The sequence below is a fragment of the Talpa occidentalis genome, unplaced genomic scaffold, assembly GCF_014898055.3.
Source record: "Talpa occidentalis isolate TD23 unplaced genomic scaffold, MPIMG_talOcc4v2.1 talOcc4.6, whole genome shotgun sequence".
Lineage (NCBI taxonomy): Eukaryota > Metazoa > Chordata > Mammalia > Eulipotyphla > Talpidae > Talpa > Talpa occidentalis.
In genome coordinates, this window is record NW_023604972.1 from 13,294,075 (window position 1) to 13,359,502 (window position 65,428).

The 65,428-nt window shown below is 47.7% G+C and overlaps 2 protein-coding genes and 1 non-coding gene across 5 annotated transcripts in view; 2 read left to right on the forward strand and 1 right to left on the reverse strand.

Moving 5' to 3' along the window:
* Nucleotides 1–18,503: 18,503 nt before the first annotated feature.
* Nucleotides 18,504–57,241, forward strand: LOC119261059 (sodium-dependent phosphate transport protein 2B-like). Of its 2 annotated transcripts, none has more exons than XM_037530284.2 (15): nt 18,504–19,159; nt 19,235–19,534; nt 35,102–35,179; nt 47,142–47,256; nt 47,355–47,489; nt 48,461–48,589; nt 49,533–49,676; nt 51,017–51,128; nt 51,766–51,961; nt 52,686–52,781; nt 53,211–53,331; nt 53,521–53,688; nt 54,454–54,570; nt 54,660–54,784; nt 55,426–57,241. In XM_037530284.2, the coding sequence occupies exons 3-15, from the start codon at nt 35,150–35,152 to the stop codon at nt 56,053–56,055; spliced, it is 2,118 nt and encodes a 705-aa protein (XP_037386181.1). In that variant the 5' UTR covers nt 18,504–19,159; nt 19,235–19,534; nt 35,102–35,149; the 3' UTR covers nt 56,056–57,241. The 2 variants fall into 2 exon arrangements, with proteins under 2 accessions (XP_037386181.1, XP_054544177.1); XM_054688202.1 differs by having other exon boundaries at nt 18,504–18,879.
* A 1,876-nt stretch (nt 57,242–59,117) lies between these two features.
* On the forward strand, nt 59,118–59,222 carry LOC119261501 (U6 spliceosomal RNA). The gene has a single exon (XR_005129039.1). It is a non-coding gene; the product is annotated as a U6 spliceosomal RNA (small nuclear RNA).
* A 3,460-nt stretch (nt 59,223–62,682) lies between these two features.
* The window catches only part of LOC119261100 (sodium-dependent phosphate transport protein 2B-like), a 15,605-nt gene continuing 12,859 nt past the window's right edge, over nt 62,683–65,428 (reverse strand). The window contains exons 11-13 of one of the 2 annotated variants that reach the window (XM_037530323.2): nt 64,717–64,833; nt 64,499–64,623; nt 62,683–63,859 (exon numbers count right to left, since the gene is read on the reverse strand). In XM_037530323.2, the coding sequence (XP_037386220.1) occupies nt 63,305–63,859; nt 64,499–64,623; nt 64,717–64,833 (797 nt within the window). In that variant the 3' untranslated portion in view covers nt 62,683–63,304. The remainder of the gene's footprint in view (nt 63,860–64,498; nt 64,624–64,716; nt 64,834–65,428) is intronic. The other variant, XM_037530322.2, reaches the window with a different exon arrangement.

A 65,428-nucleotide genomic window follows, 5' to 3' on the forward strand; every position in this document is an offset into this window, starting at 1 on the left:
CAAACCCATGGGTTTATAAACTGCCCTGGAGATGAATCTGTTCGGACTCTTAGTGGTGAACTTAACGTAGTACATACAGATGTTGATTTAAATGAGGCACACCTGAAACTTACGTAATATTATATGCAATGCTATGTCAATTTAAAAAAGCTAATAAAATAAAAATAGCCCTAAACTCCAGGTCTACTGGACTCAGCACTCCCACTTGACTGTCCAATACACTTCTCAGACTTCACATGCCCAAAACCAACTCTTGATATCCCCTCTGCAAACCTATCCTTCCTGTAGGATTTTTGTTTTTTGTTTTTTGGGTTTTTTTAGTTATTTTAGTTAATGACAACTCTCTGTTTCCAGGTGCTCAGTCCAAATACCTGGAGTCATCCTCGACTCTTCTCTTTCTGTACCCACATCTAATTCTCCAACAAATCCTGTGAGTCTTACCTTCAAAACACAGTCACATATCTTTTAACCAGGGGGATGTTTTCTGAGAAACACATCTTTAGGTGATTTCATTTTGCGAATGTCAGGGAGTATCATTCCACAGACCTTGGTGATATAGCCTATTACACCCCTAGATGATATGATAGGCTCTTGCGACCTCCATTATATCTGGGTCCAGCGTTGACCTAAATGTCATTAAGCGAGGTATCACTGCCCACCCCTTATCCACCCACGTCTCAGCCTGACACACCGAGATGACAAACATCTCTTGCATTATTTTATGAATGGTCTTTCTCTTTCTGCTCTTGCATATTCAACCTCTTCTCAAAGCAAAGGGATCCTTTCGAAATTTAAACCAACCCTATGTTTTCTTGGCTCCCCAGCTCACTCCAGGTAAACCCAGATCTACTTTTCTGCTCCTCCCTCTCTGTCTCCTTCTTCACCAAACTCACTCTGCTCCAGCCATGTTGGTCTCCTGGTTCCATGATCCCTGCTAGCAGGCTCCTGCCCCGGGTCCTCTGCACCACCCCCCCTTCCACCAGGGACCCTCGCCCCCCAGTTGTGTGCATGATGCACCTTGTCCTTATCATGAGCCTTCCTGACTGTCCTAAATATAGCAGCAGCCTGCCTCCTGCTCCTCCCTCATCATCTGACCCTCTGCCTTTATGTACTTTTCTGTTTATGGTTCCTCTTGCCCCTCTTGATGGGGAGTGTTAAGAAGCAAGCCTTTGCTTTGTGCCTCCTGTATCTCCATTACCCAGAAGAGGGCCTGGCACATAATAGGCGCTCAATAAACACTTAAATGTCTTTACTCCTTACAACTCCGTGAACCCTATTTTACAACTCATGATATTGAGCCTTGGAGAGGTGAAGGCACTTGCACAAGGTCGGACGAGGGTGGTAGCCAGGCTGGGTTGGAATTTGTACCCCGCTTTATCTGATTGCAAACTCAGGGCTCATTTGACAGGACGTGTTGTTGTCTCTGAAGATTGTTTTGTGGAAAGACAATTGCTCCCATGGCATAAAGCATCCCCAGGATCCCTCGATAACTCCTTGTGAGCCCATGTCTTTCCTGTCGTATTTATATTGTCGGTTCTGACCGCCCCAGGGACTTGGCGTATGTATGTGTGAGTTCTTTAAACTTGCCCTGATAGAAAATTTCTATCGGTTTACACCATCTTTAAGTGTCTCCGGCTCCCCAGGAAACTGCACCATCAGTATGGGGGGGGGTTGGGATTCATTTTGTAAATGACCAAGTGCCTAGATTTTAAAGTTTCTTTGGCTCTTTGTTCCTCTCCAGTGTAGAGATCTCTAGTATAAGTGTAAGTGGAGCAGAGGGGTTCCAAGTTAAAGTTGAGGTAGGTTAGAACACCTTTTTTTTTTTAAATAGCAAACAATTGATAGGGCCTCCCTGGTGGTGCAGGCGGTTGAACGCAGCGCTGTGAAGCTGTCTGCAGCCTCTGCAGTACGGGTTCGATCCTGGACAGCTGGGAAGATACCCACATGGCGCAGCAGACCTCTCCTGTCTCGCCCGCTGCTCCCCTCAGCAGTGTATTTCATCAGTCTGCCTGTTCTGTTCCCCACTCTGTCTCTGGTGAATCCTCTCACCCTCCTGCACATATGACCTGTACCCTGGTTCTTGTATAATTTTTTTTTAAAAAGAAAACAATTGATAATTGATTTCTAGACTTTTTTTCCCTATTTTTTTTTAGTTTTAATTTCTAAACTGAAATTGATTTCCTTCCTCTTTCCTCCACCCCTCTTCTCTCCCTCCCTCCCTCCTTCCTTCCCTTCTACCTTCTAAATGATTTCCAGAACTACAGGAGGCTTTATCATCACCGCTTTGCTCTCACATGATATGTGAACGTCCCTTTCTTCAGTGTGGCCTGAGAAGGTCTCAGGGGCCCTGGAGGTGGGAACCAAGCACTGGGCTGCAGGCGATCAGGAGAGGCTTGACTCCCATCTCCATTCCTGATTCCTGCATCCTCCGTGGAAAGTTCAATCCTGCTTCTTTGACATCCTTGCCACTTTCCCCTGACATCTCTTCCCTTCCTTCCATGTTAGTGGAGTCTCCTGTCATCCTCTGTGGCTCAGGTTCACTGCCAGCATCTTCAGCCCCACACCTGTTCCCCACTCTGCAGGCCCCTTGCACACCTACAACACCCCCCTCCTAGGAAGGCACACAGCCCCTACCTTGGGGTGGACAGCTCACCAGCCACCTGGACAAACAGCTGTCACACTCAGACTTTGCTCTGGGGGCTTGACTTTAATCCCCAGCCTCTCCAGCTCCACCTTCTTGGAGCTGCATGGTTTTGTTTTGTTTTTAAAGATTTATTTATTTATGCATACAAGAACCAGGGTACAGGCCAGAGATGTAGGGGGTGAGAGGATTCACCAGAGACAGAGTGGAGAACAGAACAGGCTGATCGATAGAAATTCACTGCTGAGGGGAGCAGCAGGTGAGACAGGAGAGGTCTGCTGTGCCATGTGGGTATATCCCTGGCCGGGATCAAACTCGTGCTGCAGCGGCTGTGGCTAGCTTCATAGGTTTGGATTTTAATCTGATTGCAAAGTGTTTGACTTCTTGGGACAGTCGCAGGATCGGGTGAGAAAGCAGAATATCAGCTGAGCAAGGACACCCCCCACTCCCACAGAGCCTGACTCAAAGCCTGCCAGCTCTCTTCTCTGCTCTTTCTTCATTTCAGAGACAGAGGGGATGGTTCAGCAGCACTGATCCAGTCTAGAGTTTTCCAGACTCTTTCTTCTCACCCTCTCTCACTGTCCCTAGTGACATTCTCCTTTTGACCGTTTGACTGAAGTATCAGGGGCAGCATGGCAGAGCACAAAGAGCCTTGCCACTGGCCTCTGTGTGACCCGGGGCAAGATGCACCGGTGTCCTTAGGAGACAGGGCATCACAGCACCCTCCCCGGCGGCTGTGGGGGCTCCACAGACACTGCTCACTCATCACTCAGCACAGGGCATGTGGCTGTCATTGCTGCTGGCACAGTTGATGGAATTGTTGGCAAAACAGTTGAACTGTTCCCCTGATGGAGAGGAAGGCAGCCTATAAGGCACAGAGGCCTCCGTGGGAATGGCTTGGACATTGGACAGAGTCCAAGCTGTTGGTAGATATTGATGTATCATGTGTCACTGTAAGGCTTTTACTGTGACATCATCATTCACAGTCACTTGTCTTCTTTTTCTTCTTTATACCCAGAGACTAAGACCTGAAATTGCCTTTGGTCAATGACTCACACTCAAAGTCCTCTCCCCCTCTGAACCATCAGTTTTGAACTGCCCAGAAAGACCAGACTCTCGGTCTCTGGGGTATGTCATGGGACGCCTAGTAAGTGCCATGTAATTGGGCAGAAGCTGCTACAGAGATGATCTCGTTTGATCTTCACCACAAAGCCACAAGGTGTTGCTGTCACTCTCACCATTTTATAAATGGGGACATGGAGGCTCAGAGAGGTTAAACAACTTGCCCGAGGCCACACAGCACAGGATAGGCCTTCAATGACTTCCAGATGGATCCAGTATCCTGATCTATAAAATGGGTCCATGTACATTTTCAGTTTAGAGTTTCCTTGAGAAGATTCCATAAAGGAACACACGTGGAAATATCAGGCACTGCACCAAACAAGTTTGACAAGGAGCAACTGTGATTCCGATGATAATGACAGACACATCCAGGCCCTGTGCCGGCCAGGAGCCAGGCACAGCCCCTGGAGCTTCACATGCCCGAACTCATTCAATCCTCACAGTGACCCTGTGAGGCAGAGACTGTCCAGTAAACAGCACAGAGAAGTGAAGCAACTAACCCAAGACCCCACAGCCAAGCCCCAGGACCCCTGCTCCTGAAGTCTGTATTCTTTACAGGTATGTGGTTTGGGCCTTGGGGAGAGCCCTTCACTAACCTTCCCCACCCCGCTGTGTCTGAAGTATCTGTAAGTCACTGGCCCTTCCCTTCAAATGAGACCTTGTAAAGAAATCAATTGTGGAAGCAGGTGCATGTGGTGCAGTTTGGGTTGGAAGGGGGTGGTTTGGGGCCACAGCAGGGTCCCCTCTGCTTCCCTTGTCCCCAGATCCCAGAGGGGCCCCACAGGCTGAGAAACAGAAGGAGCAACATCGCTCGAGTGACAGCAAATTGGAATTTGGCTTAACACATTCTTGGAATTTGGCATGGAAGCATGTGATTTCTTCCTGACCTGAAGGCTGGGACTTTGTCCGCCCTGGTAAGGAACACACACACACACACACGCACACACACATGCTCACCTCCACAAAAATATTCATTCACACACGATCCTACCCACGCATTGGTACATGCTCTCACACGCTCCCCCACTAGCTTCATCCTCTGTGGCCCCTGCTAGCCCCCTCTTCCCCATCACACCCACCCCAGCCTCCTGGGGCCCCACCCTCCAGAGGAGCCAGGGCTGGAGCTGATGAGCTGATGAGCTGACGCCGGCATCCTGCCTGTCACGAGGTTTTTCATCTCCGGGCCTGTGTAAACAAGCAGCCTCATTAAAGCCCATTTTACAGATGCGGAGAGCAGCTTCACAGTAATGACATCTCATGGAGAGTGGCCTTTCCTTTGTGGGTCACAGAGGCCTCTTTCCACACAGTAATTAGAAGCCCTCGAGCAGGCTTCACCCCGTCCTGGAAAGAGGAGAGTGAGGACTAGTAGAAACGCGCGTGGTGGAAGGGGGTGCAGGGGCTGGTGGGAGGCTGGGGGCAGTGCAAGGGGTGGGTGATGTCAGGTCCAGGAACCCCCGGCGCGAGGCTGCCTGTGCACATCAGTGACTGGACAGTCATGCACTGGGTCGGGGGGAGGGTATGGGGTAGAGACTCCTCATGGTGAGACTCACCAGGTCTGCAGGCCCGGGTGCCCAGTTCCTGGCCAGTGTTATATATCACAGGCCTGTTTTCTGGGGGCTGGGGCCATTGTTAATCATTTCCCAATCACAACCCCACTTGCAAGAGGCTGGACATTTCTCAGCCTGTGAAGTGTGGTGCGCGGTTGCAGAGCTGTGCTAGCGACAGAGCAAGTGGCTATAGGAAAATGACAAGAAAGGCGCTCAGTTTGGTGTTGAGCTGGAGTTTTTAGGCTTCTAGAGAACAAGAGCATCTGACCAGCCCCAAAGAGGATTTAAAAAAAGGCTTCCAGCCAGGGTCCACCCAGGTTCTGACTCCACAGGCCAAAGTGGGGTCGGATGTGGCCACCCTCTGTTCCTAGAGGACAGGGGCTGCTGAGTGCCACCTCGCTACTCAGGTGTGGCTCCTGCCTCACCTCCCTCAGCGCTGGCAACTGTTGGAAACTTGCCAGAAATATGAGTTCTTGGATACTCCCACTCACTGAATCCACATTTGTATCCTAATGCTTTTTAAATGTTCATATGCCTACATTTTACCTGGGGATCTTGTTAAAAGGCAGGTTCTGATTCTGATACAGCTCTTCCCAAATCCTACATGTGAGGTCTGCTCCTGGGCCCAGGAGGTTGTCAGGATGATAATACTTGACTTTTTTTCACTGACTTAGAACTCAGCAGTCACTTACTGAGGAGTGGATTGCATCTGCCTGCCTCTTACCCTCCAGGTGCCCTGCTGGGCAGGTTGCTGGTCACCTTTAGTCCTACTTTAGTGAGAGGCCCTTTGGCTAGCATACCGGCAAGTTGGACTTGCAACTCCAATTCTTCTAGCATCAGATAACAGGCTGCAATGACAAGGGTCAGAGCTTCCCAGAACTGCTTGCTGTCTGAATGGATGATTACCACACTCTGTGAAGGGAGATGATTAGCATGTGGTTTGTGCATGGGAAGGAAAGTGGACCAGTGGGTCTCTATCTTGGTTAGAGAATGGAATCTTCCAGGGGAGCTTTAAAAAAATACCAGAACTTGCATTTCAGCCCAGGGATTCTGATTCACCCATCTGGCCATAGCCTGTGAGATGTTTTTAAGGCTACCCAGTGATTCCATTGCATACTTTGCAGTGGGGGAACCTCGTTCTGTCTCCTGCACCACAGGAAACTGTCGTGGACTCTGAGTGGGGACAGCCTTCCCACTGCTCAGATCCCTCTATTATTCCTGGGCAGTTAGCAGTGGGGGTGCCTGTTTAGAAATCTGCTCTTTCAGAAGCCCGACTCATAACCACATTTAGGGTTGCCAGATACAGCAAATAAAAATACACAATGCCCAGTTAAATTTGATTCCAGATAAACTCATATTTTTTGGCATAAGTAGGTCTCATGCAATATGTGGGATATCCTTATACTACAAATTTATCTGAAATTCAAATTTAACTGATGTCAACTGAAATAATCACTGAACTGAAAGGAATACAAGGTTTAGCAAAAGACACATTTATTAGAAGATTCAGCTTGTTGCTGAGGAACTAGGTCTGGGGAAACAGCCATCATATTTTTTCTGAGTGACTATGCACGCCCTTCAGGGCTTTAGTTTTGGTTTATATACAGTTTGGGTGGATAGGGGTGTGCATAGGAAGACAAAGGAGCTATTTAGTTAATTTCTAACATTCTTGGTTAATGATAAAGGGAAAATGCTGTGTATAACTTCAAAGTGATTCCCTTTGTCAGTTGCTCTCAGTTGCTGTCTGTACGTGAGAAGATCTAAGAGTCAAGGTTGTTAAATCTCCTGTCCTAAAGAATGTCCCCACAGACATCAGGCTGCGTGGGCTTGTCACTCCGCCCTTCACAGGGAGGGCCATCTGCCTTGCGACCCCTTTCCTTCTGGAAAATGCAAGCTGACAGGCAGCGGTGGCCTTGGTCTCTGGACCCCTCTGGGTGTTCTTGCTGCAGGGCATCTTCACAGCACACACACACACACACACACACACACACACACTCCAAACAAAAATAAAACTTGTTTTTGCTGATGCCAGGCCTGTGTAGTGCTCTGCAAAATCTCAAAAATGAAATATCTCCTTAACAAGCTGTTAGAATTTTTCTCCAGTCTGCACTGGGGGTCCTGTATTTTATCTTTTGACCCTGATCTCCCTCTTTGCACCCATGGCTTCCATGATGAGGATAGCTGAAGTCATAGTGTCCCAGCCTGATTGTGTCAGATGAGGCGCCTGAGAAAGACTGGTTTTCAGTTTCCTTTATTAAAACCTACCAGATGGACAGACACAAACCCCTCCTTGTCTTCTTGGCTGTGGCGTTGGCTTTCCATGAATACATCTCAAGTGAATGAGCAAACCGGTTTCTCCTCCCTGGCACTAGGCAGCGTACACCCATGACGCAGCCCAGCTAGAAGATGCAAGCCCAGAATTTGAACAGGGAAAGATTCTTTTCCCTGGAACCAAGTAACATGAGCCAAACAGCTTTATACGAAATTTGGTTGAAATGTCACCGATAGGACATTCCAGGAAAGTTGACTGTAGATGACCTTGACTTACATATGCAGCAAGCACTCATACTGAAGTCTACAACCAATGATGTCTAATAAAAATAATTACCGGGCGAAGTTAGAGTGATAGTAATTGAAAATGCAAGAGTATAAATTACTAAAAGTTGCCTATTGATTCATTAATTTATTCAAAAAAAGTTCTTGTTTACCAACCATCTTGTTCACCACCCAGGCACACATTGGTTGTGCAGAGATATAGCCTGGCACTCAAGTTACTCATTCTGTTGAGGAACACAGATGAGTGAAAGTAATGGAATGCAATGAGATGATGCTTTGATGGAGGTAAGCTCATGTGGCTATGAGGACCCTTGAAGGAGACTTATCCAGATGTGGGGGGCAGCAAAAGATCTCTAGAGGAAGCCCAGAAGCCCAGAGTGAATTAGTGGGATGAAAAGAGAAATCTGGGCCTAGAAAACAGCAGATGACAAAGCTGGAGAGAAAGGGGCATCCTCAGAGAATGCAAGTAGTGAGGTACAGTTGAAGGACATAAAATTGGGGAGTTGAAGAGTGGCTCATGAGGGCAATTGGAAACCTGGGGTTTGGAGCAAAAGGAAGTATTTAAATAAGGAGGATATGATCAAATTTCCTTGTTATAGGGTGAAGGATGTTAGAAGGGGCAAGCCTCGGGTCAGGAAAACAAGCTGAAGATTGGGATAAGCATCCACGTGAGAGAGGATGCTGAAGAAGCTTAGGATGGTGGCAACTGCATGGGGAGATGTGGGTATGCTATAGAGGTTTGGTGGAAGTAAGGCCTAGAGGACTTGGAGATTTCATAGGCTATAAGGGGTAAAGGATGGTTAGTATCGTATACGGCTCCTGGAATAGGAGATAGATCTGGTGACCCAGATGCCCAGGATAAATGCTGCGTCTCCAGACCCAACTTGGCCACTGAGCTCTAAGTTTGAATAGCCAACTGACTTCTTGACCACGCTAATGGATGACTAACAGACTTTTCTAACCAGATGTGACTACAAGGGAGAAAAAAATGTCTCCTCTATCTTTTATGTTCAGTAACTGGGTTGACCAAAACAGGCTTATAGGAAAAAAAGCATACAACTTTTATTTGTTGTCACGATTTAAATTTTTATGTGTACATGAGGGTCTCACAGAAATGGAAGGCAGTACCACTAGGTAATATTAGGTACTGCTAGGTAATACTAGGTACCATTTTGAGAGCTTAGGTACCATTAGGTAATATTAGGTACCATTTTGACAAAGAGTGAACAATTTATGGAGAAGTGACGAGATATGAGAAGAGGGTGTGGACTTCTAGAAATGGTAAATTGTGGGAAGGCAAACATATGGGGGAAACTAATGGAAAACCAGAATTCTATCAATAAGGTTTGCTTATATGGATTTAAGTGAGTACACCTCTAGCAATGAGTTGTCTCTTCTTCCTAGTGCAGGGAAGGACTGTGGGGTACCTTCACTTGGGCACATTTGTGCCTTACTTTTAGGCAGAAAGGAGCAGGGAGAACTTTTCCTGTATCTGTTTTTCATTTACTTTCAGCTCAAAATAATCCTTACACCAAAGTGGCAAATTTGGAGGTAGCATATTCTGATCCCCTTCACGGCCAGTATGATAGTTTCGGTCTCATCCTGCCTCCTCCCTTCCCTCTAGATCTGCTTCCCCTGTTCATCTCTTTTTTTCTCTTATTCTCTTTAATCTCAATTCTGTCATTTGGATTTGACCTCAGGCTCAGTAAAATGTGAAGACCTGCATCCTGAGGTTGCAGAAGGCAGCACTTATGAGGGTGGGCTTTCAAGTCTGAACAACGAGTGGACTTCCTGTTGCTAGTTCTTATTCAAGGGCAAATCGAGGCCCTTTTTTGAGGGCCTCAACCCCATGTACAGCATGAGAACAACAATAATATCTAACTCACACAGCTGCTGTCAGGTGACAGTCTATTTAGCACCATGCCTGACACATAGTAAGCTCAATACATGCTAGCTCCTAAAAAATAATAATTATAACATAGTAATTAATAATGGCCATTATTATTATCTATACACCAGCAAATGCGGTGAGCAGGGGGTGTGAGCATGACAATGACTGATATTTAATGAGCACCTGCAATATGCCAGGAATGCTTCCACATTTTAAACAATTCCTTCAGTACGATTCTTTGAGTTGGGCATGATAATTATCTTGCGTTTAATTGTCGTCAAAACTGCAGCACAGAAAGGTGAGTACCTTGCCCAAGGCCACACCACCAACAAGCAGCAGACCTGGCCTTTGAACCCTGAAAGTTTGACTTTGAGGACCACACTTTTCTTTATGATGTGGTACACGAACCAGTGACAATTCTTTCAACTTATTCTCATTGTCTCCTTCTCTGCTCACTCTTCTGGAACATTTTGAGTGTTCCTCACTCAAAAGAGGATGTGATTTTTTTAAATTTATTTTCTCTACTGAGAATGCTAAATCGATGTTACTTACTATATATGTAACAGCAACTTGTCAAGAGAAGTTATGCCTCCAAAGGGTTCCATGGGAAATGCTAGAATAACTAGGTTAACTTGCTTTGTTTACTGCAGCGCTTCTCAGGGACTCTCAAGTGCTAATTAATATACAATGCAAATCTCCGGGTGAGAAATGGGAAAAGTGTTTCTCAAACACATTTAACCATTTCTTTCTACAGAGCATCTTACAAGATTCATGTTCCATGGGCGTACTTGGGGAAATACTAACCTAGGTGCTGTGGGGATAATACTTAAGTCGTTCAAGAAAGCTATTACATTGCCAAATCATCCTGTCTAAACCAAGCACTTCTAACTTTTTCAAATTTCTATATCAAAGTTTTCAGATGTTTTTAGGAATTCAGAGTGATGTTAGGATTAAACAAGATTCAAAAAAGGCAATAACTGAAGATAGCTTCGCAGCAGGACAAGAACTGGGAAGGGAGAGGGCTCTGGTCCATGTAGGTATCTCTCATGTCATCTCAGCAGATCCTCACAGCTACCCAGTGAGACTAGTGTTGGTCAAGACTTACTATTCTGCAGTGACAGAAAACCAGCTCAAGTTGACTTAAGCAAAACAAATAAACAAACAGATTAATAAGGAACTGAAAATTCCATGAGTTGGCTTTTTATGATTCAGCAACTTAAGTTGACAAAGTAACTTATTTTAAGCCTGGGTGATAAACTCTCCTGAACGGTTTGAGCTAAACTACACATTTCCTCCAGAATACTTGGCAAAGGTGTGGCAGTTTCTCCATGATTGATCAGTGAGCTCATCAGAATGTGATTCAGACCCAGCATGTCTGCTGGGACTTTGAAGCTGATCACCCAATTCAGTTCCATTTTCATTTCCCGTTGGCAAGTCTGATAGTGGGGCCCTGCCCTGTCGCTGAGACAGGCATGTCCAGGGGCACTGGAGTGGAACCCTGAGATGTTTCTGCTCCAGGGATGAGATTTGCTCTGCCAGCACACTGTTTTGAGATATACATGTGATGCCCAAAGGCATCAGTCCCTATTACAAATAGAACTTGCACGTTTCTCTAACCTGTCTGTTCTGAAGATATTTAAGATGACACGCCTGATAGACTTTAGGAAGACCAATTTTGTCCCTCATCCATAGCAGAGTAAACTGTGGGATGGAATTATGCATGAAATAAGTTCAGATCCAGAATACCATCCAATTGTTTAAAAAAATAAAATGTGGTAACAGGGTACCAACTTCCAGGACACTCGCTATCTAGTGCGGGATATATTTTATAAGAAAACAATTAAAAAACAGTGTGATTCCAGCTACCAGGGGTATGTGTGCGTGAAGGGTGTATTAGGGAGAAGGACCCCACTTTGGCTTTGGGTAAACTTGAATCCTTGGTGGGCCCGCCCAAATAAGAACTTTGTGGAATTGAGGAGCCAGGGTTCCAATTATGTCTTAGAAAGTCCTGTTGGCACAGGGTAGAGGCTGGATTTCTGGAAGGCCATGCTGGTAGGAAGCCCAATGACTGGGCTGCTTGCTGTCTTGGGAGACCTCCCCGGGTTCTGAATGACAACAGTGGTACCTGGCATGGGGGGGCGGCGGGTAGGAGGAGGGGGGTTTGAATTAGTTCAGAGGTAGAATCAGGTGGGGTTGGTGGTTGATTTGAGGTAGGTGCTTGCTAAAGTTGAAAGAAGATTCTAAACAGACTAGGCTGCTGACTTTGGGCAAATACATCAACACAAGAACAAGGTCAGTTTGAAGGGAAAGATGGTGCCTATTATAATATTTATTAGTAATTTTGCAAATCAACAAGGGTACTGGGAGAACTAGGTATCACTCCTCTCCTTCCTCGCTGCTCCCTGCCATGTCTCTTTCCCTAAAATTATCTCAAATAAAAATTCAAAAGAATCACCAACTTCTTCAGTAGAAATATGTAGCGCTGAAAAACTGGGAAGTGGAGTGAAGCGAATAGATTGTTTATTCCACCTCTGAAGCAGACAAAACAACACACCTTTAGAAAAGGACATTTCAGGTTTATCATTGTTTTCAGTTCTGTAATCAAGGGCAAGCATCCTAATACAATTATGCTTTTTATTTATTATTATTATTTTTTAAATATAGAGTAACGGGCTCTTATCACCTAGTTGGTAACTTATTTGCACCTTTAGCAGACTGTAACAGGTACACTCAGGTACTGAAGTTAAAAGGTGTATATGGTGTGGGGGTGGGGGGTGGGGAGGAGAATCCTTCTCAAGTGCAGACAGATCTTTAAAAAAATATATCCTTAATGGGTTAATTGCTTAATAGTCACCTTGTGTGCACAACACGAATCCTTGAAACGATTAACAGGAGGAAAAGATTGGTTGCAACCCATAATATTTCCCTTATTTAGAAAGCATTTGGGGCCGACTCTCTAATGCAGTCTTAAAATAGTTGCTAATCAGCTTCTGATTTCAGGAATATAGGCCCTGGCCACATCACCTGAGCGGTAATTAGCATTTAGTTACCCACGTCCATTTCTCATTTCACACTCTATAGATCCCTTAGTTCCATCTCGGCAGCAATGGAGGGGAACTCTTCAGGTATTCATATGTGCCCAGTCACGCAGGATACTCTCGGGGGAAATACTCCTTTGATAGAACCTAGTGAGAGGAATCCTGGCTGAGAAGTACACACCAGTTTCAAGTTGCCCTCGACGGTCTGCAAACCAGGCCTCGTCTTGCTTTCCTTCTGAGAGAGGACTCCCACCCTGGGTGTGCCACCTGCACAGCTACCTCGACATGGTATCAGGGCACAGGCTTGGGAACATCAGTGACTGGCCACCTCAGAGCTACTGTGTGGTAGCCTTTCTCTGAGCTTCACGGGAGGCAGTTACTGTGATAGCTACAGGGGGGATAAGAGGTTTTTCTACTGACCTGATAAGGGATGTGATCAGATGCTGCTCAGTGACTGGGCTCTTTGAGGGTTTCCCCACTGCCAAGCTGGGCCAGTGGGGAGATTGTGTTATACTCTGAGGCCCGATAAGTCGGCTCCTGCCTTCTCTCTGCCTGGCACAGTTGGCTTTGCTCAGAGGCCATGTGTCTAGTGTCCCTTAGGTGGAAGGCTCTGAGCTGGCCTGCGAGACTTCCCATGTAAGCAGTGTGTTGTTATTCCTCACAGCCTTCGGGTCTGTGGGCTCACAGGTGCCGAAGCAGACTTCTCTCTAGAGCAGTATTTGATTAGGGAGAATGTTTCCATCTCATGCTGGACCATGCCCTATGGGATGACCAAACTAAGTTGGCTTCTAAAAACTTAATCAAGCGTCTTCTTAAATGGGATTACTCACATGCCTGAGGCATGTGAAGTGAAACTGGAATTTGCTCCATTTTGTTGGAAGCAGGTGGAAGTGTCTTTTTTAACCAGTCTTCAGGGGAAGATGCCAGAAGTCCAGATGGATAAAGTAGCCTCCCATGAAGGGTGGCTGTTGGAAGGCCTGAATGGAGTCACAGGGTGGACTTTGGAGTCAGGGTGGGGCAGTTGCCGGCTCTGGAGGAATTTGGAGAGAGGCTGCTTGTCGCAGGCTCTGTGTCAAAGTGTCAGGCCATGAAAAGCCTCTGCCCGAGGTAACTTCTGGATGACTGGGTGTAGACACATCAGGGATAAAATGGCACCTCCTACTGCATTAGTGATGGTGATTGTTTGATTACCAACTCCTGGGTGTGAGTGTACAGTCTTAATTGCTAAACCGGGGGAACAGGAGGGCCTTCTCCCTTGACAGCCTCAAGCCCACCTCTGACATATTCCCTGGGTCTGACTCGGACAGCCTGCAGATTGACGGCAGGACGTGTTCATTGAGGTATTACAAAAGCTTCTAGAAATTGGGGCTAGAAACATCTAGAAACTGGGGCTCTTGAGTTTACTGAAATGTATTTTCAGCAAAGGAATGTAGTTATTTTGTTGACTTCTGTTCTGGAAAGCTGGTCAGTGACTCTCTGAGTCAAGGAGTCTTCCAGCTGGAAAGGGGGTAATTCTGGGCACCAGGAAAGTGGATGCAAATGCAGGAAGGGGGGACGGGATGGACATCAATTTCTGTTCCTCAGCAAGAACTTTCATGGCCCCCAATATAAATATCCCCACCGCCAGCACTATCTACCCCACCATTGTGATGTATCATTTTGATATACTTCCATATATGTTTTGGTACTTTTATTACCTAATATTGTTAAGTATTTCCTTCCTTACGGTCTCTTCTGCACCTAGAATATAAACTCTGTGGAATATGTTCTGTCTGTCTTGTTCACCTTTTATCCTCACCAACTAGAAAGTGCCTGCCTAGCCTAGGCAGGTGCTCAATACCTATTTCTTGAATGAATGTATGATGCACTGGGTGTGAACATTCGGCCAAACTTCAGACTTAAAAAAAATATTTTTAGATATTGGGTCAGAAATTTTGTTAAAATGAATTATTTGATTTTATGCCTTTTGTAGGTAAAAGATACAGGGTATCATTATGAAAGCTGGTTATTATACTGAGCTATCATCCAGTTCTATTGAGTGAATGATTTTTGTCTCTACAGAAACCATTGCATTTATTGAAGTTTTGGCTCTGTATTTTATAGTTTCTTTTTCTTCATATTGGTCAAGCTATCAGCTCTTTTCTTTTTCTATCATCCAAGACCTACAATCACCATTCTCCTATGATTCACTTTTCATTTTGATGGACTTGGATAATTGAGCTTGGGTGAGATGAATATAAAATGCAAATAAATAGGTCATGCTTGAGAAGTAAGGCAGTCTCTTGGCTGCATATGTGAGTTTTAACATTTACTTAGTGACATTTATTTAACTTAATTCACAATGTTTTCCCACCCCTAGTTCATGGAGGATACGTGAGGGGTATTCTGGATGCAAGCAAAAGAAACTGATGTTAATTATCTCAAGAAAAAAAGGGAATGATTTTGGAGCCCTATGGGAGATTTTACAGAATTAAAAGGATTCTGTGTCACCAAGGAGCTACAGTGTACATGAGGAAATTAGATGAAACCTGTTTGAGGCCATGTATTAGTCAGAATACTCCAGAGAAACAGAACCAATAGAACACATGTGTCTGTAGCTAGATATGTGTCTGTAAGTGGTGCCATTCAGGCTGAGTCTAAAATGCTGAGAACTAGGAGAATGGATGGTGTAAGGCCCCATCTGAATCAGAACCAGGAATGCTGATATACAAGGGTAAGAGAAAAATGGGTATCTCAGCTTAAGCAGAGAACAAATTCACCTTCTTACCCTTTTCCATTCAGCAGACTGAATGATGCCCAGTCTGTGAAGGTGATGTCTGCTCAGTCTGTTGGTCCAAATGCTAATCTCTCCTGGAGACACACCAAGAAGTAATCTTTTACCAGCTATGTGGGCATTCCTTAGTCAAGTTGACACATAAAATTAACCATCACAGTCATCATAATGTCCTTTCTGTTGAATTTCCAAGTTAATTAGGTAGACTAAAAATGAGCTAGGAATTCTGGGGATGGAGGGATCTCTGTACATTGAGAAGGTCATGTCAGGATCTAAGGAGGAGGTATGGTGGGATATGGAGCTTGGTGGGTGTTATAATTTATTGAGGTACAAAGGAATGCATGTATGGGAGGGCTTGGGGAAAAGCATGAGCAAAAATATAGGGGCAGGTCCCTGTGTGACATTTAGCAGCAAGAATGTAAACCAGTCTGTCGGTGGTGGAAGTTTCCAGAAGGGTCATAGAAGGAGGCAGAGATGAAAAGGTAGGTCAGTTCAGTTTAAATGGGGTCTTGCATACCAAACTAAGGACTTCCATCGCTGAGCAATTCACCTGGTAGAGCAGGAACCAATCAGCAGTGTTTAACAAACTCAGAAGCAGTCTTTTCTAAGACAGAGCATTCAGACCCCATCTTGAAGGTTTGCCTTCAGGTGAGAAAGTGACCATAGGCAGTTCTGCTATTATTTTTTACCCCATAATTCCATAATCTTATTTTGAAACCTATTAACCAGTCTGGAACATTCTTAAATCCTAAGTTCCAGACAAAGTGAATGTGACTTTGAAAAGAAGTGGTTTTAGTTTTTTGCCACAAGCCTGTCATTCCAGATATAAAGAGCAGTAGCGAAGGCTAAAATGTGTCAAACACTGACTATGTGCCAGGTTCTCTTCTAATAAGGTGTGCATGTTTATTTGATCCTCTTTTATGTTATTATAGTTCCTGGATCTTAGATAAGGAATCTGAGGCCTAGGAAGTCAGAGCTAGGCAATGGGAAAGTTAAGAATCCAATTCAATATCCAATTACAAATTCCAAACACTTAATGATAAGGGTTGGGGCCTCACAGTTTCTTCAGGGTCGTAGGGTAACTAGAACTGTTCCTAGAAGTGGAAAAAAGGGCAGTGGTAGCCCAGTTCCACCTCTCCCCAGAGCTTGGAAATTGGTAGAAATCAATCAATTGCTTTGCAAATGCCAACCAAGTCCTATCAAGAGAAAGATATAGGTTTCCTGTTTTGTTTTACTCAAAGTTTCTTTATTGGATGGATGGATGGATGGATGGATGGATGGATGGATGGATGATACAGAGAAGGCAAGAGGGCAGCTCACCCATGAGTCAAGAAGAAATTACTCTCAATTGAATAACAAAAATCTTCCCTACAAAAACAACAACAAAATTTAATACCGTCCAGGGAAGTAGAGAAAGTAAATAAATGTCCCTTGATTCCAATGAGTTCTTCTAATGGCCTGCACCATGGGTTTGAATATTTATTCCTTCATATGTCAAACCTTGACTCCCAAAATAGGCATGTATCATTCAAAGGCAAAGTTTGGCCTGCCCTTGTCCTGTACTCCATACTGGGGATACAGCAATGAATGGGACAGAAGTGGCTCCTGTCTTCCTCTCTGTGTTGGCAATTAAATAAGACATTAGGTGAGAGAATACTTAGGACACTGCCTGGAAACTAGTATGTGCTCAATGCTGGAACGAAAAAACAAGACAGTGAAGGAAAATAACAGAATTCGCAATTTCTATGAAATCACCTCATCCGGTGTTTTCCATTCTCTTACTCTTTGCATACTATCATCACGATCTTTGCCTTAAAGACAAACTATGTTGCTATTATTTGTGGAGAATTTATTCTTAACATATAATCAGTTGGGTTTTGTCTAGAATTTATTTGAAATGAAAAATGTTATTACTGCTCACATGGAAACTCGTTATCACTTACTATTAAACACAAGTACCTCTGAAAATACAAAAACAGAAAAAATAAAACAGTAATGCTGTTCATTGCTACTCGCCTATTTTTGCTGGGGGAAGGTTCTGAGCAATGTTCTTTCTATTGTTGAGTTCTATCAGAGCTAGGTCACCACCTGATGGTGACTTTCCCAGTAAAAAAATATACACAGTGATTTAATGCCTTTTTAGTCTTTGTATTTCCGCTTCATCCGTCTCTCCCATTCCCTGAACTCTTTCTTCCTCTCTGCAGATCATGGCTGGCCACAGCCTGAGACTTTCTTTTCTTTCTTTTTTTTTTTTAAAGATTTATTTATGCATAGAAGCACTGGGGTACAATCCAGAGGTGTGTGGGCGGTGTGTGTGTGAGAGGATTCACCAGAGACAGAGTGGGGAGCAGAACAGGCAGACTGACTGAAATACACTGCTGAGGGGAGCAGCAGGTGAGACAGGAGAGGTCTGCTGTGCCATGTGGGTTGCTCCCTGGCTGGGTATTAAACTCATGCTGCAGTGGCTGGTGAGAGCTTGATAGCACTGAGACTTTCTTTTCTTTTTTTTTTTAAGATTTATTTATGCATACAAGAACTGGGGTACAGGCCACAGGTGGGGGGGGGGGTGAGAGGATTCACCAGAGACAGACTGGGGAGCAGAGCAGGCAGACTGAGTGAAATACACTGCTGAGCGGAGCAGTGGGGAGACAGGAGAGGTCTGCCGCACCATGTGGGTATCTCCCCAGCCAGGGATTGAACTCGTGCTGCAGCAGCTGCAGACAGCTTCATAGGTTGCGTCTTAATCCCTCTCCCACCAGGGAGGCCCAGCCTCAGACTTTCTTGACCTGCCAGGGTCCGAGAGGACCATTTCAACTTCCTAGGCAAGGACGTGATTGGCCCAGCTCAGGTCAGGTGCCTACTTCTGGTCCAATCAGTTGAGACCAGGGGGGCGGAGACACTGTGGACACTAGCAACGCGGACGAGGGGAGGGGGCACTTTGCAGGGCAGGTCGGGTCTCTCCTCGCGTGTGCGCCCAGGCTGTGGGTTTTTAAGTCGGGGTCTGAGCTCGGCTGCCCTTCAGTAGCGACTCCAAGTTCTGAGGTCTCCAGTTTCAAAGCTCGGGGGCCCTGGCCTATCGGGGTTCACCCTCAGTATCGACCATCCTAGAGGCTCGTGGCTCCGCAGGGCGGATGACAACGAGACCCTCGGGGCGGAGAGGCCACAGGCGGGCGTGAATATCTTGGACTGAGATGTTGAAGGAAGAGGGTGTCGTGAGCAGGAGGCAGCACGCACAGAATTGGGGGCCCTGCTCTGCGGGAAGAGCCTGCATGCGGCTCCAGCTCTTCGGGTCACAGACTGGATCCAGCCAGGTCGGGGAGAGTTGGAGGCCGAGCCCAGAATCAAGATGGTAGCGTTCAGGAGGCGCCCGAGGGGACATCAGCCCAACTCCCCATTTCACAGATTCAAAGGTTCAGACACCCAGCGCCTCACCCAACGCCCCGGGGTGCAGATAAGAGCCCGGAGCTGCACTTTGGCCTCTGGATCCTTCCCTGGAGCGAGCCTCGCCTCACCCCATGGTAGCATCTCCCCTGTTTTATTTTTAGAACAATTCTTAATTCTTGAGTTACTGGCCCAACCAGAAGGACGGAGGTGAGCTTCCCTCAAAGGGCTGTGGGGTTAGTGTGACCTTGGATTCTGCACTTAATCCTCTTTTTTCCCCTCCAGTGAACTGAAAGAGTGGTCAGGCCCGCTGCTATTCCTCATTCTCCCAGAAGTGTCCTGTAGAGCTTGGGTCTGGACCATTGGGCACCGGAGGAGCGCCTTGCAGGGCTGGGGCCCTGGACTGTGTGGGTAGCAGAAAGTCACATATCCCAGGAGGCGAGTGCAAGTCCAAGGACTGAATTAACCCTGGAGAGTCTGGCTCCCTTGCCAGCCAGCGAACACCGGCCCGGGGCCTCACCAAGATTTTGCAGAAACTGACTGCGTTTAGGGGCTAATCTGCCCGAGTTCTCCTGAGGCTAATTCGTAAGTCTTTCTTTTTACATTTGTGACTTGAATGTTAGCATTTATTTTCAGATAGGCAAATGGCATGGGACCGGTCAGAGTTCAAAAGGTTATGCAGTAAAAAGTCCCTTTCGCCCCAATTCCCCAGGCGGCAGCCTCCATCAGCTGAAAGCAGCCAGCAGTCGCTGGTGACTTTTTGGTTAAACTTCCTCTTGGGGGAAACTGTGTGACCAACACAGCTGTTGGTGATGGGTCAGATTAACTCTTAGCAGTTTATTCCTTCTGAGTTCTAGCTGCACCAGCCCCTTCCAGAAGTAAGATCAGCTCTGAGGGCAGGTGTCTGACCCTGAATCTCTGGCTGCTTTGGGGGGAGGCAAGCTCCAGGCTCTCACAGAGTGGTCCCATCTGCAAAATGGGAGGAAAGTATCTCCTTGCAAGCTGGTTGAGAGGGTGACACGAGATAACAGGAGTTCGGGGCACATTTTCAGGAGTAGGCTTTGCCAAATAGTTGCTGTTATCACTTATCTGTTCCTGGTGTGACTTTGGCAGAGCACACAAGCTCCTCAAGGGCGAGGCTGTGTCTGTCGGAAGTACTGTTATAGGGCAGCCCCGATTTTGAACGGGTTCCTGGCTGTGGGTCCTCACCCGCGCGCTTACAAGGGACTTATGAATACTCCACTACAGACACACACAAAAGGTTAATAAAAGGTTTATTTACAAGGGAAAAGGAAAGAAGGAAAATGTACAACTCAGGGAGAAAATAGGGAAATAAAGTCTTTAATGCGTCCTACCCGATCCACCGACCTGGAAACCCAAAGGCATTCTCAGAGCTGGCCGGACGCTGTGAGCTGGCGGAGAGCCAAAATGGGGGACCCCCCCCCAAAGCCTACGTGTCTGGCTTTATACCAACCTGGCTGCTGAACCCCACCCTCAGGTCCCAGCCACCTTCCCTTTGGCGGGGATGGGATTTGGAGTTCCCAGTGTCTTTGGCTTTGGCCTGGGGTGGGGGTGGAGTCCACAAAGCCTGTATGGAATTAGCTTTAGGACAGCCTTTTTCCCCTAACAGTACTACTGAGGCCCTCCTCCTGGCACAGGGTCTGGCACCTGGCAGATACTCAAACCCCCGCCACAATTAAGGTTTTGAAGCACTAACTGTGTACCAGGCGCTGCACCACGCTCATTACCAGTAACCTCACAACTGCTGCCCTCTGAGGTGGTTGCTGCTCCCAGCCTGATGCATAGCTGAGGAGGGGCACAGGGAACTTGTCCTCCAGCAGCTAAGTCTGGCGTTGGTGTCCTGGTCACCCCAAGGGTGACCAGCTCTTCCCGATTTTTCTAGGGCTATTGTGGTGTTAAAGCGGAAAGCCTTCCAGTTCAGCCAGGGCAAGCCAGAAGGTCCCACGCTAGGGTGGAGTGAATGAGGCACTTTCCTGAGGAAAAAAAATGTAAGGGAGTGACAGAACACACAGTAGCAAGACAATTCATATTTTAATGCAGTATTTAAAAAATAAAAAGAATGCAGAAAAATTCATGATGAACAAAATAACGCAATTTGAATGAGAGGATCCGTGCTGGCGAGTTGCCCCTCACCTGCTGCTATGAGCACGGGTTTAGCACGGGTTTGGGCAGGACATAGCAAGGAAAAGCTGGAGCTGCCTCAGGTAGGACTTGGAGACAGGGGGGCCAGCCTCTCCTCTCCTTTGAGTTGGGCGGGGAAGGCCTCCTGCTCCTCCTTAGCTTGGGGTAGGCCAGCAGTGAGAGGAGCTGTGGAAGTAAAAGAAAGAGTGGACTGGGTTTGTTGGAGGAAACCCAAGAAGTGGCTTTCCTCTGAGAGGAGAGATGGTGAGGGAAAGGTTTCTAGGCTCCAGGCCATTTTAGGAGTCAAGAAAGCATTTTCTCTTAGCATCAGCGGGAGAGGATCCACTTTGTCAGGAAATGCTTCCAGAAGCCCATTTCATATTGAGGCTGCAGACACAGGCCTTCATTGGCTTCACTGGGCTCTGGGGTGGAGGACCTCGCGGAGGCGGGAGGGTGGAGGCAGCAAAGGATGCTTCTTCAGCAGCTTGCTGGGGCCACTCTCTATGACTTCCCATCTTCATCTAGAATTAACTTTGCCACCGTCACAAATTGTTGGGAGTGATGTCTGCGACAAGACTGCAGAGGCCAGGGTGAGCATCACCCCCAGTCCACTTCTAGATTTCACTGGCATCATATCTGTGGAAAATGGATGCATTCTTTTTTTCTGGGAAGGACGACTTATTTGAGACTCTTAGCCAGCAATTAGGAGATTCCAGAGTGAGTTTGCTATTGATTTGATACCTGTTTTTTTTTTTGATGCCTATTTTTATATGCACTTTAGAGCTTTATAGGTCTGGGATAGCTAGTAGCAAGGCTCCAGCAAGTACTGAGAGAGTGCTTTGCCACCTGACAGAGATTTATGCAACTCATTTTGGGGATCTCACAAAGCTCTTGATTTTCTCCCTGCTCTTATTTCTCTCATTTCATGCATCCCTGCCTTGACTCGGTCTGATGTGGAGTCAGGTGTTACCCCAAAAGTTGCCATGTCAGGGGCCTCCCCGGTGGCACAGGAGTTGAGCACTGGGTTGCGATGCTGCCCGCAGCCTCTGCAGTGCCGGTTCGATCCCCAGCTGCTCCCCGGCCACCGGAGGAGGGTCCCACATGGCGCGCAGACCTCTCCTGCCGCCCGCTGCTCCCCTCAGCAGTGTACTTCAGTCCTTCTGCCTGCTCTGCTCCCCGCTCTGGCTCTGGTGAATTCTCTCACCGCCCCCCCCGCGCTTCTGACTGTACCCAGTGCTTGTATAAAAAACAAAAATTAAATAAATAACAGTTGCCATGTCAGAAAGGACTTTCCCACTACCCTAATCTATATTAGCTTCCCCCAAACTGTCCCTCTTTATCCTATAACTCTGTTTTAGTCTCCTGAGGCATGTGTCACTGCCAGCACATGTGTTACGTTTTTTTTTAAGAGTTTTTTTTTCAAGATTTTATTTATTTATACAAGACCTGGGTACAGGCCAGAGATGTGAGAGGGTGAGAGGATTCACCAGAGACAGAGCAGGGAGCAGAACAGGCAGATGGACTGAAAGCACTGCTGAGGGGAGCAGTGGGCGAGACAGGAGAGGTCTTCCACGCCATGTGGGTATCTCCCTGGCCAGCCGGGAATCAAACCCGCTCTGCAGAGGCTGCGGATAGCTTCACAGTGCTGCGCTCAGCCCTCTGTGCCACTGGGGACACCTGTATGTTATGTTTTTATTGATCTGTTTGGTGTCCTTCTCCTCTCCAGCTCCTCTGAAATGGCAGGAACCTTCTTTCTCTCATGCTCCCCAATACCTAGAACAGTGCCTGGCAAACAGTTGGTGCTTAATAAGTGAATGGAAACAAGGCCTCCCTTCACAGAATTCAAAAGAAACAATATGTATCTTCCAGGGAGTTTGTGGTTTTTTTTTTTAAGATTTATTTATCTTTATTTATGTATACAAGAGCTGGGGTGCACACCAGAGGTGCGGGGGCTGGGAGGATTCACCAGAGAGAGAGTGGGGAACAGAACAGGCAGATCTACTGAAATACACTGCTGAGGGGAGCAGCGGGCGAGACAGGAGAGGTCTGCTGCACCATGTGGATCACCTCCTTGGGCAGGGATCGAACTTGTGCTGCAGCGGTGCTGCAGATAGCTTCACAGTGCTGCACCTTAACCCCTTGCGCCACCACGGAGGCCCTTCCAGGGGTTTTGAGGACTTGAGAGCTAGAGGACAAAAGCAGCAGAATTCTGTAAACAAAATTCAGAAATGTAGAGCTCTAATTGACTTTATTAAACCATTTACGAATCAGGTAGCATCCCCTGTAGGTACTGCAAGGGTTTATATAAAATGGAGGGTGTTTTTAGACAGAAAGATGGTGGAACAAAATTAGTAGCAAAAGGAGAGATGATTTCAGGCAAAGCAACCTCCCTCAAGGGTAAGCAGAGTGGGAGGGGGGAGGGCGTCTTCTCCTGCAGATGAACTCGTGACCTCATTTGTGCTGATTCAGAAAATCCAGATTGATTGATTTAGGATTACACTTTTGGGAGAGGTTGAAATTGCAATAGGTATTAAGTCTGCAGGGGGCCCAGTATGAAGGTCTTCATTTTGGGTCCTTTTTTTTCTATTTTTAACAAAGGAAATGTGTGCGTATGTACTACTTGAGTCATGCAGAGGAAAAGTGAGTCTTCCTGGAGGTGGTGAGTCTGAAAGGAAAATAGGACTCCCAAAGGCCAAGCTAAGAGCGGCCCCCCTACGGGGAAAACGGAGAGGGGAAGGAGCAATGCCACGTGACTGGCACAGCTGGGGTAGTCACCATGGCCTGGGCATGAAACGTGCCATGGAAATAGCAGGGACCCTTGGAATGTTCTGGAGCACCACATTCAAGTGCTATTTGAGGAAGGTCCTTCCGTGAGCAGGGGAGTGTAAGATGCAGAGAGAGCCTTCAGGTCGTTGGAGCACTGAGGCTGTGTCAGTTAGAACTAATCTGTAGAACTAGGCAATTGCAGGAATCAATAGTAGTGGGAATTTGGGAGGGGATTTGGCGGTCTGGGTTGCAGGGTGGAGAGGGATCTACAGGAGGAACTTGTTTGGGAGGGTCCTTCCAATAAAATAGTGTGCAGCCTGTTGGATACTAGTGGGACATCTGGGTGATGCTCCAGGGTGCTCCTTAGAACCCGGGGCACCGAAGAGAGACAAGTACCAGTCACTCCCACCACGAGGAGAGGTGCTTAAACATCTGGGTCAAGGATCCTTGTGGATATGAATAAAACATACTCAGTTAAACCTGTATTCAGGGTCAGCCCAGTTGTCAAACGAGTGGTGGTTTGTTTTTTGGTGTTTTGTTTTTTTTTTTTTTTTGAGCCCCTCTGATTGGCCTTTGCACATGGAAAGGATTATTCAGAAATGATTTCTGCTTTTAAATATATTTAAGATTTGTTCATTTTAAACTTTGAAAACTCCTCTAGCTTTTAAAATCCAGTTTATAAATGTCCTTGTTCTATTTATAAGTCCAAAATTTAAACAACCAATTTTAAAAGCACTCTACTTACATTTTAAACTTCATTTATATTTTCAATTTATTTGACTTCGTTAAGTTATTGCAATCGTCAAATAAAGTTTTCCAAGGTTCCTGAATAATGTTTATGAATCTGACAAATTAAACCTTGCAGTAATGGATTTTAAGTTCTCAGTGATTGCAATATGGTTTACAAATTTTATTAAGTTTCCACTTAATTCACAAGTCTAAATCAATTATTCAATTCCCTAGTTTCAATTAAAACCACCTATTATATATACTAATATGCCAAGTTGTCCTTAATATTTTAAGAAATTAGGGCCTCCTGGTGGCGCAAGGGGTTAAGTCTCAGGACTATCAAGTATCATCAGTCACTGCAGTGTGAGTTCCATCCCCAGCCAAGGAGCCGACCCATATGGCACAGCAGACCTCTTCTGTCTAGCCCGCTGCTCCCCTCAGCAGTGTATTTCACTAGATCCACCTATTCTGCTCCCCACTCTGTCTCTGGTGAATCTTTTTACCCCCTGCACCTCTGGCCTACACCCAGTTCGTGTATGCATAAATAAAAATAAACCTTTAAAAATATTTTAAGAAATTAAATAAGGGATGTGTACAGATGGCTTCTAAATTAATCACAAAAGAAAACATTGATATCCTTGATGGCTTTACTTTGTAGCTCTTCTTAATTCTCTTAATCTGCCCTGGAGTTAATTTTGCTTGAGAGGGGTTAATCCATTCATCAAGGTGGGGGCAAGAATCACAGAAACGTGAATGGCTGAGTTTTTCAAAATAGTCTGTATCAAGGGCTTCAAAACTCTGAAAGGGAGGGATTGTGTCCCATCTAGTCTCAGACATCTACATCCTATCAAGGCTACTACATTAGAAGATTCTATTTTTTAACATAAGATTTGAGCGCATTTGCGTTTGTTTCATTGTTCATCAGACATTTAAACCTTCTCTGCCTGATGCTGAAGGCACTGAATTTGCTGGAAGTCTCTCTTCTCCTGTGTGGCGTTAATAGTTGAGTTGAGAGAAAGCCAGGAGAACTTGTTCAAGGAGGGAAGCAGAGTCGTGGGCGGGTCAGACTGTCTCCCGCCACACAGATTGAGCCTAGCCAGGGGGGAACCAGAACAATGCAGTGTCACAGAAGCCAAGGGTAGAAGGAGTTTCCAGCAAAAAACATTTGTCAAAAGTGTCAAAATGACAGAAAAGTTGAGAAGGATGAAGGCTTAAGAAAGACCAGAAATCATTTGTGTTCCAAGCACTAGGTTTCTGAACCTTTAGCTGAGGCTTCTGATACAAGTCACAAAGCCCAGCATCCTCGCAGAATGTGCCCTTTTCCTAAAATGTGTTAGAATTTCTAGGTCCCCCCTGTATTATGTTATAGCCATGGGTCAACTGTGTCTTTTCACACAGCCTCTGTATTGTCCTGCCAGACATTTTGAATTTCCTTCAAACTCCCTTAATCAGTTCTTCTGAGGACTGAAAAAGGAAATGGGTCATTTGATTTTCCTCTGGGTGACTGTCCCGTGTCTCTTGGAGAGAGGAATTGCTCCTGACCTTGGGAGTGTCCGCAGCAGGAGCGGAGGGCAATGCCACATAGTGATTTAGGGCAGAGGTGGCAAAGCGACCATCTCTCAGTTGGGAAGCAAACAGAAACACACCCTGTCTCAGGATTTCTCGGGCACGGTGATCATTCTTTGTTCTGGGGCCTGTACTCCGCAGTGAGGAAGTTTAGCAGCTTCCCTGGACCCCACCGGCTGGCTACATATCAGGAGGCCTCCCTTCCCCCAGCTCTGACAACCAATAGTGTCTCTAGACTTTGCCAGGTGTTCCCCCGGCACCCAGTGGTCCCTGGTGAGGAACCTATGCTGCAGCTCTTCTTAGCAGAGGGGCTAGAGTCAAAGAATGGGGCACTTTCAGAGCCACCCTGAAGGATTTGATTTCGTGCAGGGTCAGACAGACCTGTTTTCAAAGCCTTCCTTCTGCCCCTTCCCGGCTGGCTGCCCAGGGATGAATTATTGAATTTCTTTGACCTCTGGTTTCTCTGTCTTGGAAATGGCAAATAATACCTACTTAGACCAGTTATTTAACCCTCTGTCTTCCGCAAAAGGAGAAGCTAATGCCATCTACTTCCTAGGGCCTTGGTAAGGATTAAATAGTAAACATACAATGCTTGCAGCTCAGCCCAAAGCTGCAAGCTTCAACTTGAGTTAACTCTTTTTTGTATTGTCAGAATTAAATGATAGTGTTTGCAAGGAAAATAACAGGGAAGCCCATTGTAAGTGAACAAATGAAGCTGTTCTTTATATTATATCCAATCCCAGTAGCAAGGGCATTAAAACAATTTTTTTTAGTTGAAGTGCCATTGTTTTACACCCTTGTTAGTGCTTTGGCTGTGTAGGATCTCCCCGGTCAGATGTGGTCACTGTAGCCACCACCCAGTAACCCACAGTCCTTCACCAGACTCCATTGTGTTCTCACCCCCTGCTCACCCCCCTCCCCACTCCCATGCCTCAGATCTATGGTCAGCCTTCAAAGGTTGGTTCTAATGTTTGTCTTGACAGTGTCCAGCAGGGGCCACATCTCTTTATTTCAGCTAGATTGCAGGGCAGGTCGGAAACCAGTACGTTTATGGTTGAGAATCCAAGACATGGAATTTTGATAGTGCTGATTCTTGAAGCAGCTTTTCTCTTATTCTCTCTGCAAAATGAAATGTCATGCCTTTCAGTCTTCAGACCAGAAACTTAGCATTGTCTCCAGGGAAGATGAATAAAAGGGAAGATATAAAGAACTCCAAGTGTTTTCAAACTTTAAATAGGAATGAATATATTATGGTGTCTAAAATTTGACAGCAACTACCCACTCCCAGTTTTGTAATCCGGAGGGTTGTATTTTTTGAAAAAGCCATATTCATGATGAGCTAGGTGAGGTGACTCTTCCCTCCCTTGCTTTGCTCGCTACTGATCTCCACCCTTGGAGCCCACTATTTCTGGGTGACTAGGCTTGGAGGTGTGTCTGACACCCTTCCTTTCTCTCTCCCAGGATGTAGGCATCCTTCTGTCCTCTGCTGGCATCCCCTCACCACCACCCAGATGTTTCTGCCTCAGCATTTCAATCCTCTTTTTTTTTTTTTGTCTCCCTTTGTCTTTTGTTTCCTTTGTTGTTTCTTTTCCCCCTGTGTTGTCTTTCGCTGCTGAAGTACATTTCGCAAATAAAAGATGTTATGATGTGTCCTTTAAATCTCAAAACAAAACTATGAGAGAAAATTTGGAAAAGAGACATTTTGAAAATTCCCTTGAATCTTACCATTTCCCACAACCATTCTTATAACTCTGGAGGCACCACCTCATCTCTGCCTTTGCTGGTTTTCCTTGTTGCTTCTTACCAGTTCCATTCAGCATTTCTTGGATATGCATATTTTTATGTTGCAACGATGTTTTTATAAGTGCAATTTTTTAATAATGAGAATGCAAGTAGACTCATTTATGCAGTGGAAATGTAATTTACTTGTCAAGCTTTCATTTTGGACATCCGGTATGCTTCCTTCTGTATTCTTCACACTGTGATGAATGTTTTCATACATATGTTTCTGATCCTTTCTTAATGTGGGTCTCTGTAAATATAATTACTAGGCCAAAGGGTCAAAATAAAATAATGTTATGTTTCTTAACACATGTTTCCAACATTCTCCCAAAGGCAATTCAACCTGAATTGCCACCCACACAGGAGAATATCTATTCCATTGCTCACCACCATGGGACATTAATGTTTCAAACAAATGCTACTAGTAGGGAGAAGTGTCCTTTAACTGTCTCAGTGTAAATTTCAAAAGATTGTTGAATCACTGCTCTTTTTCAATTAGTAGATTCGTAGTCATGTTTCAGTCAGTAGATTTGTAGGCTGGGCTCTGAATGGGGGTGAATGGTGGCCAGGCTTCTGAGGTCTCACATCTGCTTGGATGGGAGGAGGGGGCAAGGAGAAAGGTTGTGGGTGAGCAGAGGAGGGTGGGGGGGGCATGGGGCCTAGAGGTGTGTGTGACAATGCTATCAGCCAAAGCTGTCTGGTATTAATTTTGATAAATGATGAGGTATGTCTAAGCTAATTTTTATTTCCAGTTTGCTAATCAATTGCTCTAGAAGATTGACTGATGATTACTGACGTTAATCACATTTTAGCAGGAATCTGTTTTATTCACTTAATCCATTTAGCTCCTTTAAGGCAGTTGAAAGAGTTATAATATCTTATAGGGTTTGTTCATCTCATTTCTTGATTTCCTTCTGAATTGTCTTCTATTCTAGTCTTCCAGAAGAGTTGTCTTACCAATGTCCATGCCTTGGCCCCTGGTGGTGGATGTTGGAGTGGCTGGTCCAATGGCCGAGATCTCTAATGCCCCCATCACTGGCGTATGTGAGCCAGAGATGCTGGTCACCCAGGGCTTCAGAGCAAGGGGTCTGAGGCGAGTACCCGCAGACCCATGAAACTAGCCCCATCCTCATTCTCCAAGCCAGAGAAGAGGAGAGGACCAGCCTTAGACAGGGATTAGCACTGAACAGATTTAGGGAGGGAGCAGGCAAGGGCTGGGCTCTTCTGCCCTAAGGTGTGAACTGGGTGGAGTCAGTTTAGAGAGGCTACAGACAGGAGCAGGCAAGAGTATATATTGACCGACCCTCTTATGGCCTAGTGTCTTCCTGTCTCTCAGGCTACAGAGGTTTGCAGCTCTTCTGAATGCTTCATTTCCAGGTATGTTAACTAGTATGTGGTCCAAGAACTCGGAATCGTCACCATAATGGACTTGGTTCCTCAAGTCTTAGGGGAACAGAGCTTGTGTCTGGGGAGGTGGTGGAGGGCGGGGTATCAGATGACTATGCTTGGCAGAGAGTGATGAAGTTGGGGTAATCTGTCACGGGGATGTCCATTTTCTAGCTCTCCCAGATTCTGTGGGTTGGAATTAGAGTAGGGGGATTTGAGTCTTTGCGCAGAGAGTAAGAGGGTGTTCTTGTGTATCGCTGAGCAACCCACTGGAGGATGCCTAGTTGGAAACTTGGGTCCCTTTAGGAGATGAGTCCACAGATTTGTGGTTAGACCTGGGAGGTTGTATGGGGTCGTAGTTAATTTGGGTTTGAATCTGGATTCCACCAGCTTCAAACTCTGGGTGAAATAACTTTATAACTTTGTAACTTTGGACCTCTCTTGACTCCAAGCTCATCATCTGTAAAACTGAGATAAAATGACTAGATGATTTAGCATCATTATAAGAATTAAACGACGTGGCCTCTATCTTGCCTGCAAATTTTAGAGGTGAAAACTAGGTCGAGTGGGTTGCTTGTGCTTTGCCACTTGATTCTAGGAAATCTGTAAATGTAGGTAATGATGGGATCAAGTTTATGAGGTGATTTGTGAAGATTAGATGGAATAAACTTAAACCCATTAAGGTTTAATCTAGAGCTGGCAAATTATTCCATTCTTGGCATATGTGGTGATATCCAGAGCCTTGTGGATATTCCATTTTCTTAGCAGAGGCTCCTTCTCTACCTCTTGCAGACACTGGAGATAGGAGGGAGGTCCAGGCCTTGGAGTACCTGTGGCATTGTGTTCAGGCTGTAGGTGGTGGCCATGCTATTCCCTCTTCTGGGGACTTTAAGTGCATGGCACCACATCCCCCTTAGGGTGGTACCCACAAATGGAGGGTACCATCTGGTTCAGGGGTCTACCTCTATAAAATTCTATACTGTCAGGGAAGAAGATGAACAATTTAGCAACTCCTTTAGCTGGAAAGTCTTATAGGCAAAGAATCCAAAAATTGTCACCAAGTCAGGACCTCTTGCTGGTTCTGGGTCTGGCCACTTGCCATAAGTGCAAACTGAAGTGTCTTTGGTGCAGGAGAAGGAAAAAAGCCCCTTCTAAACAACAGGTTAGAGGGGAAGGAAGAGGGTCCAGTTACTGAGATCACGGGTGCCACGTGGAGATGCAGCTATAGAAGCTGGCAGAGCATAGCAGACACTCGCTGCTACAGACATTGGGGCCTTCACTTTGCAGGGGTGAGGGGAGTGGGCTAAGCTCAAAAGAAAGCCGTCCACTTGGCACTGCTCCTTTTTAAAGGCTCACAAAATGGCTGCTCAGCCCCACCCCTTCCCAGCAGCCCTCTTGCTCAGGACATGGGGACAGAGTCCAGATTGTGGAATGGCACAGGCCTCTCTTGTCCAGCTTGGGTGGGTGGTACAGCTCTTCAGGGGTGGAGCTCTGCCCTTGGTTGTACAGGGCGCCATGAGGGCTGGGGTGCAAAGCTCAGCTTCCCCTGACCCTCCAGCAGAAGCTGTCAGCAGATCGGGGATGAGGCATTTGTAAGTTGCAGTCAATCACTTTGAAGCAAATTTAATGACCAAAAAATATGCTCACAACATAATGAGAGGAAAAGTAGGCAAAGCAGAGCTTCTGGATTGAATGGTAGCAGTTTCATTAACATTTCCTTAGGCGAGCTCATTTCCATGCAGACGGTGCCCAAGTAAACTTTGTTGTTAACCAAGTGCCATAACCTGTCAGTCCTGGCTCAAGTTTCTTCCAGATCTGGTCTTCTCTTTTAGTGGCATAATGAGAGCCAACGTCTGGGAAGAATGTGTTCAGAGAGAATAGAATGGAGGAAAGAGAAGACAGAATATGGCTGAATCAAGGAATTTTGTTATAAAAAGGAGCAAGAAAAATGAGACCGTAGCTAGGGGGACATTTGCTGTCAAAGAGGGTGTGATTTCTAAAGATGGGTGAAACCAGCAAGTTATATGCCAATGAGAAAGATCCCCCCAGGGGGAGGAATTGTGTGTGTATGGGTGGGGGGGGTTACTTTCAGGAAAGTTGCCCTGCAGCAGATGAGGGGGGAGGTTTAGGAAGCAGTAATGTGTGACAGGGGCCAGAGTGTCCAGTCTGTGCAGGCGGGGGGCAGAGGATACGGGAACAGCTGCTGGAGAGCCGTTAACCTTGTTGGGGGCTAGGCGGGGCTTCTCAGGACCTCCATTTTCTCAACAAGCTTAGAAGCAGTGTCATCAGCTAACAGTGAGGAAGAGGGATTAGTGGTCCCTGTTTCCTTAGCAAAAGACCCCAAGGGCTGGCTGGCTGGCTGCCCCTGATGGCTTGCTGCAGAGTGCCTGGACAACCTCTGATGGCTATCAGGTTTCAAACTGCAAGTCAGGAGTCACAGGGATTCACAGAACCTCACCCCCGCCCCCAGTTATCCTGGGTGGAAGGGAGATTAGCATGGAGAGTAGATTAGATCAAACCATTCTGCTTGTGTCTGTTTTATTTGTAGACACTGAAAAGCAGTGGCTGGATTATTTTTTGTTTTTTTAATTCTTAATTGAAGCAATATTTGGATGCCCTCGTCAGGTATCACCGCCATACTGCACACAGCAGCTCACCCACAGCCAGCTTTGGTCCCTCTTTGTTCTTACCCCTGGAGGGAAATTTTCCAAGATTTGCTCCAATGTAAACATGTTGAGCCTCTATGTTACCTATAAATTATTGATATGGCAATAGAACAATTTTATTGAACAAAGGTCTTCATGGAATTATACACAGGATAGGACCTAATGTTAATGGGGGAGAAGAGGGCTTTGCCAATTTTCTAGCGAGAGGGTGAGGGGATACACAGTGCCTGGATCAGGAGAGGTTACCGCAGGAGATTCTGGAAAGAAGTGGAATTTGGCCAGACTTAACAAAGTGGATGACTCTGACTTGTGCAGTGACCCCAAAATGGGAAAAGGCCCATTTCCTGAAATGAGAGTAGACGGGCATATTTCTTCTCTGGCTGCCCACACCGCACAGTTCAAGGTCCCACATCTATTTAATAGATTCATAACCAGAAATAAATGGAACAATAGCTAATTACTGACCCCCTGCTATGTACCAGACACTATCATGCTTTATATTCATCTTCTTGTCACATGACTTGTGAAATAGACGGCTTTACTCACGTATTAGCTATGATGTAAGCCAAGCTTTCCTGAGTTCACTGGTGCTAATATCACTATGACTGAGTGTCAGACTTCATGCCCCACTTTCCCCACCACATTTCCATCACCATTGTCATCCTGTGTGGTCTGTATCCAGAAACTGTGGTTGTCTGGGGCTTGTTACTAGGCACCCCAAGTAACACTATAAACAGCCTTATTACTATACTTAGTAACACTTGTTAATTTCACATAGCCCATCTTCATTCAAATCCACCAACCACCTTTGGAGGTAGGTTCCACAAGGCTAATCTTGTTGAGAAGTGAAGTAAAACTGCCCCAAATCTAGGAGTCTAGGACTTTAGGACACAGGACCAAACAATTCTTTTGAAAACCACTTCTGATGTGTCTGATTAGAAATGGAATTGATGTCTGGAAAAGGCACAAGAGAAATCCTGGGCTTTTAGCGAGCTTGCTCACATTTCTCACAAAAATGTGACACATATTTGACATTTCCTGAATTCTGACCAACTCCAAGGGGATCGGCCCTGTCAGTGGACCTATTGAACGGTTGCAAATTATCAGTGCCCTAGACCCAGAGAAATCTTTAATGATTGCAAACAGAGGTTTAGGTGTTATTTTGGGGTTTTTATCCCAAGGGTGGTGGGAGGCCCAGGACCCAGGCCCAGCCTGGACAGCTGAGAGCCCCACGGCCAGGTTACTTTTCGCTTGACTTGCTTCAGTCCCTGGCAGCTTCTTGCCAGCTGGGGAGGCTGGAACAAACAAGGCAAGGCCGGGACTTTCCACACAGGTCTGAACACCTCATGTTTCCAGGCTGGTGACTCAGAGGGGAAGGCTTAAGGAAGGGACATGGGCATCTGGGCCCCTGGGTGTCCTGGTCTATCAGAGCCATCTCTAGGGCCCTGCCACCCTCTCTGGAGCCGCTATGTCCCTCCACTTTGTGAAGGATTTCTGCCTGGCTGAGCGCAGAGGAGAGAAGCACTAGGTGACTCAAAGATCAGGGCACCATGTGGCAGACTCCCCAAACACTGGGCCTCCACCAGCCTGCAGGACCAACACTGGCAGTGCACTAACCTGCTTTGTTTGGCCTGCCCAGTTTTGTTTTTTTAATGATAAATTTCGCATAAATCCAGACAGTCTGGGTTCTCCAGAAAGTGCAAAGACACGGTGGCACCAATCCAAGTCTTCTGCAACATCTGGGGCTGAGCCCTGGACAACCAGCTTCCTGTCCAGAATCTCCCGGAACACAACCTGCCCGCCTTGCTTCCCAGGCCTGTCCCTTCCTGGAGCCTGCCCTGAGGGGACTCTGCTCTGTGCCCAGGCCCTTGCTCTGCTTCCTCAGCTGCTCAGAAGCACCATGAGCCCCGCAGCTGCCCTGTCAAAGACGAGGGTGGCCTTCTCCTGCCCCTGCTGTGCCTTGCTCTCCAAGGCGGGAGTGGGGTGGGGTGGGTAAGTGGGGAGGCAGGGGCACTCAGGGAAGCCAAGGCGCTTTCAGGCAGTTGGATTTCTAGGAAATGGATATTTTAAGAAGGAAGTTGTGAGAGGGCACTGTTTGGGAGGCAAGAAGTAAGGCGGACAACATAGGGGTGTGGGTTAATGTAGGTAGTTCTGCAAGAGTAAGAGAAAGAACAGGCTATACCACCCCTGAACTTCGCCTGGGAATGTTCCTTCTAGATTTTATGAAAAATGTGAGGAGTATCTAAAGAGGTAGAGTTTATGGTATATTTTTTAAAGATTTATTTTATTAATGCATACAAGAGCTGGGGTGTAGGCCAGAGGTGCAGGGGGTGAGAGGATTCAGAACAGGCAGATCTACCGAAATACACTGCTGAGGGGAGCAGCAGGCGAGACAGGAGAGGTCTGCTGCGCCATGTGGGTCAGCTCCCTGGTGGGGCATCAAGCTTGTGCTGCAGTGGCTGGTGATATTTTAAGTTTGTGCATATAGCATCTTTCCGGGTCAGTTCCATCAATATGTATGCTATAAATGGACCAATCCTTGTTGAGGCCCGAACACTGGTTGAAGGGATAGGATGTGGGGGAGGGGATGCGTATTCAGATGGGATGCCTGTGTGTGTGGTATTCCTGCAGTCCAGCTGCCACACAATCATGTGACTCTTTACAGTTACAAAGCCCCTTCCTCTTGTTATCTTACTAAGTTTTCCTCTCCGAGTTAGGCAAGGCAGAGCTAAATTCCCCGTGTAACAGGTGAAAACCCTGAGGATGAGTTTAGGAGTTTGTCGATCCAGTGAGTGATGTACTGCATGGATGGATGGGTGGGTAAGAATTTCACACTTTTGGGTCTATCACAAATCTTGTGGGGCAGGGCCACTGGGCAGCGAGAGGCCCAGCAGGTGACAGCCCTTTGTGAACAAGCGCTCATTGTCAGCCTCCTCCTGAAACAACACACACCCCTTTTACCAAGCCCCACCCACCTTGCTTCCTATAGCTTTCACCTTTCTTTGGTGGCTGCTGAGAATGGGAATATGAAATGCCCCAACGGGGTGAGGGGCGCCTCCTTGTGTGGGCGGCTGCTAGGGAACCCCTCAATTCTTCCTTCGGCTTCTCCAACCAGGCCTGTGAGCAGCAGACTCAGAACAGGAGGGAGATTCAAACCTCGTGGATGGCGTTCAAACTTAAGAAGTTCAGAGCCGTGAGTGCCTTTTCTTTGAATTTTTTATTATTATATTTTAAATAATGCGTTTGTGACTGTAAATTGCAGTGGGCCCCCCTTACGTGCATTTTCATTTTCTGAGGTTTCAATCACCTATGGGCGACCATGGTCAGAAAATGTCACAATAATTTTGAGAGAGACAACATTCACATAACTTACAGGGTATTGTTATCGCTCCATCTTATGATGAGTTATTAATGCTAATCTCTTACCATGCCTAATTTAATAATTACTTTGTCTTTGGTGTGTGTGTATATATATATATGAATGAATGAAAAAAATACAGGGCTCAGCACTTTATGATCTTTCAGCATCCACTGGGGAACCTGGGAACACATCCCCTGTAGATAAGGGAGGACGGCTGATATTTTAAATCATGTGATCTGAATTTGTGTGGTCTGATTTGTATACAGTTTATATATAGTCTAATTCTAAATTCCATGATTAAAAATATTGATGTGAAATATTCAGGTGGCAGTTTGGACCCTGTATTTCATCCCTCTTCCCAGGAAGAAACCATAGATTTAGAGGCTATTGGTTAAAAAAGAGGTCATGAAACAACCTCTAAGGGTTATAAGAATAGGGTGACTCATTTCGGGCCAGGAATTGCTGGGTGAATATCACTGAGACTGAATGAGTGTCTGTGTGAGACTCAGTCTGGATGTTCTGTACAAAGGTGGGGTGGGTATGAGTGTTGGAAGCAGAAAGACCAGAATGGAAGGGGAAGACAAGTCCTCTTCAGTGGATGCCTGGCCACCACTGAGGCTGGGAGAACCAGAGTGATCTGGTCTGTGCAGATTGCCCCAGATCCCATGGGGTACCACCTTATGAGCCTTGTTAGCTCCTAATATGGCAACCTTCCTGTAAAACAGGAGTTTGGTGCCAATGGCTTAATGTATCCCAGTACTCTTTAGTAATAGACTCTTCTGATTGTCCATAAATAGACCCATCAGAGCTTTCAGACTTACTCTTGCTTTAGACTTTGGTGTTTTTTGATGAATGTTACTTGAAAGGATCATACAGGAGGTGAGCTTTATTCATGTTCCACAACAGCTTAAGAGTAGCAAAATCATAATGATGGTAAAGTATGGGAGTGACTGCTCCCTGCCGCTGCAGTGATAACTCAAAGTCCCTGTAAAGGTCCCTCCACTAATATGATGCAGCCAGAGACAGAACAGTCACCAAAAAAATCAGATTTGATGCACATACATGAGCATAATACACAGACATTTGTCCAGGAAAGACTTTTTTTTTTTAAGATTTATTTATTTTTATACAAGAACTGGGGTTCAGGCCAGATTTGCGGGAGGGTGAGAAGATTCACCAGGGACAGAGCGGGGAACAGAACAGGCAGACTGACGAAATACACTGCTGAGGGGAGCAGCGGGCAGGACAGAAGAGGTCTGCCGCTCCATGTGGAACCCTCCCCTGCTGGCCGGGATCGAACCCGCGCTGCAGAGGCTGCGGACAGCTTCACAGTGCGGCGCTCAGCCGCCTGTACCACCAGGGAGGCCCCCAGGAAAGACTTTAAAGTGAAACTGTTTTGGACAGAAAAACAACTCTAAGGTGCTAATGAGTTAGGAGTTTGTCATTAGGGTTTTGTAAAATAATCGTCAGGCATAACGGGAGGTTGTTGCATTCAGGAGGTTGTTGCACACAGCAGGAGGTGTTGTGTGTTCTGATGTAAATGTGGGTCATGTTGGTGGTGAAGGGCTGGTTGTGCTGACCGCTTATGGTGTGAACACTGATGTGACGTCTGTAAGTAGCACTAAATGATGTAAACCGTGGGGTGTAATCCAGAGCCCACCTGCTTCCCACACCCCAGTGCCCCCATTTGCTTAGCTCCTCGATCCTCAATAGTCAGAGAAACGGTATTTAGTTCCTGGGAGACACACATGTCCAGTAAACAGCCCCCTCCTGGCCCTGCTGAAGCACTGAGCAAGTGTCTGCATCCTGGCTGATCTCATGACTTTGAGCTGGGGGATTCCTACCACTGCTTGTCTCACTTCAGAAGTTGCTCTGTGGAGAGGTGATGGCTAATTATTGTCACTCTTGCTGGCTTTTAAGTCCAGCACCCACTCCCAAAACCCAGTGTGCCTATAGTAACAGCACAGGGCTGATCTGGGGCTCACTCAGTGTCCACTGCCCCAGAAAAGTGTCTGGTCCTTGGACTGATGTCACCAGCATCTGAGTGGCCTCAAATAGGTAATAACCTTGGAGTTCCAAGGTTTTAGAGGAGCTAACACCTACCCAGGGGCTGTTATTTGCTGTGCACACATGAGGGCAGGGAGGCAGGGAAGCAAGGGCTGAGTGGGTCATGGATCTCAGGCAGTGGGACCCCAGAGTTGTATGTGCAACCCCACCTCTCAGTGAGGAGCCACAGCCCAGCTCTGCGGGCCCAGGAAGCAGCTCCTGCCCCCTGCGGTGGAGTGTGCACTGGGCTCCAGCGGGCACTTCCACTATTCCTGCGGGCAGCAGGTTGGTGCCCTGAGTTTCACTCACAATCTCCAGTTCTGAGCAGGGCGTCAGGCACAGGGAAAGAGTCTGGCTTTGGAATAAGACCCAGACCTTTTGGGTCCCTGCTCATGGCACACCCTTGACCCTCCAAGCTCACCTGAAAGGGGCCTCCACCCTGCCGGGGACAGGCAGTGGCATGGGTGTGGAGAACAGGCCTGCCTGGCACGTGGCTGGGGGGCCTTTATGACGGGTATCCTAGTGGGCTCGCTCGGGGACAGGACTTCTCACAGCCAGGATGGAAAAAAATGGGGGCAGCAGGGGGAACCCACAGGGCAGAGCAAGAAATAGGGGCTCTGTTTATCAGAGTCAGAAGAACCTGGGGGGATGGGGTTCTCCAGGTGACAGCAGACCCCCTGCCCCTACATTCCCCTCTCCTTCCTCAGCCTCATCCAGCCCTGTCCATGCAGACCCAGCAAGCACTCCAGCAGCCAAGTGTCTAACTGCTGAGCCCCAGCAGCTAGGACAGAAGGCACCCCCAGACTGACAGGGCTGAACAATCCTGGCTTTGTTTTGAGAGGATTCTTCCCTGGCATTTCCAGTTGGCTTTTATCTCTGTCTGAATGATTCTAACTGCTTCAGCCTCAGAGGCAGCGCAACTAGAAGAATCAGGTTCCTGGGGAACAGACAGCAGGAGACAGGGATCCCCACTGGTCCCCACTCGCTGGGATTTCCTGCAGCCCCACATGGGGCTGAGGAGGGGAGCTGCCCTGCCAGGAGCCAGGGCCCGGGACCCTAGCCCCGTGGGCACACGGGCTTTCTCCGCCTTCTGTGCTAGGGACCCTCCGACATTCCCTGGCAGCCTGTCTTCCCCCAGAGCCCTAATGGGCTCATTAAGCCAGCAGGTAGGCAGTGCCCTGGCGGCGGCAGGCAGTCCTGGAATGCACAAGGGGCGTGATGACAGCAGCCTCCGCCAGCCCCTTGCGCAACACCGTCCCTATATAAACCTGGGCTGCGGCTCCACCTGGGAGCCTCCTTCGGTCCATTACCTGCGCGGGGAGCCCCGGTGAGTACCTCCCTGGGCGAGGACGCTTCCTCTTCTCCTCTTGCGCTTGAAAGAACCTTAATTCACTTTTAATTTACTTACTTAATTCTTCTAGATAACCCTCGACGCTGACCTCAAGGAAGTTGGCTGGCTTTGGGCTGCAGAAGAGACAAAAATAATGACCCTTCCCCCATTTTCAGATCCCCCCACACCCATCCTCATGTTCCTGCTGTTGCTGTTACAGCTCCTGACCACACTGTTACGACTGCGGGTTACTCCCCAGTCACTTGGGTTTCTAGGAGTGCAGATGTCTGTGCTTTGGGAGGAAGGACGGGGTAGTGGAAGATTCCAGGGAGGGGATGATGGGTTAGCTTTCTGGACGCTCACTAGTTCTGAGACCTAAGCAGGTCCCTGTGACATCATGACTCAGTTTCCCCATATGGACAAGAGGGACTAGATGAGTCTTCCCTGTGCTGGGATCTAGTTTGTGTGGCCCCAGTGAGGCCACGCCCCACGGTGACTTCCACATGCTCCCCTCCTTGTCTGCAGAGTCACCATCCGGGCCCTGCAGACTAGAGCCAGCTGCTGCTCCATCCGCGCAGGGGGCCCAGAGCAAAGGGCCTGCAGACCTTCCCTTGTCTGGACACCAGACCCCACGAGTCCTCAGTGTTTTCAGAGCAGAGGCTGCTGGGAGGGCGGCTGGGAAATGGCTTATGGGATGCACAGGGGGTAGTGGTAGGGGTGGGGAGCTCAGCCTCTCCAGGTCAGGAAGGAGGGGGCACAGGAATGGAGTTAACTCAGGCTTCAGACCCCCCAGGGCGGATGCCCCCAGGGGAGGCTGGCCTGAGCTGAGGGAACCTGAGTCTGTCCCTCAGAGGGGAGAGGACTTTCCCCAACATGTTGATGTCAGGGGAGCAGCTTGTGGGTTTCATGGCCCAGCACCCCTCTTGCTCCCTGGGTCGGTTCCCCAAGACATTTCTGGGCTGGCTCTGCTTGCTGGGGTCTTGTTGGCCTCTCTTGGCCCTCCGCGGGGGCAGTTCTTGAACCTGCCCTGTGCTGGGCACTTGGGCACAGCTGGGGCTCGCTGGAGGGACCATGTTTCAGAGTGTCAGGAGTTTTGGCTCTTGGCTGCTGCCAGCCCACCAGCTGCCGGGACTCTCTTCTCTGTTCCTGTCACTTTGGCAACTCGGGCAGAAAGACGGGCTGTGTAAGAGGTTTGCATGTGGACAAGTTACCTCTCCATATCCCACCCCCAATACTCACCCCCCCATTGAAGCAAATCCTAGTCGGGGGAGGAGGGACCCTGGGTTTTGCTGTTGCCCCAGAGGTTACATAAAAATACCTGGAATTCAATATAATGTGGAAAACAGCGTCTAGTAAGTGGTGATTTGGAATAAATGTTTAGCTGCCCTTTCCTATCACCTTCCTCATGCACTCCCACCGTCCCCCTTGGGCTGATTGACAGTAGTCAGGACAGCCGAGCGATTTGAAAAATGCAAATCATGATCGTGATATGTTTCAGATGGTTCTACCCATGCACTAACACTTCCAGCCCCACAGGCACAGTCCAAAGCGACTGATGTGCTTCTGTCAAGGACAGAATGTATTTAAAATTTGTGTTTAAATTGGAAGTGCACTATGAAATTGAAAGTGCACTATGGTGGTGACCTCTGAGGGTCAGGCCGTGATTTAAAGTGAGGAGATAAATGTCTCTTTTCAAACCCCATCAGTGCATCACTTAAGAGTCTCAAGTCACTCACCAGTGTAAACCAGGCCTCTCCCATCTCAGCCTCTCCCCCATGACCTGGGTGATCAGCTCACCCCCTGCTGGGTGAGGCAGCTGCAGGAGGGATCTACCCCCCTGGGCAGGGCCCTGTGTGCTGAGGTCCTGGGCCTGGCCCAGAGTCAGTCTCCTGAGTGTTGGACAGCAGGGGTCCCGCAGCCTGAGTGTGAGTTGCCTCAAAGGTGGAGTCACTGAGACCTGAGCACTGCATTTCTTGGTGTCCTCGTTTTCTCTGCTGTCAACGGGGCTGGCAGAGGTAGAAGTATAAGCCTCCACATGAAGCCAGTGGGCAGAAATGCACATGGCGGTGTGAGGCCGCGGGGGTTCACGTGGGGGCGGTGCAGGGAAGCCTGGCACTCGGTGCTCATTAAACAAGGCCTGGCCGCTCTGCCTGCCTGTCCTGCCGCTGACACATCCTCCTGCCGAGCTAGTCTCCTGCTGCGCTCTGGAGGCCACTGCCTGGTGGAGCGGGCTTGGCCGGGTCTCCTCAACAGCAGAGCATGTGCTGCCTCCATCCCTCCTCTATGGCCTTGGGCTGTTGTGTTCTGCACAGGAGACTCCAGAACAGGTGCTGGGAGTGAAAGGGGGGAGTCCCGGACCATGCAGAGTCCAGGTGCTGGTGACTGCCAGGAGCCCCTATTTCCTGCTCCCCAGGCCCAGGAGGGCAGAGAAGGGTCCTCTGCTTGGCCAGCAGAGTTGCTCTTGCCACAGGGTGCCCATGTGGAGGCAGGAAGATGAGCCAGAAGGGCTCTCAACACAGCAGCAAAGAGCCCGTGGGTGATGCCCTGAGCCAGGCCTCCCCCCAGCCCCTCCTCTCTTACCTGGGCAGGGGCATCTCTCTGAATTTAGTCCCAGCTGCCCCTGGAGGCCCTTTCTTCTCTGCCTCTTCTGTCAGAAAGCCAGATGCCCCAAATGTGGCCTTGGGGGCAGGCAGGGAGGGCAGCAGCTGGCTCAGGAGCCTGGGGAGGGGAGCAAGTCAGCAGGACCCCTCCAGGCAGTGTCAGAGCCCCTCCCTAGGGAAACAGATTCCAGACAGGCCCCGCCCCTGGGAGCCTGTGGCCTCACCTCAAACTCAGTGCCCTGTCTGCTCCTTTCAGCCACCTTCCTGCTCAGCCCAGACCCTCCCAAGTCGGCAGGTAGCGCAGCAGCCAGGCGTGTGCCTGCCAGAAGCCTCAGCGGCCTGTCAGGACAGCACTGTCTGCTGGCCTTTCCAGCCATGTGAGTGACAGTGGGGCCCAGTCGAGGGACGCTGCAGCCAGCTCTCCATACCCCGTGGCCCCCTGAACCTGGGCCGGGGCCCTTTGTGCTGCATTGCTCTGAGGGGCCTGTGGACGCCTCTTCCTCACACCTGCCACAGGTCTGTGGGGAGGCTGCATGTTTAGGAACTTTCAGTCCTAGTTCAAGTCCTTTCATTACCCATAGGTAGCCACAGTTTTTTTTATTAATGTTCCCGTGCCTCAGTTTCTTTGTACACTGCAAAGAACTCCCTCATTTTTAATACTCAGTGGGGTCACAGAAGACACAGGGCACTTCCTCATCACAAAACAAAGGGTAGCTCCTTTCTTTCATGTGCTTTGTTTCATTTATTGCACAAATGTTTACTGACTGGCCACTACTGACCTGAACACTGCTGTGGAGCTAATGTCTGGGGCAAAGTGGAGGCTCTGGGCTGTTTATGATGCAATCATTTTTGCAAGGTTCTGAGTGTCCTGTGCTCAGGGACTCTTGCCAGGCCCAGCCACGCTTATTGATCAATTAATCCTACGACAATGAGGTGATGGTTCTGTCCCATTTTTCTGATGATGATATTGAGGCTCTGAGATCCTCAGGGTCATCCCATGAGTGGTGGTCTCTGCAGAGCCAGCCCTCACCCACAGTGTGGTCTCTAGGGGTGTCTTGTGCCAGGCACGTTGTATAGGTAGAGCTGACGACTTAGCGGGGCTGTAAGGAGCCCCTGAACAGCTGTGTAGTCTCTAGACTGAACACGGAGTTAGCACCATGACCTGCCTTTACTCCAGCTCTGTGGCGTCAACCTGTACAGAGCCCTGGGGCTTTGCTACCTGGGAGGGCCAGGCGAATGGGGCTGTGCCCACGGCCGAGTGTAGTGGTTGGGCACCAGGTGCCCCACAGTTCTTGACTTCTTAGGTCTCAAGGAGCAGTTGAGCTGTGTGGGTCATGAGGGCCTGGAGGGGGTGGCTGACAGACTCAGAGAGTTCTGGGCTGTGTCACATGACTTTGCTGGCTGCCTGCCCCCCTCCCCCCTTGAGGGGACAGTGCTAGGTGTATGGCCCTTCATGCCTTATCTGCACAGTGAGCACTCAGTGATGGTAGAAGAGGTGACTGTACCAGAAAATGAAGTGCTGGGGGCGTGGGGGGAGGGGAGTGGTAAAGTCACAAGGAAGTGCTTGTAAAGAGGAAGTAGACTTGTAACAAATGGTTCAACTTGCAATAGGGAAAAAAGATTTTAAGAAGCAGTAGAGACATTCAACAGAAATGGCCTTTACGTTTGGCGATGCTCCAGATCCAGTGAGGATCTGGAGGTGAATGAGGTGCTCACAGGCCTCACAGGGGAAGTGTCCCAGTGACTTAGCTTGGTGTATCCCATCATTCTCCTTTCTATTCTGCGCACATGGGTGTCTGTGCATTCCGTTGCACGTAGTAATACAAACGGATTGGATGTCAGACAGTGGAAGTGTCTGTTTCTGTATTCACCAGACACTTTGTGTTCAGTGCTTGAAAATGATTCTGCCCAGTCAGAGAAATGTATTCACCCAAAACAAAATTTAAATAATAGGCAAGTAATTCTTACACCTGTGGCTGATGTGAGTTTCCCAAGTGGGACTGCAGTGTCTTGGGACAGTTGCTTCTTCCACTGTCTTGGCCAAACCAGCTCTCCTCTGGTGATGAGGCCCAACTCATTAGAACAGTCAGGCTCCAGTTGCTTCCCTGTCATGGTCCACATGGCTCCAATGCTTTCCTTCAGCAAACTCCGTACGTTGACTCCCCATTCACAAATGTACTCACTATGTTTAGTGCCGTGGGCACTAGAAGGAAAAGCATGACTTGGTTCCCTGTCCTCTGAAGCTTAATTTCTATTTAGACAGTTGGATAAATGTGCACAGGAGATAAAAGAACAATTTAGAGTGAATTAAGACTGGATGAGAAAGAGAAGTGGTGGAAAGTCACAAATCTTTCCTTCAAACTGCCCCCCAGGAGCAGAGAGCCAGGTACATGACTCTCTAGAGGTCTGTGAGTAGTTCAGAACAGACTGAACGTTCAAAGCAATTTATGTTCTAAAAAAAAAAAATGTTGTGATTTTTGTAAATTTTGCATTCTGGATTATTGTATGTCCGTGCGTATTTTAGTGTGACAGCTGGTAATTGGACAAGCTTTAGTGTGCCAGGCACACTGTAAAGAACTTTCAAAACATGGCACATTTATTCATCACAATAATCCACAGGTGTTGCTATCTTTATTTGACATTTGAGCAAACAGAGGCAGGAAGTAGCTCAAAGACACATAGTAAATGACAGAGCTGAAGTGTGAACCACAGCAGTTGAATTTAAAGCCCAGTCTCTTAATGTCTAGACCAGTGGTTCTCAGTCCCCCAGGGATATTTGGCAACATCTGGAAACATTTTGATTGTACTAAGGGTGTGTACTAAGGGTGCTGGGATACTCCTGGTGTCTAGTAAGTAGAGGGGTGAGGTGCTTGCTATTCAGTGTCCTGCAACACACAGGACAGCTCCCAACCACCAGACATCATCTGGTCCCAAATGTCAGTAGTGCCAAAGCTGAGAAACAGTTTGCCCCATGCAAATACCACATCTCCAATGTAAATCATCTACCAGTGCCATTTTTTAACATTTCCTTTCCCCGATTATGTGAGTAAAACCAGTGCTCCAGGAATATGTTTGTCATGGCTCAAGATATTGGGGATCCAGGTCCCAACCTGTGATAAGGAGAGCTGTGTTTTAAAAAGTGGCTCTGTCACTCACCTACGGGGTTGCTTAATTTCGAATCCTGCCTGAGGCCTTGGGCCTTGTGGCTTAACTGCCTGGGTATTGTGTTTTCCTTATCTGTAAACAGAATGACACTGACTCCTCACAGGGCTGTTCAAAGGAGGGACTTACACTGACACTATTGTAATAAGCACTTTATAGAAATCAGCTCCTTCAAGCTGCTCAATAACTCTATGGCTCTAAACCCCATTTTACATATGGGAAACTGAGGCACAGAGAGTCAAGTGACTCCCAGGTCACAGAGGTGGATCTGATTCTGAGTATCTGTGCCATGTAACGTGCCCAGCCTAGTGCTTGACCAAAACTGAGACATCCAGGCCATGTGCTAAGGGCGCCAAGGATCCCTGTGTGAGGAAAGTCAGAGAGGTAGACATCTTAGCTACAGTCCCCCCAAAAGCACACTGGGCCATTCACCCACATGAGCAATTTGAGCTGAGGCTGGAGTTCACCTCAGTTTACTTTGATCTCGCCTCCCAAATACCCAGCTTCCCAGCCAGTGGGGCCCAGTGGTGCTCAGCTCACCCAGGAAGGAGCCCCAGCAGCGACCTGGCAAGCTGCAGGCTTTGCTCCACCCTGGATTGTCAGCTAGTAGGCTTTTCACTGAGTCACTGAGTCTGAAGAAGACCATGCTTGGTGACATGCCCTGAAGCTTCAGGGTGGGGGGAGGCATGACATCAGAAGCTGCTATGCCCTGAGAGATCAGTGTCAAGCAGAGGGTGCTAGCCCAAGAGCTGCTGCAGAGAAGGATTAGGATTCAAAAAGGTCCAGGCTCTTGGGACCTTGGGTGTCACTTAGTCTCCTGAGGAGTTTCTTCATGTTAGTAACACCTTCCTGAAGGCCGCATGTTAGGTGCCTAGTGTAACCCGGCTCTGTGAATAGTGCCTCTTTGGCTGAGTAGGTCCCAGTCTTCGACTAGGAGGCACATGAGGCCTGTGTGCAGGCTCTGCTGGGTGCCTGCTCAGCTAAAATGAGCATCTGGTCTATGCCTTCAAGGGAGCCACTGGGTGCAGGATGGTCTCTGCTCAGTTCTAAAGTTCCCCGGGGAAAGTCAACACTCCTTGGGCTAAACAAGCCCCTCATGAAAACCCTTCATGCTGGGGACTAACAGAACCAGCCTCTTTCCACCCCCAGTTGCATGGATAACAACAGCAATAACAACACAGGTGTCCTTAACCTTCTCACCTTTTGTGGGTTTGGGGGTTCGCCTGCTTTTTTATTTTCTCTGGAATGACAGCACAGGTCTGGTCCCTATTCATTCGGTCAGCCCACATGGGCCACTGTCACTGCCAGAAGCATAGCAGGCCCTGAGGCAATACAGTGAGCCGGACAAAGCCCCTTTTCTGTGGAGCTGGCTTTGTGCTAGGAGGAAACAGATTCACTGCAGACAGACAGCAAAGGAGCCGACAGACCCGGATTCTGAGAAGCCCTTTTGCAAAGAGGTGATCAGAGCAAGGCAGGTGTTTCTGGTTTTCTGAGAGAAGCTGTTCCTAGAAGTGTAATTACAGGGTCAGAGGCCTGAGGATTGTCAGGTCCTGCAGACATTTGCTTCCCTCAGTGCTCACCTCAGAGGCCTTCTGCGGGCATCCCAAGTCCCGCCTGAAAAAGTTTAGTTCTCCAAATATTTTTTCCCTATTGGGACACTTGAAGCTTTTTTCATCTGTTTTAATATGTATGTGCTGGAACGCTGACAGGGTTGAATTCTCATTTTTAAGGTGTATTTGAACCACTTGTCCTTCCTCTTGAATGGTGCCAGTCTTTGCTTCCTCTGACCTAAGTCAAAGCCGAGGACTAGGGCATAGGCCTCAACGTGTCAAGAGCCACACTCAGCTTCTGGGTAACTGAGCACAGCTTTGTGGGCAAAATGGGCTGTGAGGAAGTCCCTACCAAGGGCTGGAAAGAATCTGTCTCTGACTGAAGCGTGTTGATCCAGCCAGAAGGCAGAGCACTGATGCTCCTACTTAGGGTGCCAGCGGGGTGTCAGTCACTTTCCAGGTGTCGCTGTGAATCTCATAATGCTGAAAAGTATGAAGAATTGTGCCCATTTTGTAGATGAGGAAACTGACACTTTATGCTCAATAAACAAACTTGCTTAAATACACACTCATAAGTGACAGCTCTGGGTTCTGAGCCAGGTCCACTGTCCTACTTCTCGCAGAAGTACTGGTGGGTAAACAGGTAGAACACACGCGCACATATAATTAGGTCAAGTCCCCTCAGTGAAGGTGGATTTGGATATGTCACGGAACTGCTGTCAGAGTGAAAAGCAGACAGCCAGCCACTGCAGGTGCTTAAATACTTGGCGTCGCAGGAAGTGATGAGAGAGTGGGGATTTGCATCCTCCTGACTAGAGAAGTCCAGACAGAGGCAGACAGAAGTGGCAGAAAACAAGTGAGAAAAATCAAAGGAGGTTTAATTGATTTGTGGATTGGCGACTAGAAACCACTAAGAATGGGTTTGATTTAGTGAGTTTCTAAACGGTTGAAGGAGGTTTAGAGGAGTAAAATATGGCACCCAAGATTCCACACTGAGAAGGTATAGCAGATACTGCCCCAATTTTTGCAGACCCTGTTTTCCCAGCCATGAGCACTGAGCACCCCTTCTCAGTGGCTGCTCCCTTAATTTTGTTTTCCATCCACAGACCATGGCTCCTTGGCCTGAACTGGAAAATGCCCAGCCTAACCCCAACAAATACATGGAGGGGGCTGCTAACCAGCCATCCACCACACCTGTAAAAGACAAGGACACCCACAAAAGTAAGTGCCACTCACTAGCAGCTGAGTGCCCTCCCTGAGGGCCCAGGGCTCCCAGCTCTGATCCCTTATTCCTCATGCCCTGATGTTGGTTTGGACAGATGACCCTGGAGCCCCTGTAACCAAGATTGAGCTTCTGCCGTCCTACTCCACTGTGGCGCTGATGGACACACCCGCAGAGGAAGAAGACCCCTGGGACCTGCCTGCCCTTCAGGACAAGGGCATCAAGTGGTCAGGTAAACATGGGGAGGGGCAGCAGAAGCAGGCCAAGCTCACCACTTCCAGTGACTGCCTCATCTTATCCTCCAACTCCCCACGGTTTTCTGTCTTAGGAGCAGAGGTCCTCAGGTTGGGGTGGGGGATGCCCCTGGAGGACCAGGAGACCTAGACCCTAAAGACTATGTGATGATGGGGTACCATTTGTCCTCGCTTCATTCTCCAACTGTGCCGGGCACTGGGTGGGCACCAGAGCAGACACTGGGTGATCCTTAGATCCACTGTGCTCCACTCACCCTAGATACTATCAGGGGCTGTGGATAGAACTGGTGCTGGGGAGGTGTCCCCTCACCTAAAGGCAGTGCACAGACAGGGAAATCTTCAGAAGGCAGAGAATGTTCCCCAGATCAGCAGGGTGTGAGCCAGCAGTGCACTTATTTGCGGGTGCAGGTGAAAAGTTGGTCTGTGGATCAGATAGTTGGACAGGGGTGGGGGGTAGGAAAGAGGAGTTAAGGTCCACCTGAAAATTGAGTGGAGACACAGTAGTCAAGGATGTACAATTTCAGGATATATGAGGGCCCAAGCCCTCCCCCAGTGCAGGTGGTAATGGCATGCTTGTGGCCACATTCTAGAAATTGGTCGGTGCTGTTCTGTAAGTGCTTAGAGAGCCATTTCCTCTGCCCCAACTCCTCAAGGGGCAGGTACTGTGATGACTCATCAGGGACATGGTTCAGCTGAGCATGGGGCCTGGCTGGGCTGTCTGTACCACAGCCCAAATGTAGACCGCGTGGAGAAGCTTTACCCGGGCTCAGCTACATGGCTGGCAGTGGTCACTGGGCTGCAGAGGGCGGCCATTGCTGGGCCATCTCCAGGCCTTGCTGTGCATCAGAGCTTGCAGCTGCCTGGCCGGCAGGGACAGGGGAGTCTGAGCTCTTTGCAAAGCTCAGTGTTTCAGACACTAAAAGGTTTTGCGCCTTTTCCCCTCCTCCAGACAGAGACACCAACGGGAAGATTCTCTGTGTCTTCCAAGGGATTGGGAAATTCATTTTGCTTCTGGGATTTCTCTACTTGTTCGTGTGCTCCTTGGATGTGCTCAGCAGTGCCTTCCAGCTGGTTGGAGGTATGGAGGGAGGGGTCGGTGACCTGGGTGGGTCATTCCACTGACTTGGGTTCAGACAGTCACATGTCAGACAACTCTGTCCAGCTGCAGCTTCTGGGGTGTTTAGGACTGGAAGCCACTCATTTCTTTTGTGAAGTCTTGTATTTTACAAAGGATCATGACCTGGATAAAGATCTTTCCAGCAGCCAGGGCTGGATTCAGTTCACAGCCTACAACTGGCACACCAGGGCGAAACTCAGATCCCGTGACACAGAATAGCTGGGTCCTGCACTCTTGATGAGTCTTGAGATTATTATTTCTTGCCCTGAGAAAGTTGGGTGAGGACACTCACGGGGTGTATGTCTGGCAGCAGACTTTATTCCCAGATGTCCTTTCTGGTCCTTGTGCCCTAGACAGCATCCCTCCGAGCTGTACTTTTGTCTCAGACAAGTCACCTCCACTGCTTTAGCCCCAGGCATCTTTATCAGCGGCACTGGTAGTGGGTGGACGGTTCCAGAAGCACATTCCAAAATGATGCTCCAGCATTCAGTCACAGGCCGGGCTGGGCCCGGGAGCTAGCAAGGGAGGCTGAGAGAGGAGATTGAGAAGACCCAACCCTGAGGTGTACATCCTCTGAATTGGGGTTTTATCCCAGAGGCAGGAATTGGGCCGGAGTAGCCTCCTGGTGCCCATCAGGCAATGTCAGAGTTGAGGCCGCGTCGTGACCAGAGACAGAGGAGGGCTTGTTGATGGGGGTGGTTAAGGGTGGGAGGGTGCAGGGTGCAGGGATGAGAGGAACAGGGTGAGTGTGGTGGGGATGCGGCATCAGTGTCTGTCTGGGAAGAAGCAACAGGAAGAAAGATGCACAGGCTGGTTCCCCGCCCTCTAACTTGGGCCTACTGGAGACTTCTGTGCTCCGCAGACCCACCTAACCCCCTTCCATGGTCACGGGTTTGCTTTCCAGGAAAGGTCGCTGGACAGTTCTTCAGCAACAACTCCATTATGTCCAACCCTGTGGCGGGGCTGGTGATCGGGGTGCTGGTCACGGTCATGGTGCAGAGCTCCAGCACGTCCTCATCCATCATCGTCAGCATGGTGGCCTCCTCACGTGAGTCCTGGCACTTTCTGGCCTTTCCTTGTCCATCTGGGAACACCAGGATTTCTCCGAAAACAGGCAGATTTCAGAGATGTGTTGGGTTCTGTTTCAAATCACTCGATAAAATCAGTCACGTGCCTTTTTTGGGGTTTCCCGGTGAATCTGAAAGTTAGGTCAACCATGCTCTTGTCTCATAAGGGCACAATAGCATTTTGTCTAAAAAAAATAATGTACATCTTTAGTTAAAATAATTAACATTGCAGTAAAAATACTTTAATGGTAAAAAATTGTGTATATCTTCAGAGCCTTCAGGAAAATTCACAGGCTTTTGCATGTGGAGTCTTGTCAGACACTCTCTGGTTGCAGCGCAACAGAATGAGGGTTGCCTGTTCAGCCTGGTTGCCATTATCTACCTATCTTGTCCAAGTACCCTGTGTTTTACTTGGATTCTATTCCCACAACTCAGACTCTAAACACACTCCAATGTTTGAAAGCTCAGCTGTGATTTCTCTAGAATGGTTTTGTCCAGTTCAGCAGCTCCCAGCCACATTTGGGTCTTTAATTTTATGTAATTTTAATTTAAATGATAAATTTCAGTTGCAGACTCAACCTTTCCAAGGGTCAGTGGTCACATGTGTTAGGCTGCCAACTTGGATAGTGTAGTGATGGGTCACCCCCATCACTGTGCTGGGAATCCCTTCCTGTCAACACAGCGCACATTGCCTTTGGGACATCTGCCCACTGGGAGCTGGTCTGCCAAGCTTGACCCTCTCTGATATTTGCTCTGATTAAGTTGGGACAGACTCCCTGATGAGGACCAGTTTGAGCTGGTTAATTTTCTGCCAAAACCAACAATTTAGGTAAAGTTAATGAGGACTTTTCTGGGCTATTAGAAATAGATATTACCATTATAAAATGCTTTCCTTTCATATGTTAGAACATTGTGTCAAATTACTAACAACTAGAAAAAGCAATTATACTACCAGGAATTTATTATAAATACGCAAGTCCTTAAATATTATTTCCTTGTCTCCTATAAGCTGCCTGCATCTGTAATAGGGCGGAATGAAAGGGGAATTAGAAAGGTATTTATAACTGGCCCCACAGAGAACTTCACGGAGTCTGTGCATGCCTTGAAATTACAAGCTAGCAACTTTGGAGAACATGTGCCTCTCTCTAAGGAGAGCCACCCTAGTCGCCATCAGATTCACAGCCAGGTGCAGACCCCAAAGAGGTTAAGTCTGCTGCTTTAGGGGATTGTCAGCCTGAATGAGGCCCGCCTGCCTCGGGCCATCAGGACGTGGCCAGGCTGCCTTCCTGCCTAAAGTGCCAACCACCTTTCCCATCCTCAGTGCTGACTGTGAGGACCGCCATCCCCATTATCATGGGGGCCAACATCGGGACGTCCATCACCAACACCATCGTGGCGCTCATGCAGGCGGGAGACCGCAACGAGTTCAGAAGGTAGGAGGCTCCGCACCAGCCCTGCACCCCCAGGGCCCTTGGCTGCGCATGATGTGGGAACTTCCTTCACCGAGCCTTTGGCAGCAGCTTGTCATCCTGGAGCTGCCGTGGGTACTGGAGGGAGGCGGGCACACACACCCACCAAGCCATTAAACTCACATGTGTCAGAGCCTTGATGGCCTCCTCATTGGCTCCTGCCTTCTGAAGGAAGGTTGTCTTCATTACGCTTGTTCCAATGCAATTTGGTTTGAATGCAGTTCTTCCAGACTGTGATCCCTGAAATGCCTTTGCAGCTGTACCCCTTTTCCACTCAGTAGAGAAAGCTGAGTGCTGTCTGACCTGGTGGCAAAGGGCTCTGCCTAGCTTGGGAGAAAAGACCCTGGGCAGTGCCCATGCAGTGGGTTCCCATGCCTTAGGATCTCTAATAATTTTCTTCCCTTAGTTTCTTGCGGTTATTCAGTGGTTGAGTTGTGGGTACTAAGAACACCCACTCTGAGGAAGGGGGTGAGAATCACCACTCATCTAGAAAATGAGAGCGTATACCTGTGTGTACAGACGGGGGACAACGGATGCAGTGCTGACCTGCCTGGATGGGGGCCCACTTGCTCGTGGACTAATCTGATTCCACCTTTGCTAGGGCTTTTGCGGGGGCCACCGTCCATGACTTCTTCAACTGGCTCTCCGTGTTTGTGCTCCTGCCCCTGGAAGCTGCCACCCATTACTTGGAGATCTTGACCAACCACGTGGTAGAGACCTTCCACTTCAAGAACGGAGAGGATGCCCCTGCACTCCTGAAAGTTATCACTGATCCCTTCACGAAGCTCATTATCCAGGTAACACGTCATTCTTTCTTGCGCTTCTTCCCAAGTTCTCCGACCCCACGTAGTAAGGCAGAAATGGTGCGTCCAACGGTTTCCAAACACTGCCATTTGCCTGCCTCTGAAGAAGGGTAAGGGAGGTGGAATTTTCGTGACACTTGACAGAGTAGCTGACTTTCCTGATTTCCTTGGCTGTAATCCGTGTGATATTTTTATCGGGATGGGGTCGAATTGTTCTCATGACTTGTAGTGGGCACTTGGGGTGTCTTTGTTCCCGCCACTGACCTCAGCCAGCCCCCCTCACTGAGAGGGGCAGTATGCAGCTCCTGAAGGGGAAGGTCACTGCCCTTTCCTTCCAGGAACCCATCAGCCCACGGGTTCCTATAGTTTGTAATGTCTTTGAAATGAATGACAGAAGGCTTTGTGGGTGCGGCCCTTCCTTTTCACTCCGATTTCTGGTCCTGTCTGTCACTGACCCTCCAGTGAATACGCATCCATTGACGATGCATGAATGATCCTACTCGGTAGTTCTAGCTCACACAATCCTTGGTTTATTTATGAAACACTTGCTGACTTGTAGGTACTGTGCGCCACCTGGAGTGCACCGAGGGTGACCCAATTCACTTCTGCAGGGCCTCACAATCAAGCTCATGGCCGCCAAGCTTGTCCACCAGCACCTCCTTTGTGTCCCTTTTACATTACTTCAAGGACCTTCTAACTCTCCTGTTACTTTCCTTAGCTGGATAAAAAAGTTATCAACCAAATCGCAATGAATGATGAATCAGCCAAAAACAAGAGTCTGGTCAAGATTTGGTGCAAAACTTTTACCAACATGGTAAGTTTTTATGAGTATAACTGAGCAGGTGAGATCTTATAACTACTTTTAGTCAAAACTTTTATTCAAAGGGGGAAAAGAAAAGTGAGGGAGAAAGAAAAATTTGGGACTTGAAAAATCACCACTGGCCAGTGAGAAAACTTGCAAAAATTGCCTAAATTCTGGGCAAACAGAATGAGTAGGACAGACAACCCTCTCGTCCCATCTCCCGCCACAGACACATTATTGCTGGCTGGTCATTTACATGTCTCCTGGCTTATCTCTGCTGCTGCCGTTTCCATTAGTGGAGCAATCTGTTGAAATAGTGCATCGTGCTCACAGGGGCACACACCTGTGTGTATACCGATTCCCCCTCTCCCCACATTATCTGCTGCTCCCACCAAGAGAGAGAACTGGGGATTGTAAATACTATTCTCATGTTTGTCACAGACTCAGATGAATGTCACCGTCCCCTCACCTGAGAACTGCACCTCCCCCTCCCTCTGTTGGACGGATGGTGTCTCCACCTGGACCACCAAGAACGTGACCTACCAGGAGAACATCGCCAAGTGTGAGTGGAACAGGCAGACCAAAGCCATGGGTGGGAGAGGGGCTATCTGGGGGGGCCGATGGGTGTGGCTTACGTGTGTGGAGCCCCAGTCACGAAGGAAAGAAGTGCAGTGAGATTTACTAAGCACAGACCCAACCTGCTCATTGGGAGGTCCTTCCTCCTAACAAGGATTTCCCTTGGTCTCCTCAGGCCAGCACATCTTTGTGAATTTCAACCTCCCGGATTATGCTGTTGGCATCATCCTGCTGATTGCCTCCCTGCTGGTCCTCTGTGGCTGCCTGATCATGATTGTGAAGCTCTTGGGCTCTGTCCTTAAGGGGCAGGTAGCTGCCGTCATTAAGAAGACACTCAACACTGGTAGGTGCACTGATCCCTTCCCGTACCCTGCAGGGATGGTATCTCAGGGTATCCTAGGAGCGTCCTTAGGCCTCATGGAGCAGTGGTGTATGCATGTGATTTTTCAATCTGATAGGCTACAGAAATTAAGATTCCCTTCACTTTGAGATCATCCTTAGTGTCTTAGGAGCTCCTAAGCCTGTGGAGCAGGTATAACCTTCTATATCTTGCTCAGCAATATCCTGAGATGCCAAATCAAATCCAGAGAGTGGTGGGGTAGACTTCTTTCCTGCCAGGTCTCTTTATGCCCAGGACTTTATTGGGTTTTTCAGGATCCCTTAGGAAAAGAATTACATACAGATGCCCTCCCTTGTCCTAACATCCCAGAAAATTTAATTCAGCATCTTGGGCAACCAAGGGACTCAAATGGCCAAGAAGAGCTCTTGCTGAGTTGGCATCTTGGCCTGTTGTTACCAAGGCAAAGACATTACCTGTCCATGAACCTCAGGGAACAGGGCTAGGAAAACACACCTCCATGGTAGTGAGGAGGGTGGGCTAGCTCTGGGTGATTCCCACATAGGCAGCACCTCAGCCTGTGCACTTGGTCCCTGGGACTGGCTGGTCAGGGCTTCTAAGCCCCTGCATTTCCTAAATGCTCCTCTAGGTGGAAACAGGTAAGGCCAGGCAGTGTCAGGAGACCACCCTGGGGGACAATTCAGACAGTCTCCACCCCACCTCTGCTTTCCCTGCAAGAGCTGTGAATAATCTTTTCCTTGTTTCTTCCAGATTTCCCCTTCCCCTTTGCCTGGGTGACTGGCTACCTGGCCATCCTTGTGGGAGCAGGCATGACCTTCATTGTGCAGAGCAGCTCTGTGTTCACATCTGCCATGACCCCGCTGATTGGTGAGTTTCTCCCTGACATCCCCTGCTGGTGGCCATTTGCATGTCCTGTGATCTCCTGAAGTTGATGCTATGGACCGTGTGTCCCCCAGGTATCGGCGTGATATCCATTGAGAGGGCCTATCCACTCACGCTGGGCTCCAATATCGGCACCACCACCACCGCCATCCTGGCCGCCCTAGCCAGCCCTGGCAACACTTTGAGGAGCTCACTCCAGGTCAGGAAATGCTGAGTGGGGCAGGGGCTCTGTGGGTGGAATACACCCCTGTCTGAGACCTGGCCCTTAGTGGGTTTCCAAGGAGAACCAAGGTTTTCATTGTCACGGGACTGTGATGTGGGGGAGGAGCCGCAGCCAGGCAGCTTGGAGATTAGGCAGGGCCCGGTACTCCTCAGAGAGGCAGGGGCACTCTCACTGCCCATGGCTGTCTAAATGCAGGGCCACACTGGCAGGTGGCACCTGATGGACGTGGGAAGGGTTTCCGGGATGTATGGGCATCACTCCCAGTGAGTCTGCTTTCCCCGTGGGGAGCTCTGTCTGGTCAGAGGGAAGTCCTGTGGCCTGAGGCTGGCTCTATAAGAACGAGGTGGGCCTGCCTTGCCTGGATCAATTAGTTCAACCCAAGTTGAACCCGAGTAAGGAGTCCTAGGGCTTTAGGCCCTCAAAAGTGAGCTGTGATACAGCGCTGACCTCCCTTGCTTTGCCCCAAGACACACAGTAGGTCTTCAGTCCTGGGGGTCTGGGCCAAGGTAAGGAGACAGGGATAACCTTGATTGTGTCCTGGTGCTGCTAGACGGCCCCCTTCTCCCCACCCTCACCACAGAACAGACCCACTCACCTGGGCAACCTCTGTGTTTCAGATTGCGCTGTGCCACTTCTTCTTCAACATCTCGGGCATCTTGCTGTGGTACCCCATCCCGTTCACCCGCCTGCCCATCCGCCTGGCCAAGGGGCTGGGCAACATCTCAGCTAAGTACCGCTGGTTTGCTGTCTTCTACCTGATCTTCTTCTTCTTCCTGACCCCACTGTCAGTGTTTGGTCTCTCACTGGCTGGGTGGCCGGTGCTGTTAGGTGTGGGGGTGCCGATCATCCTCGTGATCCTTCTGGTGGTGATCTTCAAGCTGCTGCAGTCCCGCTGCCCAAGCATCCTGCCCTTGAGGCTGCGGACCTGTAACTGCCTGCCCACGTGGATGCGCTCGCTCAAGCCCTTGGACGGCCTGATCACTTCCTGCTGTCAGAACCCCTTCTGCTGTTGCTGCCGCACCTGCTGCTGGTGCTGCCGCCTCTGCTGTATGCCGTGCGGCTGCACCAAGTGCTGCTGTCCCTGCTGCAAGTCTTGCGATGATGCTGAGGAGGTGCAGGATGTCCCCATCAAGGTCCCTGAGGCCTTTGATAACTTGGCCATGGCCAGAGAGTCCCAGGACAGGGGTTCCAAGTCCCAACTGGATGCTCTGGGCACAAAGACCATTTCTAACAGCACAGCCTTCTAGGGTCTTCCCAGAAGCAGGAGCAAGGGTCCCTGGTCCCACATGATCATTTTCTTCCTGGTCCTGCTTGCCTTTCTCCACCACAGGATGTTGCTCTCAATTGAGAAATGGAGCTGACATCAGTCCGATTCTCATCAGCCTGCAGGGTGGTTTGATCTCAGTCGCTGCTGAGTCTTCCACTCTCAGCATGACGAGACCGGAGCAGTGTATCGTGGCTAGAACACAAGCACCCCACCCGTGCCTGCACACAGCTGGGCGGGCAAATCCCCTTCTTCTGAAGGAAAAACCCATGGGGGGAGGGATCTATGGAGCGTTCTCAAAGGAACACATGTAAGCGCACATGTTTGTCCAAACACACCACATGTATTTTTCCTGGGATCCTAGGAGCGCGTGAGCATGGAAAATCCTGTACTCCTTGCGGCCTCCTTGCTGTTTGTGCAAAATAACTGCATGCTATTTGGATGGGCAGTTTCTTCCCATCATCCCTCCCTGAACTGTCATCAAGCAGCCGTGGGGTCCCTATGTCACAGGTGCAAGGAGTGTGCGCCTTCTTGCCCCACACACTCTCTCTGTGCCTTCCAGAGCCCCTGCTGTATTCACACCTCCCTCCCTGTCTCCCCCCAGCAACCCCACTTCTCTCTGGTGAGTGAGCGAGCTTTAGCCTTGTCTTGGAAAGGGGATGTGTTCCCGACTCTCCAGTCCTCCTCCATCCTAGCTCAGTCATCATCTTGACTGCTGGGCTTCCAAACTGAGCCCTCCTGGACTTCCCCGTGTAGATACTGATTCCCAAGCAGAGCCATTTATAAGCTCCCTATTTATAGTCACGCGCCTGTACAGCATTTTTCATAAGTTATGTAGTAAGTAGTACTGTGATTTGTGTTTTGTAGTACTCTCGTTTGCAAATGAGGTGAGGTTTCTATTATGCAATGCAAAGAAAAGGAAGACCACTTTTGTATATTTTGTAATACTGCCTTTAAAACACGCCCCTGCGCCTCACCCCAGCACACGCTCTGTAAATATGTCAGTTGGACCTGGGCGGGGCTGTGGGGGTCTTGGGGCTCTGATCTTTGAAAATTGGATATATACCTGCATTGATTGTATTTTCTTTTTTACTGATTGTGGGAAGGGAACAATAAAAAAGATAATCAAACCCTGAAGGAGTCTTGTTTTTAATTACAGTGAAATAAGGACCTCCTGGATCTCTTTTTCAAAAGTTCTCTTCCTGCACCTCCCCTCAACGAGTCAGCTACATCCCTTGTGGGGTCCCTTGTCAGAAAGCAGGGAGAGTACATTACAGGCACTAACATCAAGTTTTCCTTTCTCCTATGGTCTCTCTGTTGGCTTGTCTTTTAAAAACTTTGCAATTTTAATGCTATTCTAACGAAAAATTAATTGACATGAATTTTACAGTTCATTATTTTGTTCACTATCAGATGCTGAGTTTTAACTCATATAGAATTGCTAAAGTCACACAACTCATGTTTGTAGCTCATACATGTGTTTCATTCCTACTGATACAGCGAGGACAGGGCAAAAAAGAACTCAGTTGTTTTTATTTCATTTCTGGGTGTGAGCTTATTGTACCAATACTTTCTATCTTACTGTAAGGAAGAAGTAGTTGACCTTTTAATACATCTCTATTTGACAGATGTAGCAGGAAAAATTCAATTAGAATATAGAGCTACACTGGCCAATACAGTGGACTGTAACCATATGTGGCTTTGAGACATTTTGAAAACTGTCTGTTGTAACCAGAAAATTGAATTTTTAATTGAATTCTGTATTGACAAATTTAAGAATGTTTAAGACAATTTCATTTGTGAATCTTTTTGTAAATTTTATATTCTAAATATAGCCCAAGTATTTCTGTTGAAAATTTAGCATACAAATTGAGTGTTATAAATGTAAGACTAGATTTTGATGTAGTATAAAATAAGAATATAAAGTATGGCAATTATTTTATATGAGCCACACATGCAAATATTTTGGATAAAGTAGTCTGAGTAATATGTACTATTACAATTAATTTTACACATTCGTTTTTACTTTGTAATGGGGCTACTAGAATATTTCAAATCACATATGTGGCTCACAGTATATTTCAACAGAAAGTATCAGCAAAAAGACTCAACCCTACAAAAATAAAATAATTATATCCTAGATAATCTTTGAAAGATGAAACCAAAATGCAGTGGCAGCGTATTTCAAAAACAGCAGAGATAAGCATAAATAGTACTGCTATAGGGCCTTGGCAAAGCTGTAATTAGAAGCAAATTCAAAGCAGGAAATGCTTTCATTATTAAATAAGCAAGAATAAAATTAACAGAACTAACAGGCTTAAGAAGTTAGAAAATGAAGAAACTTGAAGGATATTCAGAGAAATAAAAAAAATTGAGTTAGAAAATAGAAGAAACTGCCTTTGATTTTAAAAAGATAACATTATTACATAATAAAAAAGTGAAAAGTTCAAATACCCAATATTAGATACTTCAGAGTAGCCCACATTTACTAGATATTTCCTGTGTCCCGGGCCCAATGTTAAGCACTTAACTTGCTTTAATTTACCTCCTAGGATTCTTATGAAGGATAAAATCTAATTCTTGTTTTCATTTTCTAAATTTCAGGAGCCAGACAAGTGAAGGAAATTATAACTAAGCTCATCATGAAAGTAGTAAAATAAGGATTAGAACCCAGGCCTTCTGGACCTTTTAAGTCCTTCCATTTTAAATGTCCATACTGTTTTAGGTAGTGGATAAATTTACAGATAAAGAAATTTTACAATTCTGGGTGCAACCAGTGCAAATGCATTTGAAAATATTTATGAAGGTGTGTTTCTTGAGCAAAATGCAAATTACTGAACTTGAATCAAGAAATAGATAACCTAAACAAAGCAATGACCATGAAAGAAGAGTTAATTGCCCCCATGAAAAAAGCTGGTGGTAAATAAATGATTATAAGACAAAATTGTTTTTTAAAATATCAGAAAAGATAATTCCAACAATAAAGAAGTCGTCCTAGGACAGTGGATAGAGGAAACTCTGAGTTGCAACAAAATTCAGGTTATAGTGCTTGCTTTGGCAACACATGTACTAAAGTTGGAATGACACAGAGAATAACAGCATGGTCTCTGCACAAAATTGACACAAATTTGTGAAGCATTCCAATAAAAAAAAACTTCAGTTTATAAAACTAATTCGGATATAAAGCTTTAACCAGTATATTTGACATTCACTTCTATATTGGGAAATGAAAAAGTTAAACCCAAGTCCAGTAGTATATAAAATTAAAAAAGCTATGTCAGAAATTACTTTGTATGAAAAATCTCGTAAAATTCATCTATTAGTCCCCTAACAAGTATTTTTGAAAAATTTGATGAACTTCAATATCTACTTATGATTTATTTTAGATATAAGGCTTAATTATAATAAAAAAAAGGAAACTACTCTTTATGATAACAAACATCTACCAACAGTCAACCTCTAGCTGGTTCAAATAAGAATCCTCCTCATACTTAGAAATGAAACATTACCAGAAGCAGCAAGAAAACAAATAGCAAAATGGGAATAAGTACACCTTCATCAATAATTACTTAAATGTAAGTGGACTAAATTCTTCAATCAAAAGAGTGGCTGGTGGATTAAAAATACAAGAACCACCTATATGTTACCTACAAGAACCTCACTTCAGATGTAAGGACAGAGAGACTATAAGTGAAAATATAAAAAAGATATTCCATGCAAATGCAAACCAAAAGAAGGTTGGAATAGCTATACTTATATCAGACAAAATAGAATTTAAAACAAAATGTATAAGAGACATAGAAGGCATTACGTATAATAGAGGGGTCAACCCAGAAAGAGGCTATAACAAGAGTACATATTTAGAACACCTAAATATATAATACAGATCTTAGCAGACCAAAAGGGAGAACTAGACAGCAATATAATCATAGTACAGGGCTTACCATACCACTTGCATCAATGGGTAAATTATCCAGACAGGAAATCTGCAAGGAAACATTGGCCTTCAATAACTTAACTTACCTGATGGGCTTAACAGATTTATAGAGAATATTTACTTTCTCAAGTATACCTGGAACATCTCCAGGATAGATCTTGTTTGGCAAAGGGTGGAGGATCGGGGTGGCTTCTTAGGTAAACAATTCCACGGCACTCACACTCAAGAAAGTGACATCCTGGGCCTCCCCTAGTGGTGCAGTGGTTGAGCACTGGGCTGCGAAGCTGCCTGCAGCCTCTGCAGCACTGATTTGATCCCTGGCCGCCGGTGAGGGTCCCACATGGCGCTCAGACCTCTCCTACCATGCCCGCTGCTCCCCTCAGCAGTGTATTTCGTCCGTCTGCCTGTTCTGTTCCCCGCTCTCACCCTCCTGCACTTCTGACTGTACCCAGTGCTTGTATAAATAAATAAATCTTTAAATAAATAAATCTTTAAAAAAAAAAAAAAGTCACATCCTAGCCTGAAATTCTCTGCCGTCAGGGTCCTGAAATTAGTCACTGATTGATCTTTTAACTTGTGTTTTGTGACTGGAATCCAGTGAGACTGCAGACCATGCACTGGACTTGAGGATGGAGTGAGCAGATCATGGGCAATGTGTGTGCTGAGTTCCTTCCTGCCCCCTGAGTACACATGTACGCCCACAGCAAGCAAGTGCAGACAGGTGTGTTTCATCTACAGCTACATGTAGTGGGTCCTGCAGCTCCGAGAGGCCACACTTCTCATTCAAATGGAGCTTTTCCCCAAGCAGCAAAAAGGGAACAAAACACTAAGGAACCTGATCATCCTCTCTCGTGTTACTTTCTTGTATTAGCCATCTAATAGAACTGGATGATGTGGAAAGAAGCAGCCTGTACTTCCTTTTCCTTTCACTTCTTCCTTACTCATCATGAGGTAGAACGTGCACACATCGAGAAATGAAACAGGAGTTGATTTTGTAGGACTGATTCCCCAGGAATGAAAGCTGTTGTTTGTGTTTGAAGCTGCCATTCCAGCATGCACTGCCAAACCCAAGCTGATAATTTTTTTTATTATAGCATTAAATAGAATTTTTTTTGAAGACTCAGAGGTAGAAGAAAAAACAACTTTGTTATTAGAACCTGTAATAACACTTTCCCCCTCTTTGAGTAAAGGTGATTACACATTATGTAGGTGATCGTAGCTGGGTGGGAGATAGAATTGGGGGTGACTCCACTGAGGGAAGAGACAAGAAACTCACACATTAAAAAGATCCAGGAGGTTACTATTTCACTGTGATTGAAAGCAACAAACTCCTTTGGGTCTTCAATACTTTTTATTTCTCCCTTCCCACAGCCAGTAACAAAACTACAATCATCACAAGCACGTGGATCCACTTTTCAAAAATTATCAGAGTACAAAGAGTACCACAGTCCCACCGGGGCCCATTTACATATTTACAGTGATGGGGCGAGGCAGGGAGGCACGTTTCAAAGGCAGTATCACAAAATACACAAAGGGGATCTTTCTCCTCTTTACGTTTCACAATAGAACCCAGCCTCATTTCCAAATAAAAGCACTATAAAATGAAAATCACAATACGGTTCACTATATAACTTCTGAAAAATTCTAATGAATATAGGATATAGATGGCTCTGGTGGGGAATTGGTATTGTTATCTACATGGAGGAAGGTCAGTTGAGGGCTGTTTGATGTCCTGAACTAGTTAAAATTGTTGCACAGCTAGACTGGGGGAGGAGAGGTTGTACCAGCTTCCCTTTCTGGAATCCCTGCAAGATCTGGTGTCTAGACAGTCTTCAGAACACTTGCTGAATGGGCCACTCAAAGTTGACCTAAAAACCCAAGAACATCAGAGGCATCAAAAGCAGGAAAACCTTGCTTCACTATCTGCTGGTGCTTCAATGCCAAGATTTAGAAATCTGTGGAAATGCCTCGTTGCTTGTACAGTATAGGTCTAACTTTAAGATCCATTCAGATATTAACAACAGCTTAACTGGACTGATTTTTAGGACTGAGATTGAATTGTGAAACCTCTTGAAGTTTCAGTGATGGGACTGTAGGGGAGCAAAATTTGCCACCCAATAATATGACCCCTTAGTATAAGGAGTATTTTCGTAAGAGGGGCTTTGAAAACTGGATGGAGCTTACCCTGAGGCAGCGGACATGTATCTAAGGGGAAATCTCCATCTGTAAGTCTGTCTGCCTTCTGATACCATAAAGACTAATTCTCTCACTTTTATCACTGGACAAGTCAGCAGTTGACTTCTGCATGCCAGTCTGAGCCTTTGATTGCTGCTCTCTGGCATCCTTCTATAACTGAACTTTCCCTGCGCCTAGCCCCCCAACATTCTTTGTCTTTAATTGATGTTGTTTAAGGAGGTGACTTAAACCATCGCTGTGAGTAAACTTAGTTTTTACTGGGTCTCTCTCACGTATGCAGGAGGCTTACGTGTTATGATTAAACTGTCATTCATCAAAGCAGCCAAAAAAAAAAAAAACCCTTATTAACAGATAAAATATCTGCCCCCAGCATTCACCAGGTGAGCCAAAATGCACCTGAAGTGCTCTAGCTCACATGTAGCTCCCGTCTTGCAAACTTGGACAGGGACAAGCAGGTAGAGTCCTCAGATGGGCCTTACCTGCCCAGGTGGGGAGCCCCCGGCAGGGGATACGAGAGCACTGGGGAGCAGGAATGATCCACATGGGGGGTTTTCTTAAAGCCTCTCCATAATTACGAGGTTTCCCCTGAACTGGCTGGTCTGGCACAAGGAGACCTGGCACAAGTACCTGTTCTCGGTTGGCAAGTCTTTGGTGAAGATACCTGATTTATCACAGAAAAGAAAAACGCAAACCTGTGCACTTTGAGAAACTTCCAAAAATCCCTCTCTTGAAGTGACTTTTTTCAGAAGAGGCTGTTTTGAGACTGAGAATGTATCCTATGACCAGCCCAGCTGTGTGCTGTGCTCGGTGTGATCAAATCTCTAGGGATTTCATTCAATTCATTTAATTATCTGAAATTCATTTCATTTGATTTTCTTTCAGTGTTGTTCTGGGCCTTCCTGGGAGTGGAAGACCCAGGAGGAGAGATTGAGATCAAACTACCTACAGGTGATTTGCTGGGCAGAGGGAAATGAAGGACAGTGTTGATGTCAACTCCGTCGCTTCATGGGAAAGAAATCCCAGTAGGTGGAGAGAATCACGCAGAACCTGAGATGCATGAATGCACAGGACTCGGGGCCTCCACAGACCACAGGGGCAGCTACAAGTCTGTGCTCCTGCTGTCAGAGTTCATACCCAGAGGGTTCACTTTAGACATGGGGGGTGCATCCTGGGCCTCTCTGTCCATGGCCAAGTTATCCAAGGCCACAGAGGGGGGGTTCTCCACCGCCGCCAGGTCCTCACAGCACTTGCTGCACTTGCAGCAGCCGCAGCACCTCTGCCAGCAGCTGGAGACCAGTCCGTCCCAGGGTTGGAGCGAGCGCATCCACGTGGGCAGGCAGTTACAGGTCCGCAGCCTCAAGGGCAGGATGCTTGGGCAGCGGGACTGCAGCAACCTGATGATCACCGCCAGAAGGATCACGAAGATGACCGGCACTCCTATGCCCGCCAGCACCTGCCAGCCGGCCAGCGAGAGACCCAGAACTGCCAGCGGGATCAGGAAGAAGAAGAAGAGCAGGTAGAAGACAGCAAACCAGCGGTACTTAGCTGAGATGTTGCCCAGCCCCTTGGCCATGTAGATGGGCAGGCGGGTGAACGGGATGGGGTACCACAGCAAGATGCCTGAGATGTTGAAGAAGAAGTGGCACAGCGCAATCTGAAACACAGGTTGCCCAGGTGAGTGGGTCTGTTCTGTGGTGAGGGTGGGGAGAAGGGGGCCGTCTAGCAGCACCAGGACACAATCAAGGTTATCCCTGTCTCCTTACCTTGGCCCAGACCCCCAGGACTGAAGACCTACTGTGTGTCTTGGGGCAAAGCAAGGGAGGTCAGCGCTGTATCACAGCTCACTTTTGAGGGCCTAAAGCCCTAGGACTCCTTACTCGGGTTCAACTTGGGTTGAACTAATTGATCCAGGCAAGGCAGGCCCACCTGGTTCTTATAGAGCCAGCCTCAGGCCACAGGACTTCCCTCTGACCAGACAGAGCTCCCCACGGGGAAAGCAGATTCACTGGGAGTGATGCCCATACATCCCGGAAACCCTTCCCACGTCCATCAGGTGCCACCTGCCAGTGTGGCCCTGCATTTAGACAGCCATGGGCAGTGAGAGTGCCCCTGCCTCTCTGAGGAGTACCGGGCCCTGCCTAATCTCCAAGCTGCCTGGCTGCGGCTCCTCCCCCACATCACAGTCCCGTGACAATGAAAACCTTGGTTCTCCTTGGAAACCCACTAAGGGCCAGGTCTCAGACAGGGGTGTATTCCACCCACAGAGCCCCTGCCCCACTCAGCATTTCCTGACCTGGAGTGAGCTCCTCAAAGTGTTGCCAGGGCTGGCTAGGGCGGCCAGGATGGCGGTGGTGGTGGTGCCGATATTGGAGCCCAGCGTGAGTGGATAGGCCCTCTCAATGGATATCACGCCGATACCTGGGGGACACACGGTCCATAGCATCAACTTCAGGAGATCACAGGACATGCAAATGGCCTGGGGCGGGGGCTGGATATCAGGGAGAAACTCACCATACAGTGGGGTCAGAGCAGATGTGAACACAGAGCTGCTCTGCACAATGAAGGTCATGCCTGCTCCCACAAGGATGGCCAGGTAGCCAGTCACCCAAGCGAAGGGGAAGGGGAAATCTGGAAGAAACAAGGAAAGATCTTTCACAAACCTTGTAGGGAAGGCATGGCACATGACAGAGCCAGCTGGCACATTCACAAGGTGCAGGGCAATGGGCTGAGTCAGAAGGTTAGGTTTGTAGGTGATTCCCACTCCACACCAAGGTTGACATGCAGAATGCAAATTGAGAATCCTTTCATCCTGTGCATTAAGATGATGGAACCATGGGTGGATGTGGGATGTGTGTTATGAAGACAAAAACATATCCACTGTAGGTCAGGAGCTAGAAATACCTGAACCCTATCCCAAACCCTCTGACCCTTTATGTTGAAACTTTAATTCCCAAAGTGATGCTATTTAGAGGTGGGGACTTTGGGGCTAATTAAGTCATGAGAGTGGGGTCCCCATGAATAGATTAGTGCCTTTGTAGAAGAAGAGAGAACTTGTTTCCTCTGCATGCTTTCTTCCATGTGAGTACATAGTGATGAGGTGGCCAGCTGCAAATCTAAAAGGAGGTCCTCACTGGACTGCAACCCCAGTGATAACCTCATATTGGACCTCTCAGCCTGCTGGACTATGAGAAATAAGTTTCAATTGTTAACCGCTTGATGGCAG

Excerpts from the sequence above, each read along its gene's own strand:
- LOC119261059 (XM_037530284.2), top strand. The coding sequence starts at position 35,150 with ATGGCGTTCAAACTTAAGAAGTTCAGAGCC. Across the intron at positions 47,490-48,460 it reads CAAGGGCATCAAGTGGTCAG|ACAGAGACACCAACGGGAAG; the intron begins GTAAACATGGGG and ends CCCCTCCTCCAG. Across the intron at positions 53,332-53,520 it reads CCAGGAGAACATCGCCAAGT|GCCAGCACATCTTTGTGAAT; the intron begins GTGAGTGGAACA and ends TGGTCTCCTCAG.